The sequence below is a fragment of the Sesamum indicum genome, linkage group LG3, assembly GCF_026168435.1.
Source record: "Sesamum indicum cultivar Baizhima isolate 11 linkage group LG3, ASM2616843v1, whole genome shotgun sequence".
In the NCBI taxonomy this organism is placed as follows: Eukaryota; Viridiplantae; Streptophyta; class Magnoliopsida; order Lamiales; family Pedaliaceae; genus Sesamum; species Sesamum indicum.
In genome coordinates, this window is record NC_142659.1 from 18,724,557 (window position 1) to 18,775,755 (window position 51,199).

General features: G+C 32.2%; 4 protein-coding genes, 1 long non-coding RNA gene and 1 pseudogene across 15 annotated transcripts; 1 reads left to right on the forward strand and 5 right to left on the reverse strand.

Moving 5' to 3' along the window:
* Positions 1–1,213: 1,213 nt before the first annotated feature.
* LOC105158033 (Bifunctional inhibitor/lipid-transfer protein/seed storage 2S albumin superfamily protein) lies at positions 1,214–2,616 on the reverse strand. Its single transcript, XM_011074636.3, has 3 exons — positions 2,172–2,616; positions 1,554–1,625; positions 1,214–1,467 (listed from the first exon to the last, which is right to left on the reverse strand). The coding sequence occupies exons 1-3, from the start codon at positions 2,614–2,616 to the stop codon at positions 1,325–1,327; spliced, it is 660 nt and encodes a 219-aa protein (XP_011072938.2). The 3' UTR covers positions 1,214–1,324.
* Positions 2,617–7,449: 4,833 nt separating this feature from the next.
* LOC105158034 (uncharacterized) lies at positions 7,450–9,446 on the forward strand. Its single transcript, XR_016064828.1, has 3 exons — positions 7,450–7,745; positions 8,746–8,821; positions 9,193–9,446. It is a non-coding gene; the product is annotated as an uncharacterized LOC105158034 (long non-coding RNA).
* An 844-nt stretch (positions 9,447–10,290) lies between these two features.
* LOC148788769 (protein FAR1-RELATED SEQUENCE 5-like) lies at positions 10,291–11,585 on the reverse strand (annotated as a pseudogene).
* Positions 11,586–17,251: 5,666 nt separating this feature from the next.
* Positions 17,252–17,792, reverse strand: LOC105158035 (uncharacterized). The gene has a single exon (XM_011074640.3). The coding sequence runs from the start codon at positions 17,752–17,754 to the stop codon at positions 17,434–17,436; it is 321 nt and encodes a 106-aa protein (XP_011072942.1). The 5' UTR covers positions 17,755–17,792; the 3' UTR covers positions 17,252–17,433.
* Positions 17,793–20,547: 2,755 nt separating this feature from the next.
* Positions 20,548–23,451, reverse strand: LOC105158118 (cytochrome P450 CYP82D47). The gene is made up of 2 exons (XM_011074756.3): positions 22,399–23,451; positions 20,548–21,320 (listed from the first exon to the last, which is right to left on the reverse strand). The coding sequence occupies exons 1-2, from the start codon at positions 23,368–23,370 to the stop codon at positions 20,697–20,699; spliced, it is 1,596 nt and encodes a 531-aa protein (XP_011073058.2). The 5' UTR covers positions 23,371–23,451; the 3' UTR covers positions 20,548–20,696.
* Positions 23,452–35,296: 11,845 nt separating this feature from the next.
* LOC105158036 (DNAse I-like superfamily protein) lies at positions 35,297–50,063 on the reverse strand. Of its 11 annotated transcripts, none has more exons than XR_016064672.1 (15): positions 49,542–50,063; positions 48,902–49,065; positions 48,606–48,671; positions 48,468–48,520; positions 47,455–47,536; positions 44,071–44,117; positions 43,845–43,926; positions 41,250–41,342; positions 41,117–41,149; positions 40,931–41,025; positions 39,427–39,535; positions 39,204–39,289; positions 38,989–39,073; positions 35,706–35,829; positions 35,297–35,600 (listed from the first exon to the last, which is right to left on the reverse strand). XR_016064672.1 is itself a non-coding variant. In XM_011074643.3 (14 exons), coding segments are annotated over exons 1-14 (1,290 nt in total). In that variant the 5' UTR covers positions 49,840–50,063; the 3' UTR covers positions 35,297–35,827. The 11 variants fall into 11 exon arrangements, 4 of the variants coding, with proteins under 4 accessions (XP_011072945.1, XP_011072943.1, XP_088734798.1 ...); XR_002286822.2 differs by having other exon boundaries at positions 35,690–35,829; XR_002286823.2 differs by having other exon boundaries at positions 35,297–35,829; positions 38,994–39,073; positions 39,262–39,289.
* Between the last annotated feature and the right edge of the window lie 1,136 nt (positions 50,064–51,199).

Sequence of the window (51,199 nt, forward strand, 5' to 3'; positions counted from 1 at the left end):
ATATATTAGCCGTTGTGGCATGTCGTTTCTATGTGTATATGATAAACAATCTTTCATGTTTTAAAATATATTATAAATAAGAGTATAATGTATAAACCAACACATTACATTAATAAACAGAAAGAAAGAAAAAAATATTTTATGAATTAATTTAAATTATGAAAAGTTGAATAAATTAATTATTTTATTTTTTAGCTTCACAAAAAATTAGTGCTACGGTATTATTAATCTCCCTTAATAAGTGTGGAGGGACTTTTATTTTTATATTAATAAAAATTTATACATATATATATATATTATACGATACGGTCTCAAGCGTAATTGTTATTATTATATTCAATATTAATTTATGTATTAATTCTTTTTTTCATAAATATATGAGAAATTCTAGAATATTGTTGTTGCTTGTTCGTTTTCACCATCACCATCATCATCATCTTCTTCTTCTTCTCATCATCATCATCATCATCATCGTGGTTGAACGTGATCTATGTAAACATAAAATAAAATTGGGAAAATTGCGTTTTTGATCCCATATAATAAGTTTATGTTTAATTTAGTCCCATTTGTTAGATTTTTATCATATTTAGTCCTATATATTTTAAAAAATTCTCAATATTAGTCCTAAATCACTTTTTCATCTAATTTTAACGGAAAAGTCACTTTTTCATCCAATTCACGTCATTTTTCCATTAAAAATTGGACGGAAAAGTTATTTGAGTTAATATTGAGAATTTTTTAAAACAAATTGGATTAGATGTGAGAAAAGTTTAACAAATGGAACTAAATTGAAAATGAGATTAATATATGGGACGAAAAATTGCGATTTTCCCCATCAAACTCAATTGTAAAATGTGGTCTTTGTTTTTACTAGTCCAAGACCACCCGACCCACCCTTAGCCCACTAATTGTGGTGCGGTTAGGGTTGGACTGATCAGTTGGGGACGTTCGACGGTATTGTCGAACACCCCTAATCATATATAGGTTTGAGTCTCACAAAAAATATGGATATTTGTTTCACTCTGATTCAAAAGTGTTGTAATATATATAATTATTCTTAATTATATCAATATATTTATTAAATGGATATATTACTCAATTTATTAAAATATTATATAATCATACAGTTCATAGAACTCACTACCAAGTCAAACAACTTGTATGATAATTAAGCAAAAATCAACAACAATTTAGGCCCTAGTTCCCTTGTATCCCAACTTGTACACATTCAGACCACTGCTACTTTGTTATGGAGTTGAATAGGAATTCAAATATTTATGTAGACTGCAAACTGGAACACTGTAGTGCTAGCTTAGCTTAACTTCTATAGTTGAGCATATTTCGCCAGCAGTGTAAAAATGAGCAGCATCCACAGTTGAACTTCTGCCTTCACCCTCACTTCACCATTGCGATGAAAGCCGAACCCCACAAAGCTCGGTCTGGGCGTCGCTGCGACTACTGGAGACGCTGTAATGCCGACAAAGATATATAGAGCATCGATGAGAAGATCGGCTTGAATTAAAGTTAGTGATGAAGTGAGGAAATTTGCATACCTGTAACAGTTGAATTAGGCCTTGCTCCGAAGGAAACTTGAGCCGGAGGTGAAAGCGAAGGTGACGATATGCCTTCATGCCATCACAAGCGAAGGAACGAAATTAAGCGTCATACAATGTTCTCATTCATTTTCCCGTCTATGTTTAGAACAGGTCAAGAGCAGCAACTCCCTTTGAAAATACTAATAGATAAAAGATTTTCTGAACGAAAGAAACGGCAGCGCAACCCTCTTATGCGAGTAGTAGCGAGTTTCGTTTCTATTTTAAAAGTTTAGGGGTCGTATTGCCAATTTATTTTTTTATTTTTGGGAGTTTTGTGCGTATTAGTGTTTTCACAGGGGAACATAATCAACCCATGTTTAGGGCGTAATGAGAAAAAAATTGCAATTTACCTCCCATAACTTATTCTATATTTGTAATTTTGGTTCTATTGTTTTACGACTCAGAAGATTTAGTCTCACAAGTCCAAAAAATTTGCAATTTACATCTTATTACCCATTTTCATTAAATTGTTAACGGAAGGAGCACGGGCGCTTGGACTTGTGGACTAAATCTGCTGAGTCGTAAAAAAAAACCAGAGCTAAAAATTGAAATGTAGGAGCATTTATACATATATACCTGCACAGGTAGAAGTGTCAATGTGGAGGTTGCAGAGGAGGGGTAACTGATGAGCAAGTGTGGCGTTGATTGGGAAAGAAGAAGACAAACTGTTGTCATGGAGCAATACACAAATGCAAGTGGGGTTTTGGCTGTAGAGTCGGTTGAGGCTATCACAGCACGACTGGACTGGCGTGGCAGCCGTGCCCTGGACGAACGGTGCACACGGGGCCAGAGGCAGCAAACTCGGCCCGCATTCTGCAACGGTGCTCTGGGCAACGGCGTCGGCCGAAATCCAACACAGGAACACAAGGAGGAGAGGAAGAAGGGAGAGAGGGCAAGACATACTGTTCAAATTTGGTTGATAATGTGAGTCTTGCTTTTGGTTCATGATATCAAACTCACGAACTAACTGTTCCCCTATATAGGTGAAACTGCATTGCTTGAGCATGAACTGGAGAATCATGCATCATGTGTGTGATTCCATGCATGCATACCACACTTTTCTGGCATCCCTTTGAGTTTGTCCCTTGTACTGGTTGATCAGATGCGACTTTTGATGGAGGAAATACATGCATCAAAGTACCTGACATGGGATTGAATTACTCGGATCACTACGGCAAAACATAATATTAATGATATTAAGTGATAATTTTAAATTCGTCTTTGAAAATATTTCTTGAGTAACAATGATCAAGCTCTCGTCACAATATAATTACACGTAAATCACGACGAACTCTCCTAAAGTTTAGTATAATTATGAATATCCTGTAATGTTTGATGAAGTTATGCAATTTTTTGGATGTTGGGCTGAAATTGTCAACTCTGCCTACACTGTATATATTTTTTAAAAGAAAAATAAGAAATTGTAAAAAAATCGAAAGAGGTGGCTGGAGAAATTTAAAAAATTGTATATAAAAGATTGTCCACTTATTCCATAAAAAATCTTCAGAAAATTTAAGAAAATAAGTAGAATTATACTTCATAGTTACAAAAGCATTTTGATCAGTTCATCATAAAAAATGGAATAGTTCAGGACTAATGGATTCAGCTAGTTATTGGGCAATCGTTAAAATTGGAGGTATTGATAATTTTTCGAATAATAAGAGCAATTGTAATTATACCAAACTTTAGGGAAGCTTGTTTTAATTTATCCTACAATTATTAGGGCATGTTTACATTGTGGGATGGGATAAAAAGTAAAATTAATTTTGGTATCCGAGTTTTGTCATTAATAATACTATGATACACGAGTAATTACAAATAACTCAATTAGGACTCGAGTTATACTATTAATGTCGCTTTGGTACACCAATAATTACAAATGACTTAATTAGTACCCAAATTTTAATATTAATATCACTTTGATACCTAATTCATATTATTTATTTATTTATTTTATTTTTGTAATGGCCATATTACCCTTAGATAATAAACTAAAAATATTAAATATAACAAAAAATTTGCATAAATTTCTATATGGATGTATTTTATTTTTATTTGAACCAATTGATTTTTATTTTCATACTTTGTTATCAAGATTATTATTTTTTAATTATTTTGATACTTTCTACTATCATTATCTCTTAATATGTAAAGAAAAACTCATTGTTATACATAACTTATGTCAGTATTCAAGTCCTGTGGAATAAAACTTTTCATTGTGGAAGACTTTTTTTTTTTTTTTTTTTTTGCATTTAATAAAATTGTATTGCAAAACTTAGATATAGATTCAATAGTTTCAATTTTAGGTTATAGATTCTCAAAATTTAGAATGCCAACTCAACTTCTCTATGGTTGCAATGTGGGTAAATACCACTTTTGGTACCTCAATTATCTTATTTATTCAGATTTGATCCATTATATTTTCTCCTCATCAAATTTAGTCCCTCAAATGTAAAAATTCCATCAATTTTGGTCCTTTCATTGAAAATCCGTTAATTTTGACGAAGTTTTTGTTTAAAAAAAGAAAAAACCACCCGTTGTGAAATGCGTTGTGGGGGGATTCGACGTCTCTATTCAGGGAAGTGCGTTCTTGGGGGATTCGACGTTCCCAAAGGTATAACTGTGAATGCTTGGGCAATGAATCGGGACCCTAAGGCCAACAGAAAAACGGAGAAGTTCAATACAGAGCGATGCCAGGGCTTGGAAATAAAACAAGAATCTGTGCAATTTGCACCATTTGGACACTGGATTTGGTATGGGACTGCGAATAGTTTCATTCGTGTTGGATGCTTTTGCTCAGCCGATTGGATGTTTTTTTTATTACAAATTCTTTTATATTTTTTATTTTAATTAACATATATATGCAGCATAAGAGGAAATTGAATTTTTCGTCCCTTATTTAGGCTCAATGTAATTTTTGTCCCACTAGTTATTTCTTACTAATGGTCTCATAAGTTACAACATTTATCACTTTTCGTCACTTCGTCAGATTTTGTTCGTATTTTGACCCCCAAAAGAAAAAGCTACAAAAAGATATATTGATTATAATGTATGAGACGAAAAATGCTATTTTGTCATAAATATACAAAGATGACATCATGTATTTATATGAAATGTATACATTAAATGGAATAAAAATACAAATGTCTGATTACAGAAATGCTAAACTTTCAATCATAATTATTATCTTTTTCAATCCCGTAATCCTTATCATGATATTCACAATTCTCCGATCGGGATGTACCTGCTCCTTGCTGAATAGCAATAGAAAGTTCAACGACTAATTGTATACCATTTGGGTCATACAGGTCATAATTATGGCTTTCCATCGCAACTTGTGGAGTACGTATTGTCTCATCTTCTTGAAATGCAACTTCAGTCCATCGAGAGTCATTAATGACTCTTCTGGCTTTTGTTTTGTAGACAGACATCCAGTCCACTTTGTCTCTCTTCATGCTAGAGTACTCCATATAGTAGACTTATACTGCTTGTTGTGCCAAGATGAATGATCATTTGTTCTTTTGGTATACTTTCTTGAAGTTTACATCAAGGAGGCGATAATGAGGATATACCTTCATACCTCTCACTAATCGACCCAACGCCCTTTAAACAGAATGAGAGGAACATATATATATATAGGAAACATCATAACAGCCTATCGAACGAGTACTGGAACAATATTGTCCATAAATTTAAATTTAGAGGGTAAGTATTACATTTGTTAGTTTAGGGGGTAAATGTTACATCAATAATAGTTCAACGGAGAAAAATGTATTTTACCCTATATTTAATTAATATTCTAACTCTAAATTAAAATAAGATGTACAAATTACATTAATGCACTTCAAGTTAAAGAAATAATCAATTAACTTAAAGGGTAAAATACACTTTATCCTCATGAACTATTTTTGATGTAACATTTACCCTTCGAATTAACAAATGTAACAATTACCCCCGTAGTTGAACAAAAATGCCCCTCTCGTGCCTTGACAATTATATTACTTTTAATGTATTTTAGTATTTTACACATTAAATTATTATGAAACTATTTTCTATTTAATTTTTTTAATAAATGAAGAATTTAAGTTAAAACCAGAGTAATAATTAATAATATAGTAGATACACAATAAATATAATATAACCAACAACTCATATATGCTTTTTACAAGAAATTAAAAAATATATATGCTTAATCAAAAGTTCAATATGTTTAGAAAAAAATAAATATATATATTTTATCATATTTTTGAAAGAAGATGTATTCAAAAAATTAATATGTAATTACTTAATTTATCTAAAAGAATAAATAGATAAATTAATTTTATAACCAAATTAATAAAAAAAATTATGATTTTTTTTGGTGTAGTTATTATAACTTTTCATTTTAACTTTGAACCTGTAAAATATAATAAAATTTGACTATTTAATTCACTTATTATATTTTGCTTTATTATAATTAAAAGATCTTCTTTCCAATTTAGAAAAATTTCATTAAGCTTCAAATGTGAAATTATTAAAAAACCGAAATTCTTTGAATTAAATATATACATATATATAATATAAGAAAAATATTGTCCATAAATTTAATTTTTGAGAATAAATATTATATTTGTTAGTTTAGAAAATAAATATTACATCAAGAATAGTTGAGGAAAAAGTATATTTTATCCTAACTTGAATTGAATTGCGATCACCTCCATATGAACAAATCAATAAGTTGGGGGGTCTTCTTCTTCTTTAATTATTTATTTTTTGATTTTTTAAATGATAATTTTGTAATATTAAATTTTATAATTTAATATTATATTAACCTTTTAGTGAAAGTTGATTTCATATATGTGCAAGAAAATGTAATCAACCAAAAGTACTTTTTTTTTTCTTTTTCACTTTAAAAAAGATACCGAACCCCACAAAAACTTTGTAATTTAAATAAAAAACACAAAAGAGTAATGATGAAGTAAAAGAATCATGAAAAAAATACTATCATTTCTTATCTATAAATATATATATATATATATATATTAGCATTCTAGAAAGTCCAATTATATTATAAAGATTGAAAAAAGTTTAATTATAGAGAATACAATTATTTTAAAGTAACTTTTTTTTATAAAAAATATTTATAGATTATAGCCGGTCGATTATTTCCTGCGAATATCCCAATGGTTTTGTAATGAAAAAATTGTAGAACTTTCTGACAACCTTTTCTCCATCGAAAAATTAGTCCCAAAACCTTACGAACCAACAACCATGAACAAATGTTAGCAATCCGTCAGAATTTCCAACTGATTTTACAACAACCTTCAGACAGTGTTGTATGCCAAGTCTAACCGTCAGTAAAACAAATTAAATTGTCAGAAAATTCCAGCGAATGTTTTCAGTTGGAAAAAACCCCCCGGAAAAACTTGGACGCAATAAATTTTGCGACATATGGTTTTCGAGGGACAAAAAAATTTCACATCATTCAGTTTGTCCGACAATCTTTTAATTTCCGAAGGAATTGTCCAGGACGTTGGATCACTACATAATATCCGTCAGAATACGTCAAAAATCGGCGGCCAACCAATTAGTTCATTTAGAAATAGTACAGGTGATCGTTCGTTGCATTGATTATATACTCCATAGAAGATGAAGTTAATGGAAGTGGGGGCAAAACTAGGCAGCATTCCAAGCAATATTCATTGGCAACGGAGGTGTGGGGTTGAGTGGGGACTGAGGCATCTTTCTCAATGTTTTCTTGCATGTGAGTATAAGCTGTGACATCTCTGTCGCTTCCCAACACCAAATATGTTATTAAATGTGCAGCCCGAAAAGAGATGGGATTTCTCAATCATTGAAAACCCGTATTATAACTAACTCCGATCAATGCTCATCACATACGTCAAGATGAAACTAAGTTCACACACACCACACACACTAGTTTATTGCCTCTCTCTCTCTCTCTCTCATCTTTGCTTCAAGATTTGTTTCTCGTAAATAATCATGGCCTTGGTTTCCTGGCAAAGAAAGAGCTGGAAAGACTTAAAATGCACAGTCGCTAAGAGGCTGTTGCCACCTCGAACCACCTTAAAAACTTCACCCAAATGCATCCTGCCGTCTCAGGCTCAAACCACCTTCAAAACTTCACCCAAATGCATCCTGCCGTCTCAGGTTCTCTCTCTCTCTCTCTCTCTCTCTGATTTCAGAGCCACATAATTTAAATATCTTAATTTGAATTTATAAGGAATTTATGTAAGAATTTCAAATTTATTTGGCCAACCATTGTAATATATTTTGAAAGATTATAGCTAGTGTTTAGCTTATTCAATGAATTCAAATCACCATAAAGAAATAATGGTAAATAGCAATGACACATATTTCATAAAAAATCTTGGAATTTCATTGCTAATATAGATTAGCAACGAATTCAGTAAGAATTTTATTTGTTTATTAGTTCGATATTGATTTTAGTATCTATTTCTTCTACTGCTATTCAATCATTTTCTTATAGTGAATCTATCATAAATGAGGTTATAAATGATATAATGGGTTCAACAATTATTTATTTTATGAGCCAAGTATGTTAGATAGAATTCAACCATAGATTTTAAATCCACAATACTCAAATCCATCAAGTCAAATGCACCTTATTTCATATTAAAACCTCCTTCAAAATTTTGAATTTAAGGTATTAATTTATATATAAAACTTGAGATCCTAAATTTATAAAAATTAAGAGAGGAACCATCCAATTCAACCCTATACTTACCCTAAAATGAATTAGAATTTTATGGTATAATTGCAAGTGAAAAGGAAAAAAATGCAAGTAACCCCTTGTGATATCGCAAATGAGCAAATTTCCCTCTGAAGAAAAAGTTAATAGCGATTTAGCTCCCTATATTTTTTAAAATACAACAATTTACTTTTATATATTTTTTAAAATGAAGCAATTTACTTCCATGTATAAGGAGGTAAATTGTTTTATTTTAAAAAGTACATGAGGGTAAATTGCTATATTTTTTTCATAGGAGAGTAATGTGCTCATTTTTAATATCACAGAAAATAAATTACTATTCACCCAAGTTAAAAGTGTTTTATGCTCATAAGAAGTTAATTGCATAATTACCAAACATTATTTGACAATTTGGTGTTGCAAAATGAGATCTGGCAGGTAGTATTGTCTGCTGATTTAAGATGCATCAAGTGCCAAGAGAGAGTAGCAGCCGTAGCTTCAGCCATAAGTAATGGTGATATGATCTGAAATTTTGTCAATTCTTTAAATGAGGATTGTGGTGCATTTTTAAGTAAGGGAAAAATGCAAGCAACTCCCTTGTGATATCGCAAATGAGCAAATTATCTCCTTATAAAAAAAAATAAATAGCAGTTTACCTTCCTATATTTTTTAAAATACAACAATTTACCCCCTTATGATTTTTAAAATGAAGCAATTTACCTTCCTGTATAAGGAAATAAATTACTTTATTTTAAAAAATACAGAGGCATAAATTGCTATATTTTTTTTATAAGAAAATAATGCGCTCATTTACAATAACACAAGGATAAATTGCTATTCACCCTTTGAATTAATTCTCATCATCTGTGGTTAATGTTTATACAGATTTGGAGTCGATTGTGGTGCATGTGAGGGAAAAGAAGGTGGAGCTCACACGCAAGACCATAAATCATTGATGGAGAAGCTAAAAGTGAAAACCAAATGACCAAGTTTTGCTAGACTGAATGTATTAATAGATGTGTGAAATTGTGAATTCTCCGCAAATAAAAAGATAGTAATGCAGTTTCTTAAAATTTGTGAAAAGAAGTTTATTGACTTGTGTGGCTCTTTCGTTTTTAAGAGAATTTTCATTATTATTAGTATGTGTTGCACACTAGAGCTCCTTCAGACTGAGTAGGTGTAGAAAATAAATATCCATGTAAGTGTAATTCAACCAAAATTATGAACAACTCATATTCTAAACCATGTTATGAATTGGGATTCCAAAATGAGAATGTGCCTGTCTCTGTCTCATCAATATCTGTAGGATCGGTTTGCAAATTTCATTTGAAGAGATTGATTAGTTTGATTGTCGTAGGCATGATCTCTTGGAAATGATATTGATCATCTCTTGTCATTTGTTGAGTTGTTTCCTTTCCGATTTGTACTTTTTCCCTTCATTTTTATAATATTATATATAAGTATAAACATATTAGAGAAAGATTAATCATTGCTTTGAACTTTAAGCATACGAAAGAATTTTTATGACTTACTTGAAGTTTCAAAATTCTCTTTTTTCGTTCACTTTTTGCTCTTATTGTCCCAATGGCGTTAACTAATGCAAGTATTCGTCATTCATCTTGACTTGATATAAAGAGGATTATGGATATGTGCTTCATTTGTCTGATTGTTTGCTTCACCAACTAAGCCATTAGAAGCAGTTGGATCATCTAAACTCAAATTTGCAGGCCAAGCACTTGATTTTTCAGCAACACTATCTAAAGGTTTTGTCAACATAATTTTTGTCTCTTTATGAGCTTTGCATTGCATAACAAGATGAAAAGCTATCCTTATTTTCTGATTGCCGAATACCATCTTAGGCACGGCATTTCTACTCTCCTCTCGTCACTTCCACACCCACTTCCTTTGTAAGAAATTTATTTCTCACATTCTTGGTCCATCTTTTCTTGATGTACTTTTAGGTGTAGAACGTGCATTATATAATTAAAAGACTTTTAAGATATGCCTACACAATATGCCTATAGACTCAAATTTGTGATAACTGCATTTAATTTCCTCTTGCTGCCTATCAAACATCACCATTTTAACCCTTGAAAATTCACCATATGATTTCATTTTGAACACACACAAAAAGTAACCAATATGTAAAAATGGTTCTATGAATTCATTGTTCAAAGATTCAAGTAATTTTACTCAAAACAGGTTGAACTCATTAAGCGTATATATCTCAGCACCATGGTCCAATAGTGGGTTCTTTTTCAAAACTATCGCAGGCTTTCCGTGGCGACAACGCGTGTCCTCAGTATTTTTATTTGTACGCCAAGTTTTCTGAATCTTTTCATAATTAAGAACAAAATTGTACAAAGAAACTTGTCCTGTCACCTATTTTTTTCAACACCGAGTTTGTTCCTTCACTTCTAGTAGTTGTTGTTACTAAAAGCCATAGCCCATTTGTGTCGCAAGTTATACATGCCATTCAACCATTTATTACCATTAAGATTATAATGACCAACCATACTTTTTCATGATACCTCGAACTCTTCTTCAGATTCACAACGTTACATGCACTTATCCCACAAATACTTAAACCCTGAATCATTGTTCAAACTGCCTAAATGAAAGGGAGCATTTTGATTGATATACCATTGACACAACCGATGATGAGCACATGAAAATATTGTGTCAATTGCATTCATCATTGCTTGGCATCGATCTGTAAAAATAGTTTTAGGTGGTGTACCACCCATGGACTCAAGAAATGTTCTAAACAACCAGTTCAATGAACTCTCAGTTTCATCTGATATGAAAGTCAATGCAAACATAACATTTTGCTTTTGATGATTTATGTCCACAAAAGAGCATCAAATTGTATCTTTTCTTTGGTAAGTGGTATCAACTGAAAGTACATCACCAAAATATTCAAAATCAATCCTACATCAATGGCCTCTAAAGAAAAGGTTCATCACTTTGTTATGACCATCTACTTGCATATTTTAATAAAGAAAAGGTTCGTTGTTGGCCTTATTCACAAAATACTACAACAACTCAGAAGCATCTCCATTTTCAATTTTTGTATGTTTTCTTACTCTTGAATAATGTTTATATGCATCTTTCCGAATAAATTCTAAATGCTCTGGCTCTTAAGCTTCTCCTTCCATGTAAAAAACAACATGAGTAATAGGTATTCCGATATTTACCAATGCTTCTAAGTTAGATTTTTTAGCATGTGAAATGTTGCGCGATGATCTCAATAAATGTGTTTGATCATCTACAACCATCATGATTATGATCTATAACAAATCTAGTCACTCTCCAATCTCCCTCCTCCCCTCCCCCAACTCTAACCCTTGTTTTATATTGAGTTGAGTTATCAATTTTTGATATACCGGTATTTTCTCATTTGAATGTTTTTAATCTTTGGTACCTTGACAAGAACATTCAAATTCTTTTGCTTGGAGTTGATTAGTGCCCGAAAAATAATGTTGGTCGTTCTTTTTAACACTAAATCCTTTGGCATGTGCATATTTACGATTCATAAATAAGCATCTTCAACACTTTTCATTACTTGACTAACTGCCATTTGAATCTTCAATTTGCTATAATAGAGCTTATAGATATGCATTAATGATTCTCCATATGTAAATTATTCCTTGAACCGATTTGGATCTTCATTATCAACTTTATTTGACATATGTTGGTTTTATTCCATTGTATTTATTTTTCTCAATTTTTGAGAATTTTCTATGTTTACACAAACAAACAAATAATATTGGCGACATTAATATTATAACATATATTTATATACACATGATTTACGAACACAAATACATATCAACGCACAAGCATACACACACACTCAACACATACAGCAACACACAGAACAACAAAAAAGAAACACGTACAGAACACATACACACACAAACACTTATACAAACACACATTGATACAGACACACTAACAAGGTTTTAAAGACTGAACTTAGGAAACAAGGTTTTAAAGACTTGTTGTCTACTATTGTTGTTGATTGCTAAAATATGTATGGATCACTAGAAACTGCACTAACTATCAAGTAGTATAATAAATATTGATCTCACGAGGACTTAAATCAAATAATTATCAAAACTATGACTAGTCTATGATTATTTGAATCATCAAGAATCAAGTAATAAATCATGACTGCGAAAAATAATTACTAAGAGAACAAGATAAATAAAAGTGTTGGAGAAGATTTGATAATGAGAAAGATGCTAAACCTATAGGTCCACCTAATTGAATGTAAAATTTAACGGATTAATCTAACAAGCAAGTGTTTTCATATACTGAGGTTCTTTCCAATTTAATTCGATATACTCTCTCTAGCTATACCATACCTATTATTTTCAAGGAAATAGTGGATCTCTCCACTCTAAAACTTGTGACAATAATGCATTAAGATCTGTGAAAAAACCTATGCAACCGGATGAATCATGTCTATGTGTGTCAACATATCATTTAATTTACACTACAAATTACCCTATCCACTATGCCGAATTCTCTTCCGGTTCATATAATATGTGTCTATCCCAAACCCCTCGTCTGGAGGCTGATGATGTAGGCAAGCATCCACATGAACTGCAGTTGAGTAGTTTGAGTGACTTATAAGCTTCAAAGACTCATTTTCTTAGCAATATACCTTTTCATGATAAAATTGTGAGGCAACAAACAATACTCGTATAAAACATCAATCAAATCAAATGCCACATCAATTCTCAACCCCGATATTCTTGTAGAGTCAAGAGTTTTCAAGGCATTATCTGTACTTCTCAGCAGATGATACGGTAATATCTTCTGTAATCATCAATAAATATAATTAAAAAAGAAATTCTCTACCTCTAATTTGTACAAATTTCAAGATACCACTATAAATTAATTCGAGATCGTTTTTATCGAAGAAAACCGTACATTAGCTAATTTAGCTTTTAAATAATTTTCATACTTGATAATATAATAAATATAAAATTATCTTTTCTTTCTTTGATTAAATTGTCTATAGTTGAATCACATAATTTACTTCAATGAATAAAACCCAAAAGACATTCCAAATTTAAGTGATAATATAAAGTTATATGTCACAAATGAATTGCACGATTCAAGAAGATGAGGGTAGAGACTTTGGTAGAAAAAGAAATAATACAAAAAAATATTTTTATATCTAGTTTTATTTTAAAAAATGATGTCGTTATAAACAATCAGATTGATCCATTTTGAATCATTTTCATATTATTTTTTTTTTCTAATCCATTATTTTTGGTTGTAATATGAATAGTTATGTTAGCAATCAAGTTTTTGTATCTTTGTTCAACTTAATTTATTAAATAAAGTGGTTGGTTTTATATTTAAATTTCTCATTCACCTACTAATTGGTTTGGAAAATCAAACATATCATATATTCATTTACTCATTACATAAACTACATTATTCAAACTATATATTTTTATGGTCGTTAATTAAAATATACTTAAAATTTATTAATTAAAATTTAGTAAATATTCAAATTTACTAGTCGAATTTTTCAACAAATATGACCACTTGAATTGTCTAATCCCAAGTTTACTTTTCATGGAAAATTCAGCACATATTTGCATCTTTTCCTCTCTTGCAGTTTTTGAAGTACTTTGACCACCAACCGGGGAGTCATGTCAAGCACCAAACACAACTTAAATAGTGGATCAAAGTTTTGGAAATTGGATCGGTGATTGAATCGGATAAATTATTAGATTATTGAATCATTGGTCCGATCAAATTGATAATTTGGTTGACTCTAAATATATAATATGCATGTATATATATTTGTAACATATCAATCGATTGGATATATGAATCGGGTCGAATACATGGCCGGTTCCTTGTTGAACCGACCGATTCAGTTCGATTTTGAGAACACTTGGAACAAGCTTGACTCAACAAGGACTAGAAACTCTACTCCACCAATCCAATATAAATATTGCAATACTGGAATTTTGGGGAATGATGGTATCTGAGGTGTCTATTTCTCAAGCTCAAAAACAAAATTCAGACAGATCATGCTAAGGAGTACTCAGAGCTCAACTTACTAAACACCTGTTGGCCCATTAATAACCAGAAGGTTGAAGCGTCGTGAGCCCAACCCAACCAGCTTCTGTCGAGGCACGGATGGAGCAACACTCAGTCGAGGTCCAATTTCAGTAAACCTAGGACTCATCCACCTTATCTAGACACATCAGACTTATTATATACGCCAAATGACACCTCACTGTCCATGCACGCCAGCAAGGACGCATAGGATAGCTATATCGAGTTGCAAGGTAACCGCTTTTATGATCTTAGGCTCATATCTTGCTAATTTAACAAATTCTCTTCCTGCTGGCATACGACGTGCCAAGCAGGGGGGATAAACATTATCCCCAAAAAAATAGACATTTTAAGAAATTAGGGGTATTTTAACTTTCCATAACCATCCCTCAATTCTTTCATTATCTGTTCCTATATATAGCAGTCCAGGTACGTCAACAGGGTTACAAACTAATTCAGTAAGTCCACACGATTTTTATGCATTAATATTAATTATAAAATATGAAGTGAAAATTAAATAGTTTGTCACTAAAAATATATACTATGTGACAATAATTTTATATTATCATAATATAATTATCAATGACAAAAAATTTACATAAAATTGTCACTATAGATAATTAGTGAAACATATATAATGACAACAGAACTATAAGGACAACAAATAAGTTGTCATTAATTGTTTTTAGTGACAACTTTATGCATATTTTTTTGTCACAAATTTTTACTAATGATAATTTTCACAAAATAATTATGATTAATGAAACTATAAAATTTAATATTGTGACAAAATATTTTTTGGGTCACTTGAAATTTTTTGTTGCTAATCTACTTTATTTATTTATTTATTTTTTTGTCACATGAGCTTCAAGAATGATAATTTCTACGTGGTACGCATAAAACTCACATATTTAGCTAGCTGACATTACGTTTCACCATAAGTTTCTTAATTTATTTCATCTCAAACACAAATACAAATTTAAGTATCCGAATTGAACTCCTATTTTACAAGTTAGTTTATGGATATTCTTCAATTTCAAGATGATTCTTCAATTTATGTGGTGCTACTAATAAAAATTTTGAAGTTACGATAATTAAATGAAAAACCAATATTCAAACATTTCGAAATACAATATACGATATATTCGTTTTGTAATATTTAATTTGATAATTAATATAATTATTAACTAACTAATTATATATAAAATCCAAATCAAGTCATACACCGTGATTATTGGCATCAACAATTTTTCCTAAAGGAATTGAAAATTGCACCTTACATGTGCCTTTTTTTTATAAAGGCGGCTTTCAGTGTTTAAAAATGTTGACGCGCACCAAGACTTCTCAATTACATTAAGGGGGAAAGAATAGTTTTTTTTTTTTGGGTAAGAGTAGTCAATTTTTATTAATTAAAATAAATTGATTACAAATAATGATTTCCATCTACATTAATATTTAATAAAAATTATTGCAATTATTATATTCTTTTCAATAACACTTACTATTACAATATATCTAACAAAGATTATTATAATAATCGTATCATACTCAATAATACCTACTATATAATAGGTCAATTCCTGCTGTACAACAGACAACATTCCAAGCACCTGACGGAATTCGAGCCCGCAATTTCTAAAATTATGGGATCCTAGTTTCGCCGATTGAGATAGGGCTCGTTGACAACGAGGGAAAAATAGTTGATAAAAAATTTTGCAGCAACTAAAACAATCGAAGTGAAATATACACCATATACTGCGAATTTTACAGAATTACAGTCAAATGTTGAATCAATCTTGGACCATTTTGGTAAAAATAAAATATTCAAACATAGTCGTCTAAGAGTTGTGTAAATAATTAAATTAAACAAAAAGAAATTCATATGGTCTAAATCAATAAAACATGACCAAATAGAATGAGAAGTCAATGAACAAGGGCATGAGTCGTCCCACTCAAAATTTAAAATTCTTGATTCTTAAATATTAAAATGCCAACGTGACATAAACGTTTTATTCTCCGTACAATAATATAAGGGAAAAATTATATTAATATTTTTTGAAATTAGGTTAAAATACATAAATATTTCCTACTTTTTTTAAAATTACGATTACACTTATGAGATTATAGTTTTAATTACAACTAATTTCATACTCGAATGCAAGACTTATATAAACACCCCGTGAAAAACATTATAATGACACTTTTGAGGTTTTAGTTGTATTTCTTGATACTATTTATGCAATTTAGCCTAATCTTAGAAAAGTGTCAATATAATTTACTCTAATATAGGTAAAATCAGAGTTTTAGCTTTGCCTTGATCTTAGCAATTGGCCTACATATTTGCAAGTGGACATATTTATAAGAGTGAAAATGCAATTTGGCCTTATGTGATATGAGAAATGAGCAAAAAAATCTTTGTGAAAAATAAAATAGCAAATTATCCCATGTGTTTTGAAAAATGAAGCAAATTACCACCCTATTTCAGCTATTTATCCGGGATAATTTGCTTTATTTTTTGAAACACATTGGGATAATTTGCCATTTTTTTCCACATAAGGGTATTTATTCATTTCACATATCAAATGGGAATTTAACCCTATTCTTAATGTATGAGTTCGAATTCTTTTGAATGTGTGAGTATTTATCTTTAGTTTATTTGAATTTTAGAATTTATTTTCTAATTCTTGGTAATAGAAAAATTGATGTGAACAGAAACTTATTACTTCTATAGAAAAAGAAAAACATCAAATTTATCTCACCAATTTTTTTTTTTAAAAAAAAAAGACTTATTTTCTTGTTACATTTCTTTTTATTTTTGTTGCCTAACCAGCAGCTTCTATGGGAAACACAATCGTCACAATAACATGGAAATTTGTATGTACGCAGACACCTTCGTACAAACAAAATTACCACATCTTTCAAGATCTAAACATACAAAAACATAAACACAATTATTAAAATTTGTCACCCTGAGATCTTATTGTTAGGCTGTACAAATTATTTAACTTCAATCATAATTAAACAAAAACCCATTATTTATAGTAAACTACTTTCCGCCGCCGGGACGGCGTTGAGATCCAGTCCAATATTCTCCGCCACCCTCTTTCCGCCAAGCTCAGCACCATCAACGGCTTGGTTCTGGGCCCTATCGCCGCCATCTTTACTGTTAGAAGCATCCTTCTTGAAGTACTTCACGGCCACCCTCATCCTTCTGAGAATGGCAAAGAACTCCTCCACCTCCTCCTCTGTCGGCGGCGGCTCCACCACCTCCTCCGCTTGTTCTTCCTGCTTTGTCCGATCATCTGGCACGGTAGCAGCCTTCTCCTCCCTTTTCCTCTTCCTCTTCTCCCCCTTCATTCTCTCTCTCTCTGTCAGTGTATTGAAATCTATAGCTAATGCGCCAGATATATAGATATAAAAGGAGGACTTGACTTTGGGATATATGCTCGACTATGTTTCTTTCCTGTATTTAGTATTTCAGAACGTACTTTTATACTTTCACGTATAAATTATAAAAAGATAATTATACTTTCATCTCTTCGTATTTAATATAATTATAAATAGATTTTATGTAATTTAAAAAAATAATACAGCACTTTTGAAAATCTACTTTCATTTAATAAATAAATTATTTTTTAATTAAAATTTATCGAATTATAAAAAATATATATATAATTATATAAAATTTTAACGAAAGAGAATATAATTATCTCTAAATTATAACAATGACTCCTTTTTGTACGTAAGTGAATATTGTTGAGTGCTGAAAACCAAAGTCATTTTCAAGCATTGGAATTCGACGACGATGGAGCTGCTGAGGTCACCTTAATGACGTCATGGTCCCATCACCATCCAATGTGCCACGCTCTTTCATCTCACGCGCCTATTAACTTGGAGGGATTAATTGCATTGTACCTCATATGGAATTACTAATAAATATAAAAGTCATTGAAGAAAAGAGAGGGCGGTCCCATTCATTAAAAATAAAGAAAAATACCCATTGATTAATAATTTATTTAAAGAAGAATTAAATTAATACCCATCGATTAATAATTTATTTATATAAATTATACATATTTTTTTTAAAATTTGCATATGAATTCGCCAAAAATATCAAAATCATACACCTGATAACCATTACTATATTTTCCAGCCTAGAAACTAAAATTACTAATAAAAACACAAAAATATCCATGTTCGGCCCATATATTCATATTACTTTACTTCTTTTAAGGATAAAAATGCTCGTAATAGGTGTTACAACAATGTTTGTGAGGATGTGTAGAACAAAAATATGTACTTTTTATTATTTACACCAAATTTTAATTTATGTCTAAACAGTATTTAATTTTTAAAATATTTTCAAGTTAATTAAAATTAATAAGTTTTAGATGGGCATAACTAGGTTAGTTTACTATCTTTCTATTGAACTTTTATATAACATCACACCTTTTTGATAATTAAAATATTAAATTATTTTTAAATTTATTAATAAAATTAATTTTCAAATTATAAATTTAAATTAGAAAATTATCGCACTGGCCTAAATTATTTTAAATTTGTAAACTTTGAAGTTTTTTTTTTCTTTTATTTAATGTCAGTAAAAAGTTGCTCGTCTGAGTTGTAATAGATTCGATCTCTTTAGGCTAAGTTTCTTATAAGTCATGAAAGAAGGACCTATAAAAAATACGTTAGCTGTCCAACGCCCAAGTCAGAACGTACTCTATCGCCAAAATCAGTAAGTAGTTTAGAAATGATAGCGTAGAAATAGAATACAATAATGTAAATGTAGCAATTATTGATAATAAGAAAGTGAGTGCTTTGTGCTTATGTATGTTGTGAAATAGTTACCCTCTATCGGAGGATACATGCTTGCTTTTATAGTCATAGTTCCCTACTACTTGAAGGAGTATGACCCCTTTGGGACTTCGGTGGGTGGTTTCTGCTGATAGACCTTCATGACATTTGGAAGGAATTAAATGCAATGCACTTCACTATGTTAATGGAGATGAGCAATTTACTTGTGAAAAATAAAACAAGAATTTACTCCCTTGTGTATCAGGAAAAAAAAAATAATAATTTACCCCCTGACGAATTTAGTGAATCACATGCATTGCCTTTTTTTTTTAAAAAAAAAAAATTAATTTAAAATTTAAAATAATATCTATGTCCTTATTTAATAATCGTTGGATCTTGATCAATAAACGGTCCGAATTTAGCTCATAAATCAACGGTGTAGATTCTATATAATATATTTGAATATACTGTTATAATAAAAACTATTTATATATGAAAATGTAATTATATATATATATATATATATATATATAGAGAGAGAGAGAGAGAGAGAGAGAGTGATGGCGGATTTGGGCAAGAGGGAACGGCGCATCTAAGCGCAGGGGGTAGGCGTTGATCTGGGCACTGGAAGGGGATGGAGGAAAGGGGAAGGGAGGGGGAGGGGGAGGGGACGGTAGGTGTTTGTGCGTTGGTTGCAAAGGTTGTAAGCTAAATAAACTGATCACGGATCGGCATATGAAAACTTTGGAGGCTTGATTTGTATGACTGAAATTCTCTGTTTCGATAGTTCAAAATTGGACATTGAATTTGAAGAATTATGGCAATTGCATGCATGTAAAGGCTAGATCTTGGATCTGGAGAGAGGTGATCATGTTTTTGAAATAGTCACTATAATCCTTGTCCAGTACAATCGGAGTATGTAGTGGGGACGATGGATTCCAAGAGAGAATCTGTCCCCTATCAGTATTTGACAGAATGTCTTATGTGTACTTTTAGATGATTTAAGTTCTTTAAGTCTTTGGCCAAACCAAACAACAATTTTTTAGTTCAGAATTAAAATCCATGTCCAATAATTAAATCATTTATATATAAAATAATCTAATGGATGAATAACCATACATACAATTTGATCTCATTAGATCATGATATTAAAAAAAATAGAAAGAAAGACATGTGCTGATATTTCTTAGAGAAAGACATGCAAGAATAAAAGTATTGTAAAAACTTTTATTTTCTGACAGTATTTGGTACGAAAAGACGTAATATTTTGAAAATATCTTTTTATATATATAAAAAAGAAGTGATAAAACGAAGAATTTGTAATCCAAATGCGCAAAAAAAGGCCTAATCAAATATGATATCATAATTTGATAACATAGAATTCAAAATGAAACCAAACAACATAGCATTTGAACTAACAAATACTTTATTATCCTGTAGACAATAAACTTATAACGCACAATGTGCGTCCAACATTGTACGAGCTTCTTCAAATGGATGGATCAAACATAAAGACTAGGAGACAATCTTGGCTTGAGAAGAACTTCAAGTGGGGTGGCTTTCATATTAGTAGCACCGAAACTACTTGTCATATCAACCATTCCATCCGAAAGCTTTTCAATGTCAAACCCATGCAAGAAATTAGCAAGTGCAAGCTCCATCAACCCAAGGCTGAAAGAAATTCCAGGGCAGATCCTTCTGCCGCCACCAAAAGGGAGCAATTCAAACTGCTTTCCTCGAACGTCGACCTCTTTATGTTCGGCTAAAAACCTTTCAGGTCGGAATTCTAGTGGATCAGTCCAAACACGAGGGTCATGGTGGAGTTTCCATGCATTCACAATAAGACGTGTGCCAGCTGGGATGTGGTAGCCGGCCACGATGCAGTCCTCCACCGACTCTCGCGGTGGCAATAGCGGCGATGGTGGTTGGAGCCGCAGTGTCTCCTTGATTATGGCTCGGATATAGACTAGTTTTCCAATGTCTGATTCCTTTACTAGTCTTTCTTTGCCGATGTGCTCGTCTAGTTCTTCTTGAGCCTTTTTAAGGATGTGCTGATTGTTAAGTAGTAAACACAATACCCATATGAGAGTTACTGCCACCGTACCGCTTCCTCCTACCATCATTGGCTGCAAAATCCATGGAAAATCTTGGTTATTTCATACTACAATTTAATATAATGTATTTTGAGATTTTAACATGTCTTCTGCTTTCATAATTTCCTGGGTTGTGGCCAGATTGGTGAATATATTATGATTATTGCCTCTTGCACTACACTAGACAGAGCAACGGGATGTTGGAATTTATTATATATATTTATAATTAATTAAATAGAATTTAATAAAATTATAACTATTTTAAAACATATATATTTTAATTGAACAAACAAAAAAAGAAAATGAATTTGGCAAGCAGTTTCAGCGAATTTTCGGTGGAAAAATCTCCAAATTTTCAATTCTCAACAAATACTTGATGAAATTGAGTAAGACTGATCTTGTTAGAATCGTTTGGACGACAGGATTTGAACGGCTATGTTCTCAATCCGTGATTCATCCCGACGGTGGAGAAATGGCAGCAAACAGCTTCAGCGCGAATTTTCGGTGGAAAAATTTTCAAATTTTCATATCTCAACAAATACTTAATAAAATTGAACTAGGTTGGTCTTGTTAGAACTCTTAGGTTGAGGCGAGTCCATTGGTGGTGGTCCGTGATCGTGGGTCGCTCCAGTGGCGGCGAATCGACGGCCGAAGGTGGTCGTGTTAAAAATTCATTATTTACGATTGATAAAACTTGAAATTGTTTGTGGGGAAATGTTCGTCTTATCAAGGAGAATTGAATGGTATATTTGATGGTTGACAACTCGCTGTGATGGTGCCAAAATTTTAACGAGAAGTTGGCAATGATTTATGGTAAAACAAAATAATTTTTTTTAAAAAAAAAATTGTCACCGCAATGACACATAATTTTTTTTTTTTTTAAAGAAAAACAATGTCACCGCGATTAACCACCGAGGTGACATAGAATTTTTTTTTTAAATATAAATTGTGACACCGAGATTAATTACTATAATGTCACTTACTTTTGTAAAATTTTTCAAAACACTTCAAATTTTTAATTTTCTATTTTTGCATTTTTAAAATAATTCCCCGCGTTTGATGTTTTAACAAGAACACCAGAATCAATCAGAGTGAAGTTTCATTCAGTTACCTGGCAAGTAGCCTTGGTTATCGTATCAGCATCATAATCAGGGAACTCCCGAGCCACCTCATCAGCAACACGCATCATCTCCGCCATGAAGCTTCCATCTCTTTCACAACTTCTGCTGTGTTTCTTGTGCTCCTTCAACCACCCTTGTAGTAATCTATCCATCTCTTTCCCCGTCTCCTTCGCCTTGTTTATTCCTCCAAAGCAATCCAGCCACTTCAGATACGGGAGCACATCAGGCAGAGTCAGAACCCCCATCGCACTCAAGAACTCCGTTATCACCTCATGCCATTTTTCGTTTCCCCCAAACTCCTCATTCTCACTCTCCACGACGTCGCCCGCAACTACTCTCACCATCACGCTCAAGCTCAGGTCCCCGAACACTTTCCTCATCTCCAACACCTCCCGATCGCCGTTGTCGACACATGAGTTATACAACGATCTCATCAGGGCCCTGATTTCTGTTACGTATAAATGTCCAAGCATTTCAATCTTGCGGTTGGACAACAGCTTTTGTACGGAAATCTTGCGGAGCTCCCGCCAGTAGGGGCCGTATTCTCCAAGCCCGAACATAGAGAAATTGTAGCTCATGTGTTGAATCACTGCGGTTCTCGGGCGATTGCAGAAGCTCATATCGTTGGTGGCGAAGCATTCTTTTGCTATTTCCAAACTGCTCACGATCAGTGCGTTGTGTACGCCTAAACGAATGCTGAAAATTGAGCCGTATTTGTCTGCCATATTTGACAGGATTATGTGAGGTAGCTCAGGCCCGGAAAGCAAACGCAGGTGACCCAATATAGGCCATCCTCCGGCTGCCAGTGGAGGTAACTTTTTGTTCAGAATTCTTTTGTTGCCCGTGGTCACTAGGGAATAGAAAGGTGTAATCAAAAGAACTACGAGTAGAGTAAGCAACGCGGTGAGCGCCCAAGGTAACAGGTCCATTTCTAGGTGATGTAGGCGAGTCGTAAGCTGCATCACTATTCACTAGGGCACGTATGTAGGCTGTACTAATGAGTGGATGTTGGTGATAGACAATGCAAATTCGACTTGGAGCGCAATCAATTTATAATGGTAGTTGGATATTTTTGTACTCGACTAGTCAATTATTTCGTTATGGTGCTACTGGAAAAAAATTTTAAGGTGTTGGCGCAATTTCAGAGTTAATTGTATTTTCAGTTCATATTTTAGAATGTTTGCTAAAATTAGGGCTGACAACGAGTCGAGCTCGACCATTTTTGTTGAGCTCGAGCTTCTGTAATTTTGAGCTCGACCAGTTCGAACTCAAGCTCGACCAGTTCGAGCTCAAGCTCGAGCTCGACTCTTATAGTCGAGCTTCTGTAATTTCGAGTTCGACCAATTCGAGCTCGAGCTCAAGTTCGACTCCTATATGTTGAGCTTGTGCTCGAGTTCGAACTCGAGCTCAATATGATTTTTTAAAAAAAAAATTGTTTTTTTGGTTTTTTTTAATTTTTTTTGGTTTTTTTATTTTTTTTATTTTTTTTGTTTATTGTTATTATTATTATTATATTAAATTATAGGAATCACCAATTTTTTACATAAATTTATAAGTAATAAAATAGATTGTATAATGTATACTATATTATAAATTCTAATTTATTGTTATAAATATAAATAACTGATTAGTTTAGTAGTAATATAATTAGTAAAATGTACGAAAAAAAAATATTTTGAACAGTTTAAAGTTATAGAAAAGTATCAATTATTTGAAACAATGCAATTGAAATACATAAAAATATTTTATAGTTGAGATTAATATATGTTCACAATTTGCAGTAAATTTATATATTTATAAATGTTAGTATTACATTGATGTAACTATCATCTTACATTGTTGAATAACATGGGTTAATCGGACTATCAAAATTCAGATTAGACCATTAAATATGATCATACTTATAGAAAAATATACTTGGTAAAGTTTTAGACTTATTCGAAATACGAATGTCAAGATATCGTACTCGAAACATAAGAATAATCATTCAAGTCGGTGTATCGTAAAATCAGGTCATGTGATTTTAAACCAAACCATCCGGTATGATCTAATGGACACGGTTTTATATATATTTAAATTTGGTATGAATTGGGTGCCCAAATTTTAAGATATTATAATTATTGATTAAATTTTGTGATGTCATCATATATAAAATAAAATAATAATTAAAATTGTTCAACCATCACTATTATTATCATTATCATTATTTTTAGATTAATTCATAGAAATCACTAAATTTTGACATAAATTTATAAATAATAAAATAGAGTGCATATTGCATAGTATATATCCTGATATAAATATAAAACTCAAAAATAGATAAAAAAAAAAGTGAATTACTTGTCAATTTAAAAAAAGTACAACGTAATACAAATATATATATTAAAATATAACATAAAGTTTATATATGTCATATTAAATAATAATTTTAATTACAAAAAATATTATAATTGACTAAGTTGTTGGTCATATTATCTTTGTATAAAGATTAAATGTATAAATAAAAGTACCATAATTTATTATTATCCAAAATAAAATATATGATATTGATTAATAATTATAATATATGGTCAATTTTGATTATAAAATTGATCAAATATTAAATATAAAATTAAATATATAAAAAAATTCAAAAGTAAAAATATATACAAAAAATAAAAAAAATAGGAAAAGCTCGCGAGCTGGTGAACAAACACAATTGAGCTCGAGCTGAAAATCGAACTGGCTCGCGAGCTTCGTACGAGTTACATGGTTGTTAAGTGATTAGCTGTTTAAGAAAAAAATTAGCCGAGGAGATTTTGAAGGGAACAACATCATGTGAAATGGATGTGCTCCTTCTAAAATTGAAGAAAATTAACAAGCTCGAAAAAAAAAAGGCTAAATTCCATTTTATCCGCTTGTATTTTTCTGAAATAATTAAAACTTCCCTAGTGTTTTCGAAATAATCTACCCCCCACCTCCCCGTGTTTTAATAAATTCAGCAAAAAAAAACTCATTCCTTTAGAAACTAACAGAAGTTGGGATGCACACACCTAAAGTGCGTTGGGCTTGATTTTTTTTTTTTTTTTTTTGTATTTTAACATTTTTTTGTCTTTAATATATAGACTACAATACCCCTATATTGTATCTAAATTACTATGGTCCAATCTTGGGGTCTGATGCCCCATAGTTGTTTAATTGTGGTATTGACCCCTTGTCCATGAACCACTGTTACATTTTTCACTTCTCGATTGCCGTCAACGTTAAGTGAAATAGGTGAAATGATGTATATGGTATCAATCTTATTTATTGGTCCCTAAGTTCAATGTCGGCTCCATTAAACAAGCTGCAGTGCTAGTATGCAATTTCTGCAGTGACCTTGAAATCTGGTGTCTTAAGGTGTTTCATTTGTTATGTTAAAATGATCATTTGATCACATACACATTAGGATGTTCCCAGTATTTGCAATCTGTAGCGACTTTGCGTCGATTTGGCCCATTGCTCGAAAGAAGTTTTTATAGGATTTTTATCTGCCGGAACTTTTACTTCTGAATTCCGACAAACGAATAATCATTGAGTCCTCCTCTTTCCTGACAACATATACAAAAAGACCCGCCAACAGTTAAATGATTAGTAAACCCTTGAGAGATATAACTATAATTAATTTCTTCAATGTGGGCTTTGTTTATTCATACATTAATCTGATTCATCTGTAATCTCTATTAGGATTATGTTATATATGTTAATTAAATTTACGCATTTAACTATAATATAAATATTGGTAAATTTGCAGGTTCAAAATAGATGCATCGAAGGATGGAAAATGCAACATGAAATTTCAAGGATTCACATGTAACTTATGACTTTATTTCACTTGATGATAATTATGTCTGAAAACAAGTTAACTTTATTTTGTCTCCTTGCAGCTACTACATTTGAAAGTTTCTTAAGATGTTTTTATTTATTGCACTCCTTTTTTTTTTTTTTTTTGTAGTGATGAGGAAAATTACATAATTATCAAAATACTCATATATTTTTAAGTATTTTTTTAGGTTCCTATGACTAATTACATGGGGCCCACTGTACCAGGAAAAGCAGCGGCGGCAACAGGCTTTACAGGAGGTGACGTGGCTCATTTCCATTGGAGCCACGTGTCGTATACACAGTGAATACCGTACGGCTATAAATAGCCTCATTTATGATTATTCAAATACGTTTTTTATCTCATCGTCTTTATCGCTATCTTTTGATCTCGTTCGATCTCATTTTTATCTTTTCGACCCCACTTTTCTAACTTAAGTATCAGAGGGCCATCGCCGATGGCTATTCGGCTAATCTCACGTTTGCTTTGTTTTCAGGATCCACTAACAGGTAGTTCGAAAGAAAGTTTCAGCGACCCAATACTGCGATCCGACCCAGCGATCTAATCCCGATTTCACGCGACCTACATCAGGTAGCGGGCGCAATGATTCCTTACATTGGAATTATGTATTGAAGTATTATTTAAATTGTTGGCTAAACTATTTAATTATTACGGGATCTTTTTGTGATGAGTTTACTCATATTTATTTTGGGAAGGTATTTCAAAGTTTGCAAGATGCCCTATTGGATTTTTTGAATTAGGTCTATAACCATTTTTCATTAGTAAAGAAAATTAAATCACTAATTTCTATGAGTGAGGAATGGAATTTCTCACAATAATTTTTTTGTGAAAAATTTATAAACTCTTATTGGTTTTGAGTTTTAGCGAGGACAATAAGCTGTCATAACAAGTATTCGTACCGAAAATACTATTATAAGTCAAACTTTTAGTAACAAATACATCTTCTTTTATAACAACATTATAAGCTTTTGTGAGGACAAATTTGTTACGATAACTGATATATACTATTATAAAAAATCATGCTTTGTTATGAATACATTTGTATCGACAAGCCAAGTTCGTTACAAGAACTTCCAATCGAGCTTTCAAGCACAAACTTTGTAACGATAAATTTTTGTTGCTAAAAGTACTTGGAATGAAAATCAAACTTCTCGTAATGAACTGTTCTGTTTATAGAAGTGAAATTTTCAGTAATGGCAGGGGCGGGGGGTGGCGCGAGGGGGAGGAGGGAGGCAGCTGGGTGGGGGTGGTGGTGATTGGGGAGGGGATCGGGGTAGTTAGGGTTCTTTTATATTTTTTTATATATAATAATTATTTTTTTTATAATTTTTAATTATTTATATATAATATAAATTAAATAATTCATTTAATTCAATTTTTTATTGTTTTAAAATCTAACAATTGAGATTAATTGATTAGATCTAACAATCATTATTTAATCAAAAAAGATCCAACGATCATTAAAATAAAAAATAATATATATCAAATAAGCGTATAATAGTCATTTTATTAAAAAAAAAAAAAATCAACACCGTTAATTAGATTTAACGGAAATAAAAGATTGAGCTATGTTTAAAAAAAAAAAAGAGTGATTTTTTGACTATTTCTAAAACAAAAAAGAATTTTTAACGATTTTTTAAAATATAAAATGATTGTATGCATTTTAAAAGTAAAATAAAATAAAATCAAAATGAAGAGAACCTCTATTTGTTCGCCAGACCAAACCCTAAACAGCATTTATTTCATTATTTTAGACACAAAAATCTTTAATTTTTCATTTGGATCTTAGCTTTGTAAAAGGAATCCGACCCGACAACATCAAACATCATTATGGGGTTTCAGTTCATCTTTGATAATTAATGTGCTATTGTCTTAATTGAGTTGTCAGCAGTTGGGCAGACGGATCATCATACTATTCGTCTTACGTACATAATCTAATCTCTTCGCATGTTGATTGTTTAGCTCAATTTTCGAAATTATCAACATCTGCCTAATTCTCAACATTCCCTCACACGCTGTTTTTTCTTTTGTCCTTAATCCATCTTTTCAATTATCTTAAATCGTTATCTAATTAAAATATGCATATATGCACATAAAAATATATTTAAAGAAGAAGGGAATATCACAAATTTAAATAATTCGAAATAAGCATGATGTATGTACATAGCACTATGATATATATATATATATATGGAATGTGATTTTTAGAGGAAATTTTAATTAATTTGAAAAGAGTGGACGGATTTTAGGATAGATTTTGTGACTAGCAACTGACTGTCCCGACTGGTAGAGTCAGAAAAATTTTGTGACAAATTAAATTAATTCCTCACAAACTGGTTTGTATATCCATTACAAATATTGTTCGATGTACAAATATTAGTTAAATTGATTTGCAGCAAATTTTATAGTGAAAATCGGAGTGAATTTATGTTTACATGTTAACCTTTATGAAAATATCCATTACACAGTTCACTATACTTTTTATTTTTTAAAAATTACTTTTATTAAATTGAACTATTTTAAATTATTTATTAGTTTGCTTTTAAATTAATTTCTAAATTTTATTCTTGATAATTAAAATTTCATACCATAATAAATTATTTGAATTTAAATTTATAAATTTTTATTTTTTTAGATTCTATAATGGAATTATTAAATAAATTGGAGAGCAATTAAATATTAAAAGTATAATTAATAATATAATATATATTAGTGAACAAAACAATAAGAAAATACAATTTTTTTTAAAAGAAAAAGCTAATCTGCATCGGTAAAAAATTTCAACCGTTGGTGAAGAGGAAGGGGAAATGGGGAAAAATGTCTAATTTCCGCCGGCCAAAAAAGGGGAGGGGCAGCTGGAACAGTTTGACTTTAAGAGAAGGAAAGGAAAATGGAGAAAAAAAAAATGTACGAGTATTGTGGGGATAATTACAGTTTTGGTTCTCATATATTAGTATTAATTCATTTTCAGTCTCTAATATATTAAAATTCTATTTTAGCCTTCAACTTTAAAAATATTAATAGTTTCGATCTTTAATCCTAATTAATGAATATTTTGTTCTTAAAGAAAATATCTAGTCCAACTATCTTTTTTTTATGCTTACGATCAGGCCTAACATGCTTCTGAAAATAAGATAAGAATGTAAAGTTTTAAGTTTAAGTTTTGCAGATATATCTTTTTGAATGATTTTATTGGTTTATTTTTTATTCGATTACAAAAGTGGAGGGTGTCAATTTATTACTTGGGATGACCCGTCCCATGTGTGCTAGAGCTATGTGTGTCATACCCAATTTGCATCTCAAAAATTCAAGCAAAGCAAAAATGTTGAAATAGAAGATATTTTGGCTTAAAGTTTTCTCGGTGGCATCATGGTTTGTGTTGGTGGATTTTTGGATGGGTAAACGGATGATGATTTCTAGATGAACCGTTCCAGGTTGCTAGATTGGTCGGGACTTACCTTGTGTTGTTTAAACATAAGATGGACGAATGCGTATGTTAGATACGCATATTATGTAATGGTATTTTGTGGTTTTGTCAATGAAGTTGAAAACCTCAAATTTTCAACTTTTTGTGAATTTTGTGTTGTATTGTTAATGAATTTTGTGTTAACGAATTTTATTAATGAATTTTACTAATAAAATTTAAAGCCTCAAATTGTAGTTGTTAACGAATGTGATTTGGTGTTAATGAAATTTTAGCCTTAAATTGAAAGTCTCAATAAGATAGCAATATAATGAAAATAAAAACTTTCATTTCAACGTGTTTCCTGTAAAAAAACATTCATTTCATAATATGTTTCCTGTTTCAAAAAAATATGAATATTGATTTACAAAACCCCCTAATTCATAGGATAAGCAATGACAATTGATTCCTCAAGTTTCTAAAGTATCTTAAGATTACAGACAAAAATGTTTCCATTTCTACAGAAAAATTCTTAAACTTTCAAGGCACCGAAATACACATAAATTTTTTCAAATTTCTGATCAGTATCCATGTCTAACACCACTATGGATCATGGATTACTTTTTAGCAATTCATTGACAGAATCTTGCATCATTGCTATTATACCTCAGGAGCACCCTCTATTGATTTTAGTGCAGATCTCTTGGCTCTATGTCCTTGATCCCGTGATACATTGACTCTTAAATCTTGAATGACATCAATCCTAAAACTCTTGACGTTTCTCTTTAGATCACTTCTAAAATGTTTTAATCTACTTGTTTGCAAGCCACTTTGACTTTAGATTTAAACATGGTAATCCCTCCACAAGTGTGATTGGAATTAAATTCTCTTATCTGAAAGGTCTTTCATCATAGACTTTGTGTGCATTTATCCTCCACTGACAATTATCCTTAATACATCTAACATAAATTCTAACTTTATCATTCTTGGTGATTTTCAAATGTCTCCTTGTTTTCATTGCATGATTATGAATGACATTCCTAAATTCTATTTTAGTGCTGAAGATCATACCTAATTCAAATGTAGGATCATATTGTTCCACAAGATTAAAAATAATGTTTCTCTCTTCTGTATCATCTTCATCAGACACCTTCTGACTTTGAAAGGCATCCTCACTCCCAAAAAGGTCTTCCTCACTCTCTTCATTGCTACCCACTCCATTATCTTTATTTTTTTCATTCTATTCTTTCATATTAATGTCTTCTACTTCTCTTTCTATTTGTTTTTCCAAAGTCTCTTCATCAATGTACTCTCCAGTTTTTTTGAGGATTAAATTCATCATTTTTTCAAATCATAATCACTATCTTCAAAGGATTCAGATTCTGACAGATTTTTCGCCCTTTTCAGTTAACCCAACCTCCTGAGGTTGTGTACTGCATGCACTAACCTGACTATCCATAACATTGCAATCAACCTCAACATATATATTATTTCTCTTTCAGGAGCTATACCAACTCACGTAACAAACAAAACCTCATCACTACTTGCTCTGTAATACACATCTCTAACCTTTGTGAAATATGTTCAATTACCAAAATAACAGCGTCACTAGCCATTTCATTTAGTTTTGAAATAGACATTTCATACACATCCTCATAATCAAATTTGTACATTACATTCCCCAAAAATATAATGTAATAGTTGCTAGCAAACTATCATTATTATCTGTAAAGAAAGGAACAAAAACAAACACAAAACAAAAAATAGATAACAATTAAAATTTCATTCATGAAAAAGTTCAGAAAAATTCATTCAAAAAAAATGTGCAAAATGAATAAATATACACAGGTTTCCAGATAAGAACAATAATTAAAAACAAGAGTACGAGTCATATAGAATAATATGCAGACAGAAAAAATAAAATCGGTCATTCTTGGTGTTTTTGTTTCCAGACAAGAACAACACAATGGGACCACAGTATCGGAGATATTTTGTTCACAAAACACAAAGAACCATAGACAATAAGCAGTTTTCATCTTTAGCGACCACAAATAACCCTATTTTATACACTAAAAAACAAATCCGTTTGTATATTTTATAAATATTACCGTACGAAAGGGGAGCAAAATCCGTTTGATACAATTGGGTTTCTTTCCTCCTCAATCAACAATTGATTCTGGATTTCAAGCAATTTCGGTTCAAAAAAGAATTTTTAGCATTTATTGGATTTTGGAGAATCTATTGGCCATTAGGGAGAGAGAATTTTACAATTGAGTTTTACACTTGGGTCGAATTTTTACCCGTCTTGCCACATCAATATTTTACGGCACGTTGCAGGCCACGACTTGAGCCCAATTGGCCTCTTTTTCTGCCCACGTCACGTCATCAGCGCGAGCTGCTAGGTGTTTAAGTTGCACTCACATGGACGTCGAAACCCTAAGCCCCAAATTCTCCATCGCTTTTGGGAAATTTTGGTCGAAGGATCGAAATTGCCACAAAATTAATACTTATAGAACTAAAATCGTCATCCCGTAGTTTTGGTCCTAGTTTTCCCACCCTACATTTACGCGAGCAATTTTGTGATTTTGCCAAAATTAAATTATAGTAAATAGGCTTAAGAGAAAAGTACAAAAAAAGAATGATGAATTATGTTAAATTAGAATTTCTTCTGAAAAGCTTTAAAGTAAGAAACTTTGACTTATTTAATTTTATTTTAATATTGAATTCTTTATAAATTATTTTTTGTACTTTTGAATTAAATGCTATTAATGCAAAATCACAAGATATAATAATTAGTGAAATATGAAATACTAAATTTTAATTTCTAGGATTAAATTTTTATTTAATAATATCAATTGAACTTAAAAAGTAAGTTACAAATAATAAAATTAAATGGCTCCCATCAATTAAAACAATTGCTATTGTTTGGAATATACGAATATAATACTTTGGGTTAACTAATTATAATTAGTGATATATGTAACTCTAAATATATTCATGTGCAATGCACGTGATGTTTCTCTTTGTAATTTTAAAGGATGAATGCATTACCCTTTTTCTTCTTTAGTATATAATTTTTTTCCTCATTAAAACTTTTACAACGATATATCAGTTGCATTTAATTAAAAATAAAGTGGGAATGAAATGAGTATTTTTAAGTCCATTTATAGATATATATATGTATATATGGTTGGTAAATTTTGGTTTAGAAATTTATATTCCTATCCGGTTGAAGTTTCTATTCTTTTAGGTAAGGGATTCAGTATTCCCTCTCCCAATTTGGTATTAGCTAATCCTAATATGTTGGAATGATTTTTTTTTTCTTGACAAAATTATCCTTCTCTAACGTGATTGCATAAATATTCTTTGATCTAGTATTGAAAAATTACTATCCATTAGGATTAAATAGATTAGTCCATTTAATTGATCGAACAAGTATTCTTTTTCTTAGAAAAATACTATATATATTTATTGCATCAACAAATTACTCCTTAAGTAAATAGAGAAAAATGCTCATATCTTTTTTTTAATAGCATGAGATGTATTATAAATTGTTTATAACCTACAATGAGCAATTCTTGGAAATATTACTTGATGAGTATCGAGGTCCAATAGCACCAAAATAATCAAAGAATTTTCACAAAAATTCTAAAATTACCGGGGGACTTACCTACAAGACAGAAGTTAGTTTTTTTATACTTAAGTCAGTAACGTATTGACTGAATAAATGAAAGAAAAAATTGAATCAAAGTGAGAATAATGGTTTAAGATGATGTTTAAGTGATGCAAATCGTGTGGAATGCAAACACTATGCTAAAAATAGCCTAAAAATCGAGAGAAGATATGGGTACGGGTGTGATAGTTGGTGTTATCAAAGTAATAGCACAATACCTCAATTTATAAATGTTGGAAGAGTAGGATCCGGAAGATAGCTGGGGTGAATTTGGTACCATTGGATAGCTGCACATCATGTTAGCCTCACAACAGAAAAAGAAAATTAGTATTCGAACTTATCTAGACGAAAATATGATCATATAACTGAGTCTTGCCTAATCTGTTCGAGTGTTCCGCGATTCAATTACTTCTTAACTAAAGAGTTCATTTCAATCGGGTCTCGTTTAGTTAACTGGAGATTTATTACTATGATGTATCTTAAGATGTCAACAATCTGTATGATGTATCATTTGTAATGTATGTTGATTCAGCTTACTGGATTTGATTCATTTCTTGGACTTGTCAGATTAGTAGAACCACAACAAGTCATGGACCTTGTTACCTTACTTGTGGACCAATAAGTTTTGACTTGATGGATTGCTTCGGTGGAGATTTACTACCTTATTCTTTCGGCCTTGAGAAAAGATATTAGAAAAGTATTATTACAACTATACAGTTGAGTTTAACATAATCAATAAAATATGAATAAGCAACTTCTTAAAACAAAAATTACTAAATAAAAAATATTTATAAAAGTAATTTCATTCCATTAAATTCTTTTCTAATAAGGTTTCTTCAATATCTGAAAAGTACGTAACACTAGTGGAAAATAATGCATTTTTTATCTTATAACTATAAGAGAGTTATACTTTTGGTCCTCATCAATTTCGAATTTATAATTGAGGACTATAATTTTTTTTCTTGGCATGTGACTATGTGATATGATATTTTGGTCTTATTATAATATAATTTTGTCAACTACACATTTTATTTCACACAACAACTATAAAAGAAAAAATACAATATAAAATTATTGTACAATAATTATTTAGTAATTCATACAAGATAAATAAAACATTAAGTTGTCATCTTATCAAATATCCAACATTAATCATGAAGTCATCAAATTTTTCTTAATCCATAAAAAAAAAAAAAGTATTAATTGGAGGCCTAAAATGATGATGATATATCGTGGTCCGCATCCTCAAACTATATATGTTCCATACGTTTGATTATCTTCTTGCTACCACATCATTTGGTGGTAGAATCTCATCTGACGTGCCAAATCTTCTTTCCTCGTACTGGTTTGGCAAAGTTTTAAAGATTTTGATAGGTTATAAATTACCAAATATGAAAAAATAGAACATTAATTATAAGCCCAGCAATTGCGCAAAAACCTAATGATGTTCGGAGTGGGGGTATATATATTCGGCTATTTCTTTGAAATCAGACGAGGTGTCCATTAGGACAGAATTCCACCATATAAGATTTGGTTATTTAAACTAGCTAGAGACAATAATGTTGAAACTGTTCTTTTTTGGGATTTCATGGGCAAACAAAAATGTTTTAGGGATAATTATGTCTACAGTTTTGTATAATAATTAAAAGGATAAATTAGAGTGACATCCTCTGTGATTAGGTAGAAATATACAAGCATCTTGCTCTCATTGAATAAAATAGAAAACAAAACTCTTGGTACGTGTTGGAGCCATATCGGTGTCGTCCTATCTGGGATAACTTTTTTTTAAAGCGTCGTGCATTATAAACATTGAAGCAATTTGCCATTCTCCCCGTCGCTCTCTTCACAGGAAATCAAATCACATTTCTGACGCAGCAACTGATGTCTCTCTATAGACATTCGGATCAAACCAGTGAACAAACATATCGAAGGCAATAAAAGAAGCCAAAGTTAGCCCGTCAAAGAAATCAACTACAGTACATAGATTCGAGAATGCACCATAGTTTAATCGTTGATTGCTTTCTGATGTGAAAAATCACTATCTTCGAACAACAAAAAGTTCATTAAATTTTCAAACTCAAGAAAGCAGAAAGAAAAGAAGGGAATAACAGGTTAATAAATGAGTTGGGGAAGGAAAAAGAAAGCACATACAACAGCTGAGATTACACTATGCTACCACCGTATGGCCGGAAGTGAGGCCAAGATGGTTTGGCTTTGTCTGTTTCCAGGTCTAACATCACACCAGTAGTGATTCCTGAATTAAGATGTCACTCGCATAACTTCAAATAATCAGTCTTAAGAATCAAGGTCAGTGACGACCATATTTGAAATTTTGGTGTGTACCTAACCGTAGTTATACCCTGTATAGAGCAAAACTTTGCACGATATAAGCCGGTTGTATTGTAGGTCAAGACTCAAGCCTAATCACCCTCATCAGCAAAAGCAAGTTCACATGCAACGGCAAGATGGTCACTACCCCATTTCTGCAAAATAAACCAAAATTTGATCTAAAATTGAAATCTATTTTTTCCAGCTTGGTGTAGATTCTAAAGACATGATTGCATATAAAGCTCCATGCAAGCAAGAACAATTATATAAAGAGTAAGTTATAGTGACACCCACTAATCTATAGTGAAATTATGCAAACCACACCTCACTTTGCACAATAACGTATACACCCATAAAACATATCTACATCATTACACTATCCTTCTGTCAATCAACTCCAGCCCGAAAATAGTTGATGTCAGCGAAAAATTGCAGAAAGAACCCCTTCCTGCTCCTTTTGACATGGTCTTCAGTCAGACATTTTATGGACCATAATGTCCCAAGGGTGTATCTGTAAGTACGAAATATGCGAAGGGGAATCTACACATTATCCATACTATTATAAAAGAACAACTGATTGTTATACCAACTTATAAATATCCAAATCTACCCTTTCAATTCATTCCGTTCTCCAATAATATTTGAGCATAATGTAATCTAATGTTTTAATAAATTTACTAAAATGCCCCTCAACCTTGTATACACCTCAATTTTTTGCATATTTTATGTTTTAATTGTTACTAATAACCAACTCCTCAATAAAAAAATAATTATTTATAAATGTTAAATATTTTCCCACATGCAAGTGTGAGGTGTACTGCTAGTATGTTTAAGAAGCTTGGAGAAAGTTGTATTAAATTTATTTTAGTTTACAAATACATTTTTTTAATTTATTATACACATTCTTTTAATTTATGTTAAAATTTTGGTCATTGTACTGCTTAATCATCAAATTAAAATTTTATATTAATTAATAAGTTTTAGATGAGCATAAATATTTTATTTTATTAACTTTTTTTTTAGAATATTAAATAAAATTACATCGTATAGTTGAAATACTAAATTCAAATTTTTCATATATTAATAAAATTAATTACTAGATTATTAATTTCAATCCAAAAAATCATCTCAACTTTTACAGTTATTATAACTTTTTTGGGATAATTACATTTATACCCCCTTATCTATGATTAGTTTACACAAAGCACCCCTATTTTTTGCATAATTATAAAAAATACCCCTAACAGGAAAAAATAAAGTTGTTTGTGTAATGATGCTAAAGTTATTAGGGTTGTATATGTAATTTTTCAGAAAAGTAAGGGGTGTTTGTGTAAGCCATATTAACAGTTTGGTGAGTGTATGTGTGATTATCTAAAAGATAGGGGTAGTTTGGTCTAAACAGGCCTAGATCAAGGAGTGCAAATGTAATTATCCCATTTTTTTTAAACTAATAAATAAAATAACTTGTACTATTTGTAATTTTTAACATTAAAAGAACTTTTTTTCCTAAAAAATAGTATATATTTATTATTTATTATCCTCTAGTTTTTATATGCAGTAACTTACTAGAATTAATAAAATATATACCCTCTAATGCTTTTCATGATAAAAGTAAAACGTAATGAAAATAAAAATTCTAAAATGAAAACTGAGAAGTCGTCATTATAACATAGTAGGCATTTACAAGAATAATCTTTGCCTTCAAACTTTTCATCATCCATTTTTCCTATTGACTGACACATCAAGGAACATGTATATTTACTTATAATAAAAACTTAAGCCTTCAATATATTTATATATACATACACCTATATATATAGATGTACGTAAATAAGTAATAATAGAGCATTGTTTCTGGTAACCTTAGCTACTTTGAATCATACTTAAGCGGACAACCAAGAAAATTTGGATCAAGGAGGCAATCCCTTGCATTAAGAAAAAAATACAAAGTTGAGCATGGAATCCAACTCTCAATAAACAGATAAAAGGGGATTTTGTGAATCTAGTCTCCCTCTAGAAGTAATGCCTTAGGAATCCAGCCCCCAACCCCCAACTCAGCCCCTCCACCACTGCCATTGAGCGCCTATAGGAAACCAACACAACCTCGCCCACCGCACCCAGCACCAATCGCCCTTCCCCTCGCTCAACAGTGTTGGTGTGTGTGTTCTTGTGATATGTGCCTATTTGTGTCTGTATGTATGTGCTGTGTGTATAAATATATATATATATAAATAAATGTAATATATATGTACTGATATTTGTTGACTTACATACATAAATATATATATATATACATTATATACAAATACATAAATACAAATAGACATAGATATAAAAAGAAAACGTTAGGAAAAACATTATGATTTGCAATTAAAACAAAGAGTAAAGGGGTCTGCGCTTTGTACACTTAGTTTATTTTTTAATAATTTGAAAAAAGATGCTTAAAACATTAGATAAACAATTAATAACAAGAAGAAATAATTAACAAGAAAATTGACGAATTCACAAAAAAAAAAAAAGGGAAGAAAGAATTACTTCAGAAAAAGTATAGATGCCAGGCAATATACAGTGTGCGGTTCCTTTGTATTACATTTATGATGTAGACAAGTATAAATATATGTCATAAGAATGGAGGACAAAATGTAATCCTCAATTGTTTGAAAATCAAATTCAAAGGACTTGTGAAGTACGTAAAACTTTCAATTGACATTATACATTAGCAAATTATATAAATTACTAAAATTGACAAAAACTATTTCTAAAGCATATTATAAATAATAATTAATTTCAAAACTTAAAATCACTGTTGCATAGTACTAACGAACATATATATATATATATATCCTATTTATTGTTATTTATAAATAATCTTTCTTATAATGTTTAAATTATTCTTTTATTATTAGATCTTACATTAGCCATACCTCTGTAAGTTCAACAAGTATCTTTAAAGAAAAATAATAACACTTGCACCAATGTCACTAAAAGACTTAGAGTGCCGATCATGGCATCTGTTTGAGTAATGGACTATTAGAATTAAAATAAGCATCACTGAAAAAGGTTAAAAAACACTTTTGCTACTCAACTTCTATATATTATATTAGATATGCAATCTCCAGCAAAGTCTTGAATCACAGATATAAAGAAAGCAAGCAATCAAGTTGTCATGACAAAAGAGTCAGTTAGATGGAGAGAAATTGGGGTTTATTAGTTTTACCTCATAGTTATCATTACAAAAACATTTCATAGGATCCAAACATTTCATGATGAATTAGATTTCAGCTCAAGTACAATAGAAAACTAAGTGAGTGTACCTTACATGGAAGCCCTCCTGTCTTCTTTAAACTGCAAATAGGCAAAGTTTCAAGAACCCTCACTGGAACAAGGTCCGAGGTATGCCTGTTCACAATAATTGTTGCTGAGAAATACTTTAATTCCCCTCTCAAAAAAAAATACTTTAAAATCCAAATTCTACTAATAGTATAACATAAAAACAGATTCTTAAGGCTTGATATAGAAAGAGAAATACCATATGTAATCAACAGTTCCAGTAAATAAACAATGATAGGATGTTGTTAGAGGTTCACCAATTTTATCTCTGACTTCTGGGGTTCCCTGAGCAAAACAGACGAATGAAATCCTTTTTATAGATCATATAGCCAATGAATTATGCAGAAACCTTGGATGCATAAACAGCAGAGGTACATACTGCACCATGAAATGGCTTTGAGGAAGGATCAGGATTATCTTACAGGAACTCCAGCATAGGCACTGCAGAGCTTCAAATGATGCCTCAGCACACTAAGTCTTGATCCAGTAGCAAGCATTATCTCTTCATTGGTCCATCTATTCATTAAAGGTCTGCCAGAAACAATCAGCTATATATCACGGAGGATGCATGGAGCAGCATGTAAGTAGAAACTAGCTAACAAATATTGCCAGAGAAGGTGGCGAGAATCATGCATATCCACTGTGACAAATAGTAATACACATAAATCCGAGGTGCTTATGGACAAGAACAATACTCCTCGCCAAGCTAAAATATTGCTTTTAGATCTAACATATCTATTAGCGTTATCCAATTGGCTAAAGAATTAATGGATGGGATCATTTGTATTGCCCCTAAAAGCCCGCAGGACATCAAAATGGCAAGTGATTAAATCATGAATGCATAAGTGAGCATACTCATTTTACAGTTCCAATCGTACTGCGCTGATGATATGATCATTTGATCGGTGTATAGTAAGGCAAGGGAACCAACTTGGTGTCACACATGCATTTCCAACTTTTTGGACCAAGGATTTGGTGAAAAGGGAATATTAGACAATAATAGAACCATCTTTAATATTTCTGAACAAGATCCCAGATACTATTTTGTTTCGCTATTCCAACTTCATCCTTTGACTTCAAATATTTGAAGAACAAGTATACAGTAAACCCTAGACCTAATTAAATCTAAAACAAGAGTTGCTTAGATTGTGACATTTCAAGGCCATCTAAGCATTTAAGGTTTCATCCCTTAAAGCTACTGAATCTACAATAGGAGAAGAGAGGAGAAAATAGGACACAAGGGTGCTCGGCTGTCCCACAGGCTTATGAGAAGTATCATATGAATGGAAAAACAAGGCAAAAGAAGAGTAGGGGAAAGTGGGAGCGTTAGTGGCTTCAGCTGTAGCCTTTGAATGAGATGCATGAAAGCTGAAGTTCCAAAGTAAATAAAATACCAATTGCAGAACATCCTTCCCTCATTCTGAATTCGGACACTTTTTCGAAATGAAAAGAACTCATTTTGTGAAACCAAACACCAAATCAAATTGGACTGGTCCAACAAGCTAGCACCAAAACTCTCCCCTCCCTGCCTCTTGACCAATGCACAGAGACAAAGTCAGTCGCATTTATACCCATTCCCCAACTCAAAATAAGAGGTTCCATTAATCAAACATATGATGTAGCAACAATTATGTTTAGTATAATATATCACAGCATCATAGAGGAATTACTTCCCAATATCAAATTTCCATCTGATGGGCACTAAAAGGAATTAATGATTTTAGTAGCTCAGAAGATTAATCTGATAAGAACCAGGACTCAGGATTAACAATATTGTGGCCCCAACACTCCCCTCTTTTATTCAATACTTAGCCAATCTGGTACAGTTTATAACTTCAGGGTCAAGCAGCATGTGGATCCATAACCTCCACGAGAAAACGAACAAGCATAACTGGAAGTAAATATTAAAAACTGAATCTGAAAAACCTTGTTATACGATTACGCCGAGATTGTGATTCTGCATATTCAGATGGAAATATCTGGCCAGACACATGTCTACGATCATATTGTTGGATATGCAGCTGCGATAACCAAAGCAAGTTAGTTAGGCAGTATTGCTTGGCTCTATGGAAAGTTATAAAAAGTGCTAAAATAATGAAATCCAGGATTGACCTTTGATGATGCCAAAAACTGATACATTGCACTCTGGATAAAGATAGACAGCTTCACATATGAGTGACAAACCGAAGTAATTGAGGGTCTAATTGGAACTTGTTTGTTTCTGATGTCATGTTCATGAAATTACCTGTGGTAAGCTATTTAGGTCCCCAGTAATGACAACCGGTATGCATCCCCATTCTTGTGATAATTCATAGGCCTTCTCAAGAAATATTCGCATCTACAACCACCATGATAACACATTAAACATCAATTCAGATAACAAACTAATTCATCTATTAACTGACTTGTCTACTACTTAGCCGATATGAGCAAAGTTTATTTGTATTTCACCATTCATTACGCGTTTTGCAAATTCAACCAGAACATGCATTCAGGAACTTGTGACAAATCAAAGCAAGATCTCTAACTACTCAACAATTCCCGTTGAACTAGACGACCCAGATACATGCAGAGAAAAATCAACAATAATCTTTGGAGCCTTAGAATGTAGAAGATGACGCAAGTCCAAAACTGGAGTTACAGGAAAAACGACCAAAATCTTCTGTTAAGACCCATATACTTCTGCATGTTGTTAAGTTCAGATTGGGATCAATGAATGGCTACAACAAGAAAAACACAATGACAAGGGCCTCCCTTGGTCATAGACCAATCCCCTCGAATGTCCTTTTTCTCCTCTGATATATCTAAACATAATCCAAAAACTGAAATACCATAGTCACCTACTTATCTTTCACTTCATATAGAAAAAGCACCTTCCTCCTATCTACAATAGGTGTGGAAATTCTAATTTAGTGCCCTCCATCAATTTTTCTCAGCAGAGGAACACTCATTTCTATTACTTCTAAGGGCTCCCCTAAAGGTACTCTGTTCATTGTCTCGCATAGCAGATTAACTGCACCATAAAGAGAGGCACAGACATAAATCTTGGGAGGAAGTTGAGGAATCAGCAACCAACCAATTCAACAATACTCAGGTATATTGACAAAAATCACCTTCAGAAATAGGGTTTCACTTACGAATTTCCAAACAATAGATTAGTATGGGCTCGTATAACCGATAAGATGAATTCGGGTTTATAGGAAGTGAGTTTTCATTGAGTTTATACACAAGAAGTTTGTAAGCCACTGCCGTCAATCATTGACTTTTTAACCATTTGTATGGGCTCGTATAACTGGTAAGATGAATTCGGTTATGAGCCCAAGCTATGTGTTTAACCAGGACCAACTAAAGGGCAAGCTCAACACGATGCGTGGTGCATGGCGCCTGCTGAATGACATTCTTAACAAGGGGACTGGGAGGAGATGGGACTACGAACGGAACACTAAAACAGACGAGTTTGGACGTTTGGAAGAGCTGTATCGGGAATTAAATGTTACGTCGTTCATTTACATGTAATGTGTAGCACATCGTGCAACTTATTTTAACTTTATTGTAGTACTTTTCTAGTTTGACAAATATGAATGGTCTCAAAACTGCATAATGTAGGAAAATCTCGAGTATAAAACTAACACAATACGGTTGTTATCTCCACAAGATAACGACAACACATCAAGTAAATACACTCAACACAAATTCAATATCAATTTGAGGGCCAGACTAAGCCACGACTAATAACTTGCCCATTGTGTACAACCAGTGCAGTTTGTTCTCATCATTTAGACGAAGGAAGATCGTTGTGCTGCTATGACTATGACATGCTCCAAGGTGGTTGTGAAGACAACGTCCAGCAAATCCTTAAAACTTTGTTAACTCATCTACGCAACGGTGATAAGACTACGCAGCTTTTTTTAACCAGTTCCGTCAATCTTTCCCTGCAGCGACTCACTTAAGACGTTCTTAGGTATGCACCATTCTCAATTTCTCAAAATGGCCCAAAATATTCTTCAATTTTCTCAATTTTTTTAAGTCAATCGCTGGCCCCGATTACCAACTCTGGCCTGTTCTAATGTCAACTTAAAGTGCTCTTTAGAACACAACGGTTATGTCACATTTTCTTTCGTTTGCAGCTCAATATTTCTGCTGCAACAGAAACCAAGGAAAGAAAGTGAAGCCACTTAGGGTACTGGCATTCTTCCTATTACAATCGACATTACATCCTTTAATCTTCAATATTTTACACATAAATGCATTATTTGTTAAGCAAAACTGATGAACATTATGACATTTCATTGTCCTGTCGGACAAAGTTCAAACCAGTTAATCACGGGGGCAATTGCTATGAAGCTAAGCTCCCCTCCTTTACAACATTACCTTGTTCTCTGTTTTCTCTGATTTTGGTCCCTTTAGGTTGTATTTCAAATATAGGAATTAAAACTAATCAATGCAGCCAAGAGCCAGACCTTATCAACTTGATAAACAAGGCCAAAGAACGTCCAAATAATATTCACTGGATCCCCAAACGGGACAACTTATGCAACTTTGTGAAAACAATAAGACTGCTCAGGGAGGAGAATAACAAATAATCCATATTTTTTATCAGAGATCATCCAAACACTATGTAATGCAAATTGTAGATTTGCAACTATTTACAGTAGTTTCCAGAACCATATGAAGCATATAACATCATTGTTTATGACATCAGCACAACGAGAGAACACATAAGCACCACCAGTACTTTCTCCAAGACATTTCGCAGTCCAAATTTGTGTCATTTAACCATGTTGCTTGTTCATATGAATAATATTAAAAAGTGAATTGCAACTTCTATCAAGTCAGTTACCTGGCCCAGTTTGATATCTCCACGTTTAGGGTTATAGAGGACATGTATGTTTCCAACCAGGAAATTCCGACTGGTAGAGGGGCTGGAAGAAACACAAATGCACAAATTGTGAAGGATGAATAACTATTAATGGGAAAAATTCAGTTCAAATCACAACCACGAAAATTAATCGTATGCAAAAGATTCAATTTAGCTGATGCACTAGAAAAGGGGCAATAAATATTACCACGGAGGCCGTGCAGTTACACCAGTGCTGGGCAGGTCTTGATTCATCTGAGTAATAGAGGTCGAAGCTATAACTTACGAAGTATATGCCCCAAAAAAAGACATACAAAATGATGGCCCATAAACTTAAATAGCAATAACTCAGTCATAATACAGGAAATACCAGACTGAAAGTAAGTATTTCACAATTAACAAGTAATAGTGATCAAAGATGCCACAAAACAAGGCTTCATTTCAAGAAATAAAGCCACTGATAAAGGCACAAAGAACTTACAACAAAAAGAATCAAGCAGGCCTCGTTTCTATCATGAGGATCGATGTGATACACACCACAGTGACAGAAAAATTTTCAGGGAGCAGGAAAACATTGTTCCATAGAAAATTTTCCAGCATTAACACAAAGTTTGATGTACTCCATTCCATTCAGTATTCTTTACATATTCAAGAAGTGGTGAAGATTTCTAAACAGCAGCATTAACCAATGAGGATAAGTAGAAATTAATCTCCACAGAGAGCAATGTAATGTACATACTTCAACTATAAGGCTCATTTACCATTCCAAGCAGAAAATCTCTATAGGAAATTATACAAGTTCCAGCCAATTTCCAGTCAGGTTCATGAACAATCAGTTTAAGTAATAATGTGATCCCACCACCACTGAGTTTGCTTCGCCAAAATCAAGGTTAGACACCAATTTCCAAGACAATCAGGGATCTTATTGAAGAAAAGTACATCAAGTGGAAATGCAAGTCCAGCATCATATTTCTATGTATTGAAAGCAGCTAATCTAATTTGGACCGTCTACAGTTCGGTAAGCGAATGAAATCAAACAGAAATCAAAACCTTGGTACATATTGAAAGTGAGAAAAATCTGTCCGCATGTCTAGTTTTTGAAGATTTTGGCATTCGGTTTGGTTTCGACTCTTCCTCAACATTAACTAAATTAATACTACTTCCTAAATATTTTTCTATATATTTCAAATTATTTATGTGCAAGTACTTTTATATATAACTTCACTGTTCTCTATTTTTTAAATTTTTATTCACATTTTAGGATTACTAAATATGTCTTTTAACAGTGTTTTTTTTTAAGTATGTTTGTTTTTGTTGTAAAGATGTGACTGAAATCAAGGAATTTGATTTCATAGTTTCCAAATTTAGAAGTGATTTAGTTTCCTTTTTTCCAAAGATTTCTTGTTGTAAAGGTAATAGGTGTATATACGGTGACTCATTGGCTGATTCTTTGACTAACTTAGCCTGATTATAGGGGATTATGCTAGACCTACACTTGTCTAATCATGGTGCCTGATGTACGACAAGAAATAAGAAGGTCTTCATTCTTTCAATAAGCTTGTTCTTTTCTCACATGGTATGAGAGCGTAGGTGTTCCTGGGGTTCTATCTTCTTCATCAAGTAGCCTTCACTGCTGTCATCAACACTTAATTTTCCGAGAGCAGCCTTAATTGCTGCAAATTTTCCCTCTTCACCATGTCAACTTCTGAAATCTTTATCACTAGGAACAAATCCACCGAAGAACCCAATTCTTTTCAGAAAGTTGGAAAGTTGCAGAATATTCCAAAGAGCATTAATTCCTCTGAAAAGTTCTATGTCGATTCTTGGCTAGTATATTCAGGTGCAACATATCATATGACTCCCATAGCTTAATTCTTCCATACCTATACACCATGCCCAAGTAACAGGAAAATTAAAATGGCAATGACTCTTTAGCTAGCAACATCCAGAGATATATATATATATATCACACCTATCCTTACCCTTTAAAATGTGCTCCATGTACCAAAATTATTAGGTTTCCATTCGAATGCTTATCCATGATATTAAATATTATGTCACTTGCTAAGGAAAGAAGTGGCCTTTATTACCTTGAATCATCTCATAAGGGTAGAACTAATGTGTCTCTATCTTCGTCTTTTCTCAGTTCCTCAAATAACGATACAATTTGATTGTATCACTGTCGCGTAGGTCATCCATCTTATAGGGTTCTAAAATTCATGTTTCATCATTTGTTTCAAGGATTAGATATCTCTAAGCTTCATTGTGAAGTTTGTGAACTGGCAAAATGTACTTGTGTGTCCTTTCCTGTCAGCAATAAGAGAAGTTCTCATCCTTTTTATTTTATTCACAGTGACATATGGGGTCCTTCTACCATACCTAATATTTTTGGGGCTAGGTGGTTTTTATCCTTAATTGATGATTGCATTCGGGTTACATTGCTCACCTTAAACAAAAATCTAATGTTAGCACTGTCATACCTAATTTCCACTAAATGGTTCAAAACCAATTTGGGGTTAAAATCAAAAGCTTTAGGACAACCAATGCTAGAGACTGTTTCTACCAGATTTTGTCACCCTATTCATGATTCATCCTGTGTTAACACACCTCAAATGAAAGGAAAAATAGGCATTTACTCAACACCATTAGGGCTTTACTCTTTCAAAGTAATGTTCCTAAGTCCTATTGGGGAGAGGCCGTTCTAACTGCTACACACATAATATACAGACTTCCATTACATGTGTTAGGCGACAAAAAGTCCCATTGAGATCCTTAATAGCTTCTTCCCCCACTTCAAAACCTCTAACTGTCTCATACCTAGAAATTTTGGATGCACTGGCTTTGTTCATATCCACAACCAACATGGGCAAACTAGACCCCCAGGCCAACAAATGTGTCTTCCTTGGTACTCATCTACTCAAAATGGCATTGCTGTTCCCAAACTTCATTTTTTGCTCTGGTTGAGAATACACCCCCAAATCCAGCTAGTAGCCAAAGCATCAGAATCATGGAAAACCAAACAGGAAAGAGCTCATCCAAACAAATCAGAGTAAACTTGCTGGTTGAGCATATATCTAGTCAACTGCTGTTCCTCAAGTCTATCCCCAATAAAACATGTCCTACAGGAATCAAGTCCAATTGAAAAAACGATTTTCTTCTTGTCCATCACATTTCCTGCACATTGGTTTTTTCCTTTATTGGTCAACCAGACTCAACACCAAAATTGTGACAAACAAGTGACTTAGTGGCCTTCCAACTTTCTCACCAAGACATGCTTTTCACTATTATGAACAATAAACTTTAAGGGCTTAGTAAGACAAACTGAAGGCTGCTATAAATCAGTACTTTAGCAACTGCTCCAAGCGTGCAATACCAACTGCATCCAGCTTCAATCATTCACTAACCTGGGATGGAGAGATTTAATGAAACTACTTATCGCCAAAAATACCAACCAGTATTGGGCAACATACAATCATATAAACCAAATGCACACTCATAAGGAGTAATCACATTTCTAGAAGCTAAAACTGTTGTTAGACCTTCATGTAAAGTATAATTAACCATAGTGCAGCAAATCCAGAGGTCTTCATACCTTCAAAACACAAAATTGAGCAACATTGTTACGAAGTCCAAACCTCTGGAACTCTATGCTCTCTTCATGCAACAGAGTAAATCTGCAATGCAGGTACTCATCAAAGATAGGGGAAGAAACCACCAGAAAATGAATTATCAGTTGATGGTAATTGTACCAAATGGAATTATAGACAGTAGAATGACAAATAAATGCACTGTATATTATTGATTCTTCCACCTCTATATGTAGGGGTGGAATTAAGTGATAACTAGCTATCAATGATACCTATCCAAACCAAATATGGAAAAGATATGCACAAATCCTAAATATTCTACACTCCCCCTCAAGTCTGAGCAAATATATCAATCATGCCTAGTTTGTTACACAAAATACATCTTCAGATGCATAAGGTCAGACTTTCATCAAAGCTTTACGAGCGAAGGAGTTCAATATTTTGTGTAACAAGCTGGGGATGATTTATATATTTGCTCCACCTTCAGGGGGAGTGTTAAAATATTTAGAATGTGTGCATATCCTTTTTGGTTTGGATAGGTATCAAGGTATAGTTTACTTAATTCCACCCCTATATATAGAGGTGGCAGAATCAATAATATACACTACACTTATTGTCTCATTCTACTTTCTACAGGAATTAAGACCAGATTTTTCAGAAAATGGGAAGAGATATAATTTGTTCTAGAGTTTCAACAAAAAGAAATGGGCAACAGAAAGTACATTTCACTGAAAACAAATTAACAAACACTAAAGGGCCACGTTTTAGAATTTTACATTAGGCCCTTGCATAACCAATAAATGCATTAACTAAAAAGCTATTCTGCGAACAATTGTGGGCAAACAAATTCATACAAATCATAATATTTTCTTCAGTGGATTCAGTGATGAGCTAGTAAGAATAAAAAAAAAACAGGCTATTCAACACCTGCGGAACTTAAATAACAAACAACTATTTTCATTTTTACATAGTACAACACACAACAATGACAGGGTATCATGGAAAAGGAATATCTTACTGCTCTGTTTTCCAAAATATGGCACATCCATCACGTGTTTCACCAGAACGAGCCTTGTGAACCCAAACAGACTAATGTAATCAAAATGCTGATTTGTAGTGCCAAAGAGCCGCCAAAAACACATAATTTCACACAAACCTTGTGCAGACCTCTGAAGCCATCGCTTCCAAGAATCTCTTTCAAATCATTGAAGTGATCTACTTCCTGCAGTCACAAGGGATAAATATGAGAATACAGCTACATTAGTAAGTAAAAGTTCAAATGAAGTATAAAACTTTGAAAAAGATAAAGTGATAAAAATCCATCACAAGAAAAGCACAACCAAGAAGTAAGTGAATATCATAACAATACCTAGCACCTGGTGATTTTCACCTGGAACTTCAGAAATAATGCATTAACAATGAAGAGTTGCTGAAAGAAGAGCTTTAACTTGCCTGAAAACACAAGATACTGGCTTGGTAATCCTTGACTTCCTTGCACAAAAGCTTCTTCCTGTGGCCCCAATCCAAATACTTTGGCGACACCCCCCTATACAATTCTGGATGCTTTGTCGCATTTTCAACGCCAAGTATGTTATATGATACAATAACAAACCTATCTGCATCAAGGAGTATGTTAAATAAACAAAAATATAAATAAAGAGACATGGAAGTTGCACATTGAAGAAAAATATCATTCTGTTTGCATGGACAGTCGAGTGAATGGAAGAAAACCCACAACAATCACAATCCAATTACAGTAAAAACTGGTGCACATAGTGACACCAAATCCATGTTCCATTCTAGAATAAAAAATATCTTTTTTTTGCCAACTAAGATCATGATTGGCATGTAGCATTTTTGGCATTTAGTCTGAGCTATCAAAGAAGACATTCAGAATAAATAAACATAAAAATAAAAGACAGTTATTCTCATAAGTCTAAATTAACTAAAAGTGGAAAAACAAGTAATGTACGGAGGAAGTTGAAGATATGCTTCTCCTTAAGCTTCAATAGCTAGATCTTTTTCCACAATGCTAAAGTTTATTTGAATTAGATATGTTATAAAATAACTCCGTGAGCATATAGTATATTACCATTGTAATTAGAGACATCATGAGTGGAGTATGTCCACTTGCGTTGACACTGAGGCTTGCGTGGCTTCTTACGGCTATTGCCTTGCTTTTGAACATACGAATTCGTACGCCTATGCGTATAAGAACTGGGTCTTAGGGTTTGGATTTGGATACGGGTTTCAGTTTCTGAAGATATGACCTTTCGTTTTTTTCTGCTGCGTTGTCTCTCGTGACGGTGCGGACGCCTGCCTGAAGAATTAGGCGGAGGAGGTGAAGAGTGCTCCGCCGGCACAGTACGGTTGTCACCGCTTCGTTCCATGATTGCAGCACTTCGAATGTCGTGGTCTAAATTGTGAGGAAATTGGTACCCGTCAGTTGAACGGGAGGAGAAATCAAGAACTTCAGATAGCCAAACCTCGAAATGCCTCTAGTGTAATTCCTCTTCTCCAAATTCACAGCTCAATCGTAAAGAGAGAGAGAGAGAAAAAACTCAGTGTTGTTTTTCCATTTGAAGGAAGCACACGTGTGATTCGTTTTCTCGGGGTTTTGTGCTCATTTGTGAATATATAGAAAGAAAAATAAAAATAAATAAATTTATATTAGAGATAATATGTATGTTTGGATTTATTTTTAAATTAATTTAAAATAAGTATTGTATGTTTAATATTGTGTTTTGAGAGACAAAAATTACTATTTATTGTCAAATTATATTTTTTATATATATTTATGTATATATGTGTATATATATATGTATTTATGCTAAAATAGTTTAAAACACCTAGATAAGATATTTTTGAATGATGGTAAATATTGAGAATATTTTGACTTGTTCCGAAAATAACTTGAAAATGAAAACAAATATAGTGGTTACCAAACAAAACTAAGAACATCTCCTTGCCCTTGAACGTTTTATAATGAACGTGATAAACCTATTAACGATTTCTTATATAAAAATAAATAAATATCTTAAACATATTAATAACTGAGGTAATCTATAATATTTATTTAGGCTCAACATCTTAAAATTACTACCTCTCCCCAACATAATGCAAAATATTAAAAGAGTAAAATACAATTTGCCCTCTGAATTATTTTTGACGTAACATAATTAAACGATTTTGGTTCTTAAATAATTTTGAGTTGTAATTTTGGTCTTCATATTATTAATTTTTTTGACAATTTTGATCATTATGTCAAACCAACAATTAAAATTAACGGATCTTGGCACGTGAGAAGGACCGAAGCGCATGAAGAGAGAAAAATTTGGGGGGAAATTAGGAAAAATTAAATTTAAGTCACACCATTCCTGAAGATCATCGTTCTTCCCTCTCACTCTCTGCAACATCAGACGTTCTTCTCTCTCAGTCTTTGCCATTTGCTCGCTCAAGATCTCCGGTTGCCGCCATAATATTTTTCTAAGGAATAATTTGTTGATGCAATAAATATAATATAGTATTTGTTGCTTAAATTTATCTTTTTTTGGTTTGTTCTCTTTTGAAGTTTGATGAAAAATAGAAAAAATTGGCGCATTGGATTACAACTTAAAAAACACCATAAAATGAGAGGACAATGCTATCCTTTTTTTCCACTTTAAATGAAATTTCTGTTAAATTTAACATAAAAGTTAATGGAATGATCAAAAGTGCCAAAAAAAGTTAAAGTTTGAGGACCAAAAATTA

Coding starts and splice junctions, on each gene's coding strand:
- LOC105158033 (XM_011074636.3), bottom strand. CDS start 2,616: ATGATTCTCCAGTTCATGCTCAAGCAATGCAGTTTCACCTATATAGGG. Junction 1,626..2,171: donor TGACACTTCTACCTGTGCAG/GTATATATGTAT, acceptor GATGGCATGAAG/GCATATCGTCACCTTCGCTT. Junction 1,468..1,553: donor GCCTAATTCAACTGTTACAG/GTATGCAAATTT, acceptor TCGGCATTACAG/CGTCTCCAGTAGTCGCAGCG.
- LOC105158035 (XM_011074640.3), bottom strand. CDS start 17,754: ATGAAGGGGGAGAAGAGGAAGAGGAAAAGGGAGGAGAAGGCTGCTACC.
- LOC105158118 (XM_011074756.3), bottom strand. CDS start 23,370: ATGCAGCTTACGACTCGCCTACATCACCTAGAAATGGACCTGTTACCT. Junction 21,321..22,398: donor TAACCAAGGCTACTTGCCAG/GTAACTGAATGA, acceptor TGGATTTTGCAG/CCAATGATGGTAGGAGGAAG.
- LOC105158036 (XM_011074641.3), bottom strand. CDS start 49,839: ATGGAACGAAGCGGTGACAACCGTACTGTGCCGGCGGAGCACTCTTCA. Junction 48,521..48,605: donor GCTTCAGAGGTCTGCACAAG/GTTTGTGTGAAA, acceptor TGGGTTCACAAG/GCTCGTTCTGGTGAAACACG. Junction 39,536..40,930: donor CGGCGTAATCGTATAACAAG/GTTTTTCAGATT, acceptor TGTTTCTGGCAG/ACCTTTAATGAATAGATGGA.